At 39.9% G+C, this 71,274-nt stretch overlaps 4 protein-coding genes across 5 annotated transcripts; 3 read left to right on the top strand and 1 right to left on the bottom strand.

Annotated features, from left to right (window-relative positions):
• Positions 1 to 878: 878 nt before the first annotated feature.
• On the top strand, positions 879 to 29,049 carry bcl9l (bcl9 like). Its single transcript, XM_084950379.1, has 9 exons — positions 879 to 1,533; positions 17,335 to 17,408; positions 17,504 to 17,917; positions 23,310 to 23,432; positions 23,854 to 24,028; positions 24,111 to 24,195; positions 24,726 to 27,108; positions 27,228 to 27,482; positions 27,763 to 29,049. Exons 3-9 carry the CDS (start codon positions 17,590 to 17,592, stop codon positions 28,923 to 28,925), a joined length of 4,512 nt encoding a protein of 1,503 aa, XP_084806505.1. The 5' UTR covers positions 879 to 1,533; positions 17,335 to 17,408; positions 17,504 to 17,589; the 3' UTR covers positions 28,926 to 29,049.
• A 263-nt stretch (positions 29,050 to 29,312) lies between these two features.
• cxcr5 (chemokine (C-X-C motif) receptor 5) lies at positions 29,313 to 32,755 on the bottom strand. Of its 2 annotated transcripts, XM_084950381.1 has the most exons (3): positions 32,651 to 32,755; positions 32,058 to 32,221; positions 29,313 to 30,793 (listed from the first exon to the last, which is right to left on the bottom strand). In XM_084950381.1, exons 2-3 carry the CDS (start codon positions 32,088 to 32,090, stop codon positions 29,684 to 29,686), a joined length of 1,143 nt encoding a protein of 380 aa, XP_084806507.1. In that variant the 5' UTR covers positions 32,091 to 32,221; positions 32,651 to 32,755; the 3' UTR covers positions 29,313 to 29,683. The 2 variants fall into 2 exon arrangements, with proteins under 2 accessions (XP_084806507.1, XP_084806508.1); XM_084950382.1 differs by lacking the exon at positions 32,651 to 32,755 and having other exon boundaries at positions 32,058 to 32,362.
• Positions 32,756 to 42,043: 9,288 nt separating this feature from the next.
• ddx6 (DEAD (Asp-Glu-Ala-Asp) box helicase 6) lies at positions 42,044 to 55,693 on the top strand. Its single transcript, XM_084950883.1, has 14 exons — positions 42,044 to 42,172; positions 42,894 to 43,461; positions 43,567 to 43,630; positions 43,834 to 43,938; positions 44,912 to 45,041; positions 45,957 to 46,103; positions 49,192 to 49,286; positions 49,408 to 49,530; positions 49,636 to 49,764; positions 49,875 to 49,991; positions 50,413 to 50,476; positions 50,729 to 50,830; positions 50,965 to 51,144; positions 52,567 to 55,693. Exons 2-13 carry the CDS (start codon positions 43,268 to 43,270, stop codon positions 51,138 to 51,140), a joined length of 1,446 nt encoding a protein of 481 aa, XP_084807009.1. The 5' UTR covers positions 42,044 to 42,172; positions 42,894 to 43,267; the 3' UTR covers positions 51,141 to 51,144; positions 52,567 to 55,693.
• Positions 55,694 to 55,767: 74 nt separating this feature from the next.
• Positions 55,768 to 63,027, top strand: treh (trehalase (brush-border membrane glycoprotein)). The gene is made up of 15 exons (XM_084951501.1): positions 55,768 to 56,033; positions 56,836 to 56,936; positions 57,022 to 57,169; positions 57,249 to 57,336; positions 57,557 to 57,657; positions 57,822 to 57,914; positions 58,110 to 58,226; positions 58,473 to 58,595; positions 58,700 to 58,749; positions 59,184 to 59,384; positions 59,474 to 59,691; positions 60,189 to 60,300; positions 61,815 to 61,927; positions 62,020 to 62,073; positions 62,398 to 63,027. Exons 1-15 carry the CDS (start codon positions 55,951 to 55,953, stop codon positions 62,533 to 62,535), a joined length of 1,740 nt encoding a protein of 579 aa, XP_084807627.1. The 5' UTR covers positions 55,768 to 55,950; the 3' UTR covers positions 62,536 to 63,027.
• The last annotated feature ends 8,247 nt before the right edge of the window (positions 63,028 to 71,274 follow it).

Genomic DNA, 71,274 nt, shown 5'->3' on the forward strand with positions numbered 1-71,274 from the left:
AATGAAAAAAATGTGGAATTTACCAAGTGGCATAATCAAAAACCTCCAACTATTTGATTTCTCAGTGCTGACAACAGGTGTGACGGTACTTCTTCGTCTGATTAATGCCAGACCTTTCTGTCTTGTCTGGAAAGAGAAGGTCAAGCAGAAGATGGTGAGGCTCTAGCACACCAGTGTGCCACCTTTCACTCCACGTCTGCCGGTGCGGGAGTCACAACAGGTCAATTTTCCTTTTTTAATTTGTGATTATTTTCTTCATCTCAATTCTGATTCCACTCCACTGCCAATCTGTTTTAGTCCACTTAGTCTTGGTTAGTCCTTCCTCTGGGATTTTTTGTCCCCTTTCTTAACATTCAACTAGTTGTCTTTTAAGACGAAGGTAGGATGTCTTACTCACCCTCAGAAAATTCTTGCATTGCTAGTTGCTTTAAAAAGAGGCAACTGTCAATGATGCAGTTTCAGTGAATGCAGTACATCTGGACAAGGAAATTGTGTGATGTGCTCTGCTCCTGAACAATGTCTCTTGATTGTGGCACTTAGTTCGGGTGAGGTTTGGAGCAACCATCACGGGGAAATTGTGGATGCCTTTGCTGCTCCTGGATATAACCCCCTATTTTCTTGATGAAAGTACCCGAAGTCCAATCTCAGTTTAGCAACGCTTTCGGGAAGAAATGCCTCGAAGTTCACCTGAGGCAGTTTACCAAGCCTACTTCTGCTACCCAAACCACTAGAGGGAGCATTCAACTGAAAAAAGATGAAGGGTTTAACAGTGCAACAACTGGATCCTCACTCTGAGCAACTTTATAATGGTTATCCCAAACATTCAGTTACTAAACATCTCTTTCTAACTGTTTATGCAGTGGGTGGATGAAATCAGAGTTTTCTACTGCACGATGGTGTCCATTAGAAAAGTGGTGTGGGAGCTGAGATGGAAATCGTGATTTCCAAGACGGCATAGGTCTTATCAAATGGAAATAAAACACTTAACTGATTGAGTGATTCTTGGATTTCATCGCTTGGTGCACTTGAAATCTGTAAATCAAAATTTTATTTCAGGGATCTTACATCAGTATCATCTCGAATGAATATAAATATTCAGATAATCTGAAGAGAATGGGAAGCAATCCACCCTCGGACAGCACAGAAGTCCAGCATGACATATCAGCATAGTGACATACGGATGCCCGTGTGGCCACACTAATTATTGTCAGCGACTGGGAGTGATATGGACTCGAAGAGAAATGCAACGTCCTGCCCTTCTACATCTTGAATAGTGGGAGTCATGAACCGCTGCAAGGTGACGCGTCCTCTGATTTCCACCGAAACTTCAACCTAGACACGGCGTGTTATTAATCATCACCCGAAACGCCGTCAAACTGCACCAGCTCCTTTTCCTATCAAACAGCAGGATCGGGACCATCTTGCGCAGTGTTACGGCGGACGGAGCAAGCGGTGGCGGCCACTCCGGGGAATGTCGATTGGCCGTCAGTCCTGACATCGGCCTCTTCTGATCTCAGACAGCAGCCAAATGGGGTAGAGTACACAGCATTTCAAAACACTGTCACTGCCGAGACATGCTAGCTGTTCGCACATATTTCGGAGCTGTCTTCGTAACGTGTGGACCCGCATAACTTTCCCTTCCTTTTAGGAAGTCTTCGGGTCGCTAGCAAGCCAATAACAAAGTTCAAATCCCATTAGCTAGCACTGGTTCGCTTGCAGATGTGTGCTACGGCAACGTCAGCTTACGAGCAAGTAGCCTAGCGAAGACATGAATTAGCATGCTAAGTTAGCCCGTGGACCTGGCTGGCGCAGCAAGTCTCCACTCAGGAGCTCTGGCTGGGGTTCACATCAGGGGCATGTGTCCTTAAATTCTCCTAACAAGAATGCGGTGCTTGGCCAACTTTATGTTTCACTGGTCCCCGTGTGCCGATGGGGACACTTTAATCCAGATGTGTAAATTACCAATATTAGCTTGACCGCTAGCTAATCTGAGAGTCTAAGCCAAAGCTGCATTTGAATGGTTTTTGTGCTAAACAGCTAAACCGTGTTCAGTGGGTGACAGGCTGCGTAACGATACCTGTCACTTAAACACAGGCTCAGCGGGGGCATGTAGAGCACGACATGCTGCTAATATCCCCGCTGCTCAACTATTACTGTCTGTCACTTTACTGTTACCCCAGTCAGCGTTATTTTAATTTAGGAAAATGACCATTGTTTTAAAATGTTTTTACTTTAATAGGCACGCTTGCTGCGCTGTGATTCAGTTACACAACGGCTACAGAAGCGTGTTATAACAAGATTTGTATATTAATACAATTACAACAGGCGTGCCATGGTAAAAACACAACGGCAATTCTAGTTTTATAGCTAATTGCGTTGACGCGGGTGCCAAGTGTTTGCATAATTGTTTAGGGGCACACTTTGCCCCTCACCTGTTTATCTTCACCACTCTGTCTCTCTCTCTGTATGTCTGCGTATGTCATATATATATTTCTGTATGCATGTGTGCTTGATCTCAAGTATAAAACTTATAGCATCCCATGGTCCTGCCAGTCCAGCCTGTTGAATATGGGGTGACAGTAAAGCAGTTACTTCATACTAAGGCTTTTCTCTTTTTGGTACATAGCCTCTGCTCATGTGTGCACTGGCGCTTCATGCTGTGTGTGTATCTACAATATCCTGGTGAGCTATATATAGCACCTAACAGAGTTTGCAACTTGATCCGAATTGTCTTTCAGGGCTTCAGTACCCTCTGTGTCTCTTTCCATTGGAAGTGAAACATCTCTCAGCATCTTTTCTTTTCCTTTTTTTAAAAAAAATGCTATATATGTCTTTACCTGAAGATTAGTCCACAGCCTACCTGTAGACCTTCATTGACTCAAGCCTGTTTTTTTGTTTTTAAATGTGTTTTGTCCTTTGGGGCTGTCTAAATGAGGCTGTAGTGGATAATGATGGAAACCTTGTGCAAGGCAATTAATTCACTATGTAAGGGCATAATGGACGAAATATTATTGGTGTTGTTTTTCACTACATGCGCAGCGCTTGACAAAATACATGGACGTTTTGGTACTCGGGCACACTTAGAAGCACACGCATAAAACAAGTGACAGCGCCAGTGATGATTTGGCAGTCTTTCTGTAACAGTAGAAAGGAAAGAAAGCATAAGTAAGCATGTATGCATTCATTGATTATATTCTAGGCATGAATGAAAAGTCTATTTCCTGTCTCCCTTTTAGTCCAGAGTTGATTTGAATGAATGCGTTCAAGCAGACACAGATTTGGTGAGCTGCTGACAAAGTGTTTCTTATCTGGTTAGGTGATCTGAGAACTTTGGGGTGAGTTACAGGGAGCGCTGCGAAGGTGAGCTATGAAAGAATAATGTGACATTGAGAACATTTCCACACCACTGAATATACTAAGACACTTTAGTACCAGAATCTATAGACTAGTAGGGGAAAAACTGGGCAAATCCTCAGTCTAAGTGAAAGTGCACTACGACTCAGGTGTGTAGTTCACGTTAATGTCACAGAGCTGTTGTTTCTGTGCCTTTCTCTGTGCTTATCTTTTGCATGTTTTGCATACAGTCCTGTCAGTGGATCATACTGACCAGTGTGCGCTGGTTCTCAAAGCTCTCAAATGACATCAATACCCTTTGCTCACACCAGGCACACTCAGAGCTGTGCGTTCAGGCTCTTTAACTTTAGTTTGTCCGGTCAGGTGAAAACAATGCCATTTGAACTCTGCACAGCATAACAACAGTGAGTGTGAAGGTGTTAGTCCTTTCCTGGGATGCCGCTTAGACGTGACAGGGGAATTTGAAGGAACTACAGGTTAGATGATTTAAACTGTATCGTTGCATTGATGCAGAAACATAGTTTATAAGGTCAGTGATATTCTGGATGATTTAAAGAGGAAGTTTTTTTTTTTTTAATCAAACTAAATATTTGTGATACAAAACCAATTGCAGAAGTGCTCCCACGCTTCATCATTGCTGAGCTTACATGCTTCCTTTTCCAATCACTCTTGAACGTTAGCCAGATCTAACATTTACTATAATTTAGACAGCAAAAGCCAAACATGTGCAAAAGCTTAGATGATCTGGAGGTAATTTCCCACATTGAGTCCAGTATTTACACAGCTTATTTAATCCAGGTGGACTTTCCTCTGGGTTTTCTTTCTTCTCTGGACAGTCACCTTTCTGCTTCTACCTCTGACCAGCTAAAGGTTGTAGTGATAAGATTTTTAAAGTTTCTCATTCTAGAACTTCTGTGTACTAATTTAGTTAAAGGGTAAATTGTTAAGTCATGTTTTGTTTAGTGTATACTTTTGGTTCACTGCTTTTTTGGGGAATAAATCTTCAAATGGTCTCCAGAGGGACACCAGTTGGCTTTGAGTTCTGTTACCATCCATTTTCTGTTGTTTATCTAAGTTTGGCTTTTTGGGGGCAGTAGTCTAAACAAAGATGCCCAGGCCTCCCTCTCCTAGGCCACCTCTCTTTCTGCTTTTCTGGGAGGACATCAAGACTGTTGCAGCAGAGAGACGCAATCAATCCAGGGTGTCCTGGATTTGTCCCGAGTCTTCTCCTTCTCCTTCTCATCTAATAGCTGTCCAGGGGCCATTCTACTCAGATTCCCAAAACACCTCAACTGTCTCCTTTCACTGTAGATGAGTACCAGTCTACTACCTGTCTGCCTTTCTTCTGAATAACTGAACTCTTCTTTGGGTAAATCTCATCATCAAGATGGTGAGTGTAAGAGTTGTGTGGACCTCCATGCGACTGCTCTGACTTATCCACCGAGACTTTATCTTACGATGCACCACCTGCTTACCAGGTGGCAGAGGTCAAAGAAGTATATCAGGAATGACATGTCTCCATCAGTCTGTCTTTGTCTGCCACAGAGTGCAATCCTTCAGACACCCTTAAAAGGAATTCAACAGATCTAAAAAGTTAGATGTTATTGTATGCTGCATGATATTTGTTGCATAAAACTTATTTTCATTTAGATCGTCTTTGACCTGCACGGACAAACGTTGTGTCTGGTTGCACAGAGTGGCCATCCTCTCCTGTGCAGACTGGGAAATGTGTGTTCAGCTAGACACTGAATGGCTTCTGTCCCTCAGTCTTCCATTTCCAGCTGCTTCTGTGCTGTAATGCCTGCCTTCTGTCTATACTGAGGCTGCAGTTCAGCCTTTTTCTTTGCTCCAGTTGGCTTTCTTCCCAGAATGTGCTGGAAAGGATACAACCCTTGACCCTCTGTACAAAATGAGCCCAGAATTTCCTTATCCGTGAGCTGAGGAAAAACTGCGAATTGAAAACCATGAAAAGATTTCCAAACTGTGAAGGTCTTTGTCAGATCTACGTGTGAAATGTTTACATTTCCAGGCATTAGCAGCTCAGACTACACGTGAATCAAGCATGTGAAATATCCACCCTGTCTCTGGCACATGAACTCAGGTCATCCTTCCTGTTGTCACTGTTCAGTTAGGCCTGTTATATCAAAAGGCAGCAATGCTGCATAGCAGGGGATTGCTAACAAATACTCCACCTACCTCAAAATTATCACCAGCCAATCCATGAAATTAATCTTTCTACAACTGCAATACACAGAAAACAGTTCTGAGTTAATAGATTGAGAAAATGAAACTTGATCTTTATTTTAGAAACTAACCAAAAGCTTAAAATAGCAGAGACTACCTTCTCTTATCTCTACATGAATTTAGCTTTCTTCAAAACATTAACCAAATGTTTTAGAGTTTTACAAGTTACTTGTACACAGTAGGCTGTTATTTGAAAGCATCTATCATCCAGTAACTTGGTTTTCCATTGAATACTCAGATGATGCCTGTTAATGTTCTTTAGATGGTCTAATCCATTAACTGCTAAACTATTCAAACTCTAAAGCTTTGTTTTGGGGTTTTCCAATCTTAGTGCTGCAGAAATCCTTCGGTGTGTGTGTGTGTGTATAATAACTGGGTGCATGGATTCTTATACATTTGCACATGTGTATCTGTACACATAAGGGAGACAAGTTAACTCTTGCATTCCTTTTATTGATAGGGATGGTTGCTCTATTATTCTGTAGAATAATTGTCCTTGTAGAAAGTGGCTCTGCAAAGCAATACAACATGTTCAGAGTATTCACCTTTACCCTATGATGAAACATTCCTATCCTGATGGGAGTGGCTTTTTCCTGGATGACATTACCCTCCTTCAGAGAGCATCATGTTCATGGGTTTAGCATTGAAAATGATGTGAATCATATCATTTGGCCTTTGCATTCAGCAGACCTCAGTCCAATTGAATGCTTATGGAAGATCTTTGTATTACCACTGCTATCATCAAGAGGGAAGACGTATCTTTTGGAAGAATTGTCTTGCATCTCTGCAGTAGAGTTCCAGAGACTTTAAGAATCAATGTCAATATGCACCGGAGCTCTTTTTGCAGCATGTGGTGGCTAAACATCTTATTTAAAACCCATATGTTTTTTGCCCCATATAATTCGTTACTTGTTACATCACCGTAAGTTCGAAAACAAAAGAGGAAGTGTTTGTCTTCAGACAACTTCCGTTGAAGTGAACAGTTGTTGTTTTTTTTGTAGCCTTTGCACTATTGCAGGACCTTTGCTCTGCACATGGTTAGTCTATATTTATACTGTGCTGTGACATGTTTTGTTTCCATGGCAATCTGCCACAACAGTGGCTGTCACCTGTGCGCTGTCCCACAATGCACTGCAGTTTACTGCTAGAAGTACTATAAGCAGAGTGACAGTTGAGAATGCAGCACTGAATAGCACAGAGTTAAAATCTGTGGATAAACTTTTTCCACATGTAAACACGTCTATTTTTTTCCCCTTTTAATCAAAGGTTAGACAAGCAGTATCCTCATTTTTTAACAGGAGATAAGGGCAGGAGGAGGAATGGAAAGACTTTTGCAGCAAAGACTATAAACAGAAAGAAACGCATACCAATATCATTGAATATGGTCAGTAATTCATAAATGGGGAGTTTATGAATTATTGGGGAGAGCTCTAAACAGAAATTCCAGACATGCAGTGTTCATTTATCCCTGTTTCCTCCAGGCAAACTTCTGAATAAGTTCCGTTTGTTCCTTTTTTGCATGCATTGCCATATGGCAAAAATATGGTGTCCTTCAAAAATAGGAAATCTGACTTTCCTGCCTCTTTGCAGAACACACACAAATCAGCGACATCACCACTACATTTTTTTATTTTATTTTTTGAACATTGTCAGTAGTTTCCTTGATGATATGCTGCCATTTTTTTCATCATCAGATATGGATAGTGATTTCCAATTAAATAACCTTTTAATGTTTGAGACCCAAGAGGGTAATATGTATATGAACACATTTTTAAATTGGTTTGTATTGCAGCAGAAGCTTGCAAAATCAGAAATGTCATTCACTAGAGAAAGTTTACAGGCTGAGATTTAACATGTACTGATCGCTGTCACTCAGAAGTAGTTTGACATTACTGGTCACACTTGGTTTTTCTTTAGTGAAAATTGGCAGGAACTTGATGGCTGATTCAACATATTTAAGCCTAAGAGAGCACTTATCATCATCCCTGTTAATTTTCTAAAGTTGCATGGCTTGCAGGTCAATTTGGCTGCTGGAGGCTGACAAAGCAATGTTGTATTTGCCTTTCAGCTTTGTGTCGTCCCTTTGATTGCTTTTTTTTTTCTTTCTTTTTGCATTTAATTGTCCAACATTTAATCGGAGTATCAGTTGTGATAGGTGGAACATGGCTCCAAAAGGCATCAAGTAAAAAAGGAAATGTACTTTGCAAAATTTTAGAGAAGCTTTTTTTTTTTTCTTTCATTGTGCACAGTCTTGAATGGGTACCTTCAATCTTTACAAAGATTTCCATTCTTACATGCTTTGTTAAAGCTATGGCTTTTTCACAGTTGCCATTAGTGAAGGCCAGTGTTATAAATATAATGACTTCTCAAATTATTCCAGGAATCAGCACCTTAGGCTCCCTTAAGTAGTTGTCCAAACACTGAAGAAGAAAAAACTCTCCACAAACCAGGAGAAAGCAGTAAGAAGATTTCAATTCAATTCAATTTTATTTATATAGCGCCAAATCACAACAAAAGTCACCTCAAGGCGCTTCATAGGTACAGAGAAAAACCCAACAATCATATGACCCCCTATGAGCAAGTACTTTGGCGACAGTGGGAAGGAAAAACTCCCTTTTAACAGGAAGAAACCTCCGGCAGAACCAGGCTCAGGGAGGGGCGGGGCCATCTGCTGCGACCGGTTGGGGTGAGAGAAGGAAGACAGGATAAAGATAGCTTGATGGATTCTTTGTGTCATCCAGAATGGATTCTTGCTGCCAAAGGGGATGTTAACAGGCCATTTGGCACACTGTTACAATGGTGAGTGCCCATATTAAACTATTTATTATAACCAAAGTTTAATATAATGAAGTCATCATTTGTAGAAGTAATTCTATGAGCTAAAAGCTTGGATTTCAGACTTCTCCAAATACTCCATGTATTGCTTCTTCATTGGTTTTTCTTCTACTATTGGAAGTGTATGATATCAAAGAGAGTAAATATCATGAAAAGGTCACCTAATGCTGAACGCGATAGTCCCACCCATCTGCTGTTCAAACCTTCCATTTTTGAGAGGTAGCCAATCAAAAGTTTAATGAGAATTAAAATTGCAGCTTGGTTGAGAGCTTAGACGAATTGAGGACCTGCAGAGCAGAATAAATAAATAGTACTTTTGATGTGTGAATAATGCAAAGCTATTCTAGTAACTTAATCTTATGCATTTTGGAAATCCTATACTTTGCTATCCACAGTAAAACTTTATATATTATCTGTATCTGCAATATTTTTTTCCCTCTTTTTATATCAATTTCACTATTTCAAACATCATCACAGTATGTCCCAGTCAAACTGTTCCTGCACCCCCCCCCCCCCCCCCCCCTTCACTGTAATGATTGGGTGTCATAGTTATTTACACATTCTCAATTAAATGCGTTCAAGGCTGTCTGGGTTATGTCACTTTTAATAAAATTTTTCACGGCCCGTTATAGAGCTCAGCGGTAGATTCACCAATAGAAATCTTGTGAAAGAGACACCGTGTCTAACTCTGGGGAAAGCGGTTAGTGGTGATAAGGGTGACAATTTGGGGCTTGTTTACAACCTTTGTGTATGGAGTTGTGCATGTTGGAGCCACATTAACCCACATTTGTGACACACATTTAACTTAAAAGCACCATCTCCAGCAGAGCATGCCAACATACAAAATAACATATTAGAAAATACTTTAAATCCAGTTATTGTAAAGGAATATGCACAGATGATTAGATTTAGTCTATGCATTTTGGTGAGAATTTATTTGAAGAGAGAATCTATCATTAGTCCACAATCCTCAGGAGAAGCCACAGTAATCATTTCCACTTCCAAAAGAGTTACTGACATGATCCTTACAACTTGCATTTATACTTTATAACCTCCCCTTTTCTAGACCTTTGCCAGTATATCATGCAAGGCAAGGTTTTAAGTTGAATTAGTCCTTCACAGAAGCGATGTTATGTGAAGTCACACAGGTTGTGTTAGCCGTGACCTTGCTGTAAGGTGGAGCACAGAGCGGCAAATCACATTAAACTTGGTTTCCTTCTCTTAGACTACATTTTGACTGGCGCCAAGTGCAAATGCAGTTTGTTAAACAGCTAATGTCTAAAAAGTCAGTTTAACTGTATGTGCTCTTGCCTCACACACATTATTCATTCATTAGTACTGTTAAACACTTTGGCCTCTGTTTACTGCTGGTGATCAACAGAGCAGCACTGTGTATTCGTATTTAGTTCTCTCCGTGACCTTGCAGGGCTGTACATGGGTAAAGATTGCATTGAGGCTTTCTGCCAGACTCTCCAAGAAATGGCTAACGTTATTGAAAGGGTTGTATTTTAACCCAGTCATCTTTTCCCAAGCCCAACCTTGTGTTTTTATTGCCTAATCTGGAATAAACTGAAACTGAAAATCAGCTGGAGCAGAAGTTTGTAGAATAGTGGCAACAGTGTCCTTTGTGGCCGCTTGCAGTGGTGTGTTAAATCTTCTGGGCACGTGAACACAACAGGTGAAAAGTAGTAATACAGCGGCTCAACTGCTGATACAGCAAACACAAGGATCTAAATAAAAACCAGCATTTATACTGTCTGCAATAAATGGGCAACTCAGTGTAACAGACACTAGTGTTGCCATCTGTTTTACTGAACTGATAACAAACCTTTTGACACGCAGCTAAATCTCTGATGAAATGAGATGACTTGTCTTAGGAGCAAAAAGTACTAAGCTGACAGCTAACAACCAAACATGAAGCAAGTCACAGCAGTTTGACTGTAAAATATTTCACTGATGCTAAAATGTTAAACTATGCTGAGCTCATACAGTAAAGCCAAGTTTAAGCTTTTCCTTTTTTAATTTATTTTTTTAGACATTTTAGACATTGCAGATCTAATTGATTGTAGAGTGATCAAAAGTAGTTAGCAGCTAGAAAGACTTGTGACCCACACTAGCTTTAGTTATATACACAATACATTACCTCTGATTGCTGTATACTCCGAAAAACTCGTGTTATGGTGAAATTTAGCGTGGAAGTACAGCAAAGAGCATCTGAAAAAAGAATAAATAAAAAAATGCTGAGAAATAGAATATAGCAAGCATTTTCTACACTCACAGTCAAATTCCTTTTGGCAAATATATTCAAAACACTCAGCAAACCTCGAGCCTTAACTGAGAGAAATGATGTTTGTTTCCCTTAATTTCTGAAAGAATGTAAGCGCATATGTGTGAGTGTGATGGCCTGCGTTATGTGCATTTATCTTGCATATATTGGCTTTACATGTAAACATCATGTGTTGTGGATTTTAAAACTCATTGAATTATTCCCCTTGCTTGTTTGGAGCACAAATTGGACGCAGCTGGACAAGATCCAATTTTCAAACTGAATTTGCTTCTCAAACAAGTTGTGCAAATGTCAAATGGGGAACATTTTCCTTACCACATTAGACCTCGCTTTTGCATAAGCACGTGTCCAGCTGACACTTGCCTTTAAAAGCAGCAGCAACTCAAGGAACATGTTAAATCGAAATTGCATTAATAAGAAAGACAGTAAGCCAAACAGCGTGAGGAAATTAACGCGATAATGCCAGCTCTTATTTTTATTTCTCTGCTGCACATGTGTGCATGAAAACAAATCTTTTTTTAATATGTTTATAAAAGTGAGGAATGTAAGCAATGGAAAAAATGTTGGTTTGTGCACAAGACAAACTTTTATGAACTGGCTCCTGAGGATTAAGTTTTAAAGTGGGCTAGAATGAGCAGCTGCTCTAACTTAGTAACTGGTAGTGAATGTGCTCATAATACAAAACTACGCCGAGAGATTTACAGTGTATGACTGAGGTTGATACTGTACATCATTGGATGTTATTTTACATTTCGTATTTGGAAAATTGAATGATCTCCATTTAATCAACAGTTGCCGATTGAACTTGTTTGTCTTAAGCAGATACTTCAAGTTAACTCAGTAAATATTGTGCACATGAGTATAAATCCTTTAACTGTACACACCCTGCTCTGCTTGGCGCAAGACAATAACTTTTGTTCTCGCAACCAAAGGCAACAGTCTTTACAGTAAAGTTATCATCTCATCTGTCTTGCTCGGAAACAATGGCATGCTATGTCATAGGCTGCAGTATGCATCGCATGACTTCATGGATATCTGTAACTTTAACCAAGAGATGCCATTTATGAAGTAATCCCCCCTGGCTGCTGGCATGTACATTTCCTATGCTGGGGATAAAACATAAGAGCTGTTTATAATATTTTACTCAATCTATTTGCATACACAAGCATTTGCTAAATATTATGAACACATTACTTTGATGCAAATCAACACTATAAATGACTTCCTCTATTAGCTACAGTACGAGGACAGGTTAAACAAAAGCTGAAATTTATAGCTTTTATGAAGGTAGGCTGGTTGGCAGTATTGCAGTATAACAGAGTGCATTAGTTGAAACTAAGCTGGGATCTTCAGAGTCTTGGAACACTGGCATATTTGAAAAGAGGCAGTTCAAATATAGACACACTTCCTGTCAGTCTCCATCAGTCCACTGACTGAGCATTTCATTTAAATAGCTGCCTAGACAGACTTAGTTGTTGACATTCTTGGATGACTGAGCAGAATTGTTTATGAATAGCAGAATTTCAAAGTTGGGTGAATGATTTGGATATTTAGATGCTGAAATTATTTATTTGATTGTGTGTACCAAAATGTTATTTTCTCTTTAATTACTGTTGTATTTTATGGAAAGTGTAAAATGAGTACTATTATGCCTTTTTTGTTTTGGGTTTTTTAATTTTTTTCCCCACAACATTAGAAAGGAAAGTACATGTACTTGTGTGTAATCTTGAGTCGTTGAGGAGCAACTACCAAGCTGAAACCCCCGTGCACGGTCACCGCATTAGCTTTTGCATGTGCTAACTATGAAGTTGGCAGGGCCCTGTAACTATTTATACCGCCATGCGACAGAGTCATTTTTAACATATGTTGCAGCATCTCTCTCAATATAATCAGGGAATCTCTGAGCTGATGCCTGCTTATACTTAATTTTGTGTCACCAACCAAAATCCCCATTTTGAACCAAGAAATATACATTTAGTTCTCTGTATTAATTCTTTCTTTGACACCTTGACTGTTGCGTCACAAAAAAAAACTACATCATGATGATGTGTCCTGTTTTACTGTATGCAGACAGTGCGTACTATAAAACCATATGTATGTGTCTGTGTGTATGAGTGTATGTATGTATGTGTGTCAGTTGACTTTTCAAAAGGCTGAGCATACTTTTTGCAGTCAGCCAATGAAGTACTCAGGCCTGTAACCCCCCTCCCCACCTCCAACCACCACCACTATGCACCTTGTGCTTGCATTTGTGCTGTGTGCTAGCAGTGTAGTGTGTTGTCATTTACTAAGGCACATGTATCTGAATTGCTACATAGAGTGTATCAATTTGTGCAGCTTTTGAAGTTATTTCTGCATTAGTTTCTTATTTTTGGGGGGCTATGTAATTGGTCAGTATGGCTGATTTATTAGTTTGGTAATGTGCAATTTATAAAGAAGCACTCCCCGGTTACATAACGAGCTAGAGGCTAGAGTATATTGGTGTATATACATTTCCAGAGTGTGTCAGCATGTTCTTTAGCACACTTAAGACTTGAATCTTAATTGAATGTATAATGAAACTCCATTATCTCTGCTCTTACCCATTATGGGAGGCTGAGTCTTATCCAATTTCAACTTGGGTGTAAAATTTATCAACATCTTTCATTAAAGGGCCAATATTTTAGAATTTGAGATGCATATGACAACACCATATTTGAAAACACCAGAAATAACTGTAGGAGACCGTATTTGATCAGGAAAGCCACAGTCTGTGTGACCAGATGGAGAGCTATAATCTTGTCAACATGAACAGAAAAGCTAGACAGCTAGATAGAATTTTCAAACCTGACAGAAATTAAATGAATAGGGATTTGATTTTTACTTTCTTTATTTCATTAATTGCACAGATGTCAGGTTGATCTGATTTATTGTACTTTTCAAATGTCACTATAATTAAGTACTTTATCATATCTCAAGCTTGACTTTTAAAAATATTATGCTTGTGTGTTGAGGTCACCATGTAATCAGTGCAGATGACACCAATTAAAGTCAGTATTTGAACTTGAGAGAGTTGGATTATAACCCCATTTCCAAAAATGTAGAAATGCTTTGTAAAATGTAAATAATAGAATGCAATGATTGGCATTGTCAGAACATTTTTAGACATTATTATTATTATTATTATGACGATTGATTATTTATTTATTTAGCATAACAGATTCTAATTTGGAATTGACTCAAAATCTGGATCAGGACACCAAAAGACTAGATAAGTTGAGAAGTGCCATCCATCCATCCATCCATTCGCTTCCTCTTATCCTTTTCAGGGTCGCAGGGGGTGCTGGAGCCTATCCCAGCTGTCGTAGGGCGAGAGGCAGGGTACACCCTGGACGGGTCGCCAGTCTGTCACAGGGCAAGTTGAGAAGTGATTTAAAAAAAAAGAAAAAAAAAAAGGTTGAGATCTTTATCGTTAAAAGACTCAGAGAATCAAAGGCTGAAAACTAATATTGACAATATTGAATAGCTGTGACGTTCAGGTCTTCATGCTGCACTGTTAATATCATCAGTCACTTTGTTAGGTACACCTCAATAGTACAGGGTTGGACCCCTGTTGCTTTCTAGAATAAACAAGTTGCTGGAAATATTTCTCTTGAGAATGTTTTGGTTCTTTTGGTCTATTTTAATTGTTTGACTGCACATCCATGATGTGAATCTCTTGTACCTCCACATCCCGAAGATGCCCTATTGTATTAACATGTGATGATTATAGAGTCCATTTGAATACAGTTAACTTGTTGCCATGTCATTTCATGAAGTCAAGAAGCAAGTTTGAGATTATTTAAGCTTTGGCAAATGGTTTGTATTGGTACACTGTGGTCATAAAGGGATGGACATTGTCAGCAACAATACTCAGGTAGGCTATAGAATTTAAACAATGCTCAGTTGGTGTTCCAAGAAGATATCCCCCACACCATTACACCACCACTACCAGTCTGAACAAGTTATACATGGCAGAAAGGATCCTTGCTTTCATGCCATCTAGAAATTCTAATCCCACCTTTTGAATGTTACAGCAGAATTCAACACTTGTTTTATTACACAATGTTTTTCCAGTCTTCTATTGACCAGTTTTGGTGAGCCCAAGCTCACATTGCAGTCTCATTTCCTATTCATAGCTGACAGGAGTGGCACCTGGTGTAGTCCTTCCAGATCTGAGGCATGTTCAGAGATGCTGTTCTGCATACCTTGGTTGTAACGAGTGGTTATTTGAGTTACTGTTGCCTTCCTGTTGACTAGAAGCAATCTGGCCCTTCCCCTCTGACCTCTGGTATCAACAAGGCATTTAATTTCAGAGAACTGTCGCCCTCTGAATAGTTTCCTCTTCTTCTGACCCTTCTTTATAAACTCCGAAGACAGGTGTGTGTTTAAATCCCAGTAGATGAGCATTTTCCAAAACAATCAGGCCAACCAAAACTCACTGCAGTTAACTACAGTCAGTATAATTCTATACTGTCTGATTCTATATAATTCTATGCACAGGAATGTAAAATCACACATGCATACATTGAATCCTTAACAATATATAAAATTGCAAGGCTTTTTGCTTCAGTCCAAATTGCTTTCTGAGATTTGCTAAAACATGCACCTCGTGTATATTAAAAAAAAAAAAAAAAAAACAGAAAAAAAAAAAAAAAGATGGGTCCTGGCAGGTCAAAAAACAAACAAACAAAAAAACACAGCAGCCACAAGGGTTACCACCATGGTGGGAAGCTTTAATTGCTCTTGCAGTAATATAAGACCACATTAATAACATTGATTTTTACTTCACCTATGTTGCTTTGCTTTTTTGTGTGTTTTGGAGAGGAGATGCATGCCAATCTCCTGCATAAAACGGAGAACAAACGAGAGACGCAAATAGCAGTACAGAGTGTGTACTGCCACTGTGATGTAAATTATTGGTTTGTAAAGTCCCATTTTGAAGATTCGAGTTGAGCTTTTCCACCATCGCTATCTTTGTTGCAAAAAAAACAAAAACAAATGTGATGTATATTAAACATGCAAATGTAATGTAAACTCAATTCTCTCCATTCACTCTGAGACAGGCTTCATTTTCAAGCAGCCACTCACAAAGAACATTAGAGTAGACGTCCATACATGTTGCAAGAAATGGCAGATAATGGCAGCATGAGGCTGAACTGTTTACAGTGTTCAAGTGAAACACAAGATTTACTTCAGTGACTCTTCAATTCTTCCACTTTTTCCAATTTAAGCTGCACCCTTATTGCCTTGATTCCCCTCAACATGCCAACAGTAGCATAAATGACAGAGTCGGCTTGATAACCACTAGACGGGTATTCATTTTAGCCGGCTCTTTCTTTTCATAAGTGTCCACTTGAAGGTCAGCCTGTCACCATATGATTAGTCTGCCTCCCCTTTGTGTTGCACAAAGCAGTGAGTCATACTTTGTCAACAGTTGCAACGTCTGACTGTCCCTGTTTGAGTTAATGAATGATGAAATCCTCAGCCAGTGAACAAGGCACCCTCCTGTGCTGACTTGAGCCAGTGTTGGTTAATGACTAATGGGAGCATTGTGTTTACCATTACCTGTGAAGGTGAGTGAGTGCTACAGATGGTTCTTTTGGAGCGGAACAGCTGACCTGATTGACTAGGATTGTGTCATCAGTCAGAAGTGTTTACACGCGATCTGCCTGATGTCAGCCAAAGATCTGGCCTAGATATTTATTTTAAACAGGGTTTTTTTTTTTTTGACCAGCTAATCTTGAAACCTGCAAATATTGAAGAACTAATGTTTTCTGCGCAGGTGTCTTTTATGGGATGAGCTCAGTCTGCTTGTTTAGAGCTAGTTGTTAGAATGCATAAAATATTTTTCACCAAAAACAGCTCACTGCAGTAGCAGATATTAAAAACAGAAACTTGAGGTTATGGACATAGGCAGGTGGTGGTGTCAAAAGGGTGCCAGCTTGCAGCAGCAGATTTGATTTGAAGTCCTCCATTACTAATATTTAGCTTCATTCTTGCTTGGGAAAAGGCTGTTGCTATACCTTAACCTTTTCTGTAAAGAAAATAATTGAAAGTCTAGGATTAGGGCCTCATTACCTGGAATCTTTGGTCACTCTAAATTACATTAATGCAAAGGTAGATAGTTCTGATGATGTCTTGAGATTTGGTTGCGTGTCTAAATAGTCCAAAAATAAAATCTGTTAGTATCGAGTAGTTATTTTATCTGTTTTGTGCTTCACATGTGAAACAGGAATGAGTGTGTCTAAGTGAGGGAAACAGGATTTTTGCTAAACAGCATTGTATGTGGTGGAGTTTTTGCGGTTTGCAAAGTGTTTAGTAGAGGGCGGCACCTTAAACACTGCTGCTGAGCTACTTCTGAGTTTCGGGTCCCTCCCCCAGCTCAAACTCAGTTTTGCACTCTTTGCCTTAAAGAGACAGTTACCTCAGTGTGTTTTTGGCCTTACTCTGTTATCAGTATTTGGCTTTTTCTCTCTCTTCTGTCTCATGACGTTGACTTTGACCCACAGGTTGAGGACACATAACTAACAGTGTTAGCTGTAAAGGTTGCCCTCTGTCTCTGCTAATGATATTCCTCTGTTACTGTCCCCTAGGTCTATGTGTGGTCAGTGAAGCATCCTGGAAACCAGCATGGCGATGTGTCAGCTGAGTGTCTAGGTGAGATGAGGTGAGTGAACACGGCTTAAGTTTGGCTTAAACACCTAACCCAGAACCAGCCTCTAAAATACTGATCACTGATTTTTTTTTTCTTTTTTCCATCAGTGTCGTCTGTAAGCAATGTGACTCCACTGACTAACAGCCCAGCAGTTCTCCTTACCAGACCTTCACCTCAATCACCAGCCTTTCAAATGCACCCAGACAATAAACTGGCCAGTCATGGCAAGCAGGTCACCGGTGACAGCCGATCCCAAATACCCAGCGTAAATCAGCAGGCGCAGCAGCAGCAGCCAGGATCTGCTACCCACCTGGGTTCAAAGGGCATTGGTTCTGGCAACCATGGAGTCAAAACCAGCCAGTTGTCTCTGAGCAACCCTGGGCTCAAAGTTGGCAGCCAATCAGTGAGTGGCACTGGAGGGATGCTGAAAACCAAAACCAAGCGGGATCGGAGCGTCTCCATTGACTCTGGTGAATTAAGAAATGCTGTTCCTCCAGTCCTGGAGACAGATGCCAAAGGGGGTAAGACATGTATCGATATATAGAGGGTGCTCTGTAGTGAGTGCTTTTTTTTCTTCTAATTATGCATAAGTTCATTTCCTTTACCTCCCTATCAGCCAGATCTTTACCCGAAATACCAGATTACGTGCATTCACCTCCTCCACAGCAGGAAGTGAATACAAGGACTGCGAGGACAGAAGAACTTGTTTTCTCTCATGCTGAAATGCCCTGACCTTTCACTGAAGCATCAGAATTTCCCCCTGGCTTTTGATTGTTTTCGCCATGCCTTCACAGCAGTGACGTGTCTCAGATGAAAAAACATCTGGGGTTTCTGTAGTGCTCTGAGAGCAAGAAAGCTCATGTGGTTGTGACAACTTAGTAATACTAGAGAGGATACTATTAAAACAGGAGGTGATGAGTGTAAATATTTTTGTTCATGTGGTTCAGTACAAAGTGCTTGATTTGCATTTGTTTGCTAGTGCTATTTTAAGAGTTCATCATGTGTTTTGTGAAACTCATCTGGGCTTTCTGTGCATTACTCGAACCTTACACATGCACACATACACAGAACCGAAATTGTCTTATCAAAGTTAATGATTTGCATTATGGGAGAGTCTCCACAATATGAATATGCAAACACAATAATGTATCAATACATTAATAATTAACACAAACACACATAAAAACACTCAGGGATGAGGTGTGGTTCCAGCACATAGAGCAGCAGAGGCTAAGAGGAAAGAATGAAAGATTGGGTGGATTCATTCAGACCCACAGTATTGATCCATAGCACTACTGCAATATCATGCTTTGACAATTTGACAGTTCATCAAGTGATGTTTTTTATAAGAGAAGAGTTTCCTAACCATAGTAGCTGTATTTTGATTACTTTGATAGCTACTTCACATGGGATATGCCATGCCTTGAGAATTATTAAGATGCATCTATGTGGGACAGATTAGTTTTAAGAGGTGAGCACGGTGTAATTAGATACTATATCTTGTTTCAGTTTTGGGTATAACTTTAACTAATTTCTGATGCTTTCTGATGTAGCAGGTATGGAATAAACTTAAAAGACAAGCTTCCGCAAACAGCTGGAAGCAGCAAAGTAGCCACAGCTCCCGCTGTAAAAACTCAAACTCACAGATTCTGTCATTGCTGTGTGAAGTTAGACATTTGTAACACTTTTTTCTTAAAGGAGTAGCTTTGATGCTTTCTAGAGATTAGCTCGGCTGGTGTTAGATTGTGAAGTTAGAAGCGTGAGCCTCAAGGCGAACGATACACTCATGTTGATACTTTTTAGAGCATTCTCTTAAACTGTGATGTTTATTGTTGAGCGACTTAAGATGCATAACACACACATGATCATAATCTTGTGCGAGTCTTCCAGTTAATTTAGCAGCATGGGTTTAGACTTGCACCATTCTGAAAGTGGTACATTAGGATTGTGGAAAATTGCAGTTGTGATTCTTAAAGAAAAGTGGCCGACCGGATGGTGATGAAACTGACTCTTGTGCGCTATCAGGTTATCAGAGAGGAGTCCATGTCTGCACAGGGACTTTAGTAAGGTATTGTGCCAATGTGTGTCACTACAGTGGCTTAAGTCGGCTTTGGCATTGATTCTTTGCGATTCTGCTATAGGAGTAAAACAGTGCTATGGTGGTGAACAGAACTAACACTAACATTTAAGTTTTTCCCTTTAATTTGTCATCATTTATGCATTCACACAAACACAAATGTTCAGATTCATTTGGTTATCCTACATGTGTTATATTACCCAGACCTTGAAATATGCAGTGAAAAACTGCCTCACTAACTGTTTTTCTTAGATAAATCTGTAACTACTACTTTGAAAAAAGGTACCAGTCCTCCCTCTGCTGTTGGGTTGTCTGTACTGTCATTTCAATTTCCTTTTTCACTTTAACCTTATAGGTTAGGACTGTGGTTACCCAAACTCATGCTTATTTGGAAGTAGTTTTGCTCTGAAGACAAAAAGATGATCAATGAATTGTCATAAAGCTTATCTGGAAGCATGTGCAGTCAGTAATCAGAGAGATCAGAGTGTGCTGATCTTTTCTTTAACCCCTAGAGATTTATTCATCTCTTGAATTTGCTGTCCATTTTTGGTTCTCTGTGGAAATCTTAGGCCAGCCACAGCAGTTTGGACCGACTGAACCACAGTAGCTCGTGCTCTCACAAAATCATAATTGTGTTTTTTGGCTCAGATGTTTTATAAGCAACACGTACAGTAGTGTGAAAAATGTTTGCCCCCTTCCTGATTTCCTATTTTTGTTTTGTATGTTTATCACACTTAAATGTTTCAGATCATCAAACAAATTTAAATATTACACAAAGATGGCACAAGTAAACACAAAATGTGGTTTCTAAATGAAAATGTTTATTATTAAGGGGGACAAATCCAAACCTTCATGGTCCTGTGTGAAAAAGTGATTGCCCCTTAACCATATAACTGATTGGGCCACCTTTAGCAGCAACAGCTGCACTGAAATGTTTGTGATAACTGGCAGGGAGTCTTTTACAGTGTTGTGGAGGAATTTTTGCTCACTTATTTTTGCAGAATTGTTGTAATTCAGCCACATCGGTGGGTTTCTGCATGAACCACCTTTTTAATGTCATGCCACAGCATCTCAATCAGATTCTGGCCAGAACTAAACTACTCAAAACTGTATATTTTGTTTTTCTTAAGCCGTTGAGACAGAGGTGGGGGAACTCCAGGCCTTGAGGGCCGGTGTCCTGGAGGTTTTAGATGTGTTCTTGATCCAACACAGCTGACTTAAATGGCTAAATTACCTCCTCGACATGTCTTGAAGTTCTCCAGAGGCCTGGTAATGAACTAATCATCTGAAACAGGTGTGTTGACCCAGGGTGAGATCTAAAACCAGGACACCGGCCCTTGAGGCCTGGAGTTAACCACCCGTGCATTAAGAGGTGGACATGCTGGTGTGTTTTGGATCATTGTCCTGCTGCAGAACCCAATTGTGCTTCAGCTTGAGGTCATAAACAGATGCTGGACATTATCCTTCGAGATGTTTTGTTGGTATGATGTTCCTTTTCTGAAATGCTGTGTTAATTTTACACCAGATGTAGTGGGACTCAAACCTTCATCAGTCCACAGAATATTTTCAGAAGTCACGGGGATCATGCAGATGCTTTCATGCAGATGTGAGATGAGCCTTGTGGGGTTTTTTTTGTCTGTAAAGGTTTTCTCCTTGAACTCTCCCATGGATGCCATTTCTGCCTAGTCTCTTTCTTACTGTTGAACCATGAACGCTGATATTAACAGAGACTTGTTCTGGGTTCTTTTGTGACCTCTTGGTTGAGTTGTCGATGTGCTCTTGTAATAATGTTGGTAGGCCAGACACTCCTGGGAAGGTTCACCACTGTTCCAAGTTTTCTCCCTTTGTGTATAATGGCTGGAGTCCCAAAGCCTTAGAAATGGCTTTGTAACCCTTTCCTGATGGATAGATGTCAGTTACTTTGTTTATCAGGTGTTTCTTTAGATAGTGACATGATGTGCTGCGTTTTGAGATCTTTTAGTGTACTTTATTTTGTCAGACAGGTTCTATTTATGTGATTTCCCGATTCAACAGGTGTGCCTGTAATCAGGCCTGAATGTGTTTAGTGAAACTGAACTCAACTTTCCAAAAAATGTAGATAATCACAGTTTGTCTGTGAAGGTTCTCAGTCATCCAGGTCATCGTAGTCTAAGGAGCTTGGAAAGAAAAGCGTCTGGACTTCTTTAGGTTGCTTGAAGACGTTTCGCCTCTCATCCGAGAAGCTTCTTCAGTTAATCACAGTTAATTCAGGATTTACTTTTTCAAAGAGAACCAGGTAGGTTTGGATGAGTTTTCTCCCTTAATCAATGAAATCATCACTTAAAAACCACATTCTATATTTACTCTGGTTATCTTCGTCTAATATTAAAATGTGTTTGATGATCTGAAACATAAGTGTGACACATATGCAAAGTGCTAGGAAATCAGGAGGGGGGCAAACACTTTTTCAAACCACTGTAGATGAGATGAATAAAGTTGACACACAGTTACATAAAAAAAATGACGTACATACAGCCAAAATGCCAGTGAAATGTTTACTGCAAGTTATTTTGATAAGCCAACTCTGTAATATTTTTTTATTGATTTATTTTTTTATATCAAGTCATTGGCGCAGAATCCGGTGCCACTAATTCAGATGTGCATTGTGAAAGTATCAGTCAAAGGAAAGCAGGGAATATAATCCAGTGTATTTTCAGTATCTTGTGTTCTTGTTCCAGATGGACATGCCTGGAATACCTTGTGAGGTGTTCGGGTGCTGTTCCTATCAGATCCCAGAACCACCACATAGTTCAGTATTTACAACATTTTAAACTTTGCACAAGCAGAAAGACTTCATATGCTGCTTATGATATTTTTTCATCTTAGAAAATGAATGAGAATGAACAGGTATGTGCACCTTCTGGCACGAGCAGCTGAAGCATTTCTGCAGAAGTGATTTAACCTTCTGGAGTCAACAATCGTGCCGGCGCAAATCACACGACTGTTTTAAGATGACATAGCAGCAATACGCAGCCATTTCAACTTGCGTGGAAAGCTCAGACTTCAACCTTTATACTTTTTTTTTTTTTTTTTCAATGCTAACAATCCATTTATGTGGATTTTATTGACAGTTTGATGTATATAAGGCCTACACCACAAAAATGAATTAAAGCCACCAAAATAATCGTGCTTATGTTCATGTTGTGGATACATTTTAATGTAAATAATATACAAGAGTTTGAGATGGTTTAACAGCATCATTATCACATCTTAAAATATGTAAAATGCTGGATACGAAAGCAAAAATAATCTACATCACATTTAGTGCTATATTTTAAATCTCAAAGGATATTTGGGATTCGGGTATTTGTTTTTGTTTAATATTGCAAAGCAACATTTACTAGCAATGGTTGGTGCTGCTCTCCCAAAGGATTGGAGTTAGGGTTGGCACATATGGTTACTTTAACCTCAGAGGATTAAACATGGTCAAATTAATTCATGATTCACCAGTTTTTACTAAAACGTACCTCGCAGATGCATACCATAGCTCTAGTTAAAAATAATCCCTAATTGACATGTCCTACATTTTACTCACAACTTCATGGTGCAGCCAATTTACCATTTTTATGACCATATTATGATTTTTAAAGTGAGTCTGCCATTAGAGATGCTGTTCTGAGCTGTAAGTTGGAGCCCTGTGAACTTCCAGCAAGAAAAGCACATTGCATGTGAACAGACAAAGTTAGTTAATTAACTTGTGATTCTGGAAAATACATTTGTACGTTAGTTGTAACAGTAAAGAAGAAATTGTATAACAGATGCATGAATGTGGATGTGTCTGTCTGTCTGTCCTCTAGAGGGTGTTATGCGCAGCAAGCGGCGGTGTGTTCTGGAAAAGAAACAGCCGTACAGTGGAGATGAATGGTGCTCTGGACCTGACACAGAGGAAGATGAAGACAAGCCACACACTACAGCCCACCGTGAGTGTGAATACCTCAACACAGTGGTGAAACACACTGTCATTTGCTTTTGTCTAAATATGGAAATAGTGTTACTGTGACCACAACAGTCGACCCCCCCCCCCCCCCCCCCCGCGCTCCATCCAGCACGTCTGTTTTATTTTCTCTGAGGTTCAGTTGATAAATTATCTTTTGCTGTTGGAGTTCCTGCACGCACAAAACACTAAGAAATAGAGATGTCTGCTTAGAATGCCTTACTATCCCCTCCACTGATGGGACTATGTTTTTTAGCACGCTCTGGTGTTGATTTCTTGTAGCCACATGAATTTGCTGGTATTTAAAAAAAAAAAAAAAAATCCAAGCTATTTTAGAGAAATTAAACCACTGTGGGGCTTTTTAATTATTTATGTATTTTTGTTTTGTTGCTGTTGTTGTTTCTAAGGGGAGCGAGGGCTGGCTGGTCCTATCCAGGGACGCTCTGATCGCTTGACTTCGGGATCCATGCCCGAACCTGGAGGTCCAGCAATGGGATGTGGGGTGGGACCAGGGCTAAAAGCAGATCCCCCTCAGGCTTCACAGCAAGTGGTCTATGTTTTCACAACCAGCCTTGCCAACAGGTGAAAAATATTTGCAGGTCAATGATTCATATGGAGATTAAGAGTATCAGCTTCTAAAAGTGGCCATTTTATTTTTTGACAGTGCTGCAGAGGCAGTAATGAAAGGGCAGGCTGATTCCATCCTTCTGTTTCACCAGCAAAACGTTCCACATTCAAAGTTGGAGCAGGTCAGTCATCTCTTTTTCTTTTTTTCTGCTAAACTGATCAAACCACATGGGAGTAAAAGTGTTTTCCACATTAAAGACCACAGGTGCAAACTATGTGTGAAGGGATTTTGTATTTGTTTAGTTATTTTAATCTCTGACGCCTCTCTGTTCCTGTTTCTGTCTGTCACTTCTTCAGACTGGTGTAAAAAAACAACAAAAAAAAAAAACTTAGAAGGGTATGTAGTGCTATTAATTGTCTGGTACCAACAAACAGCAAAACTGCAGGTGCAGCGATGAATACTAGTAATATGTCTATCTCTAGAAGACAGACACACTAGTAGTAGTTACACATTTAATACATGAAGGCTAGATAATGTAGGCTACACGAGCAGAAGACAATCACATCAAAGTGACAAAGTTCACATATAGAAAATAATTTAGCCTGATAAATGATCACACTACTAATGAAAATATATGAAAAGCAATTGCGACTGCAGGAATAGCATTTTAAAAGTTCAGCCTTGTGTTCTTTGTCCTTTTTTCTGCCACAGGGCCACCCATCAGGGAAGCTTTCTAATTTATCTGAGAAGCTAAATACCAGTAGCTCACCACCTACAGGCACCCCCAAATCCCAAAGTGGAACTCCACGGCCAGCCTCTGCAGGTGTTGGGGGTCCGATGCATACTGCAGGGACACCATCATCAGCAGGGCACTCTGATAACGAATCCCCTCAGACCAGACCTGGCGGAGCTTCCAGCAATAACAGTATTGTCACTCATAGGTCAGAGGGAGGAAGCGTGGTAGCACTTGCTGGCGCAGACCCAGGAACTGGAAATGGGAAAGGTACAGGGGGTATGCCTCTTCCTGTTTCTAGTGTCTCTCCCTCGGGAAGTCCCTCCATCCTAGCTACACACCTACAGAGTGATACAGTACAGAGGGGTGGCCAAGGAAACACAGATGGTCTTTCCAAAGAGCAACTGGAACACAGGGAGCGCTCTCTGCAGACGTTGAGAGACATAGAGAGGCTGCTTCTGCGCAGTGGATCAGGTGGAGGCTCTGGAGACCCTGCAAGCTCTAACAACAATGCTCTTAATAACTCATCCAATCCAAATAATAATAATACTGATAGGGGTGGCATTCTGGAGGAAGGTAACAGTGGTACTAATAACTCTGGAAATTGTGGTAGTGGTAATATGTTATCATCAGCCTTGGCTCCAATGGGCGATATGAAGAAATATGAAGAACCCCTGCAGTCAATAATTTCTCATACACAATCCATTGGTGGACCTGCCCTTGACAGCCCTCAAATGGACTCTCATCATAACCTGCCACAACCTCCACATCACCATCTGTCACCTGGGGATGACATGGGTCCTTTACTTGGACAAGAAGGACTGACCCAAGAGCAAGTGGCCTGGAGGAAACTTCAAGAAGAATTCTACCAGGAGAAGAGGCGACAACAGGAGATGCACCCTTCTGCGCATCCCCAAAACTTTAGAATCATGAGTGACATGGGCATGCCTATGATGATGAGAGGACCCCCTCCTCCATACCACAGCAAGCCTGGAGATCAGCAATGGGGTCCTGCCAATATGATGGGAGGTGGAATGGGTGGAAATGGACGAATGATAGAAATGCAAGAGGGACCCCGTGGCCCAAGGTTTCTTGGACCGAGAGGGCCGCCTGGAGGGGGCTTCCCTGGTAGTCCAGGAGGAGTTTTATCAATGGAAGGTCTAGGACCCCACAGGCCCTCACGCCCAGGCATGATTTGGCTAGATGATATGCCTAACAATATAAGTGGTGGAAGTCCCTTCCATGGATGCTACCCTGGTGGGCCGCCACAACACTTGCAAGGTGACTCAGAGCATCTGCTAACACGCGAGGAACTGTTTCGCATCATGGACAAACGGCACATGCAGGGTGCTTCCAGGTTTGAACTTGATAGATTGGCTAAACAGCAACAGCATGGCAACATGGGCTCAAGAATTATGGATAATCTTGGGGGCCCAGATCTTCCCAATTTAGGAATGGGCCGTGGTCAACCCTCCGGTCGAGGTGATCCCATGGACTTTCCTGGTTCACGTGATATTATGGGCTCTCCTGGAGGGGGTCCTCCGATGAGAGACTTAGTAGACTCTCCTCTGGGGAGCCACATGGCAATGAACATGAACCCACAAATTCATGTTCAGCAGCAACAGCAGATGATGTCTCAGAAGCTCAGAGGAGGCCATGGAGGAGGACCTCTAGTGGAGATGTTTGGCACTGGAGAGATTTCACGAATCAGGGCTTCTCAAAATGGAAGAGGAGGAAATAAAGGAATGATCCCTGGACCTGAAGGCCCTTATCAGTTTCCAAACCAAGGTCATTTTTCTGGAGGTCAGATGGAAGGACCGTATCTTCAACAAAGTGGCCCAGAGATGTTTGGGCCTGATCATCAAGGACCTAATCAAATGGGAAGTACATCACGTCTTAGTCATATGCCGATGGGCGGAGGCCTTAGGGGTGCAGACCTTGGTTCTAGGCAAACCTCTGACCTGTCAGTAAATGTTAACCCTCTGACATCTCCTTCAGTGCCTCCTCCTCATCAACTAAAGTCTCCATCCCTCAATCAAGAGCCATCTCCTCTTATACCTTCCCCCTCTGCTCCAGGGCTGAAGTCACCATCACAGGTTTCTTCTGCAGGGCATCATCCCCCTCTTCCACCTGCATCTGGTGCTGGGACTCCTTCGTCTTCTTCCATGAAGTCTCCCCAAGTAATGGGATCTTCCAGCCTTGGGATGCACTCTCCGTCTGCCTCCCCTGCACGACTGAAGTCCCCCGCCTTGGCTTCAAACTCTCCAGGGTGGACGTCTCCTAAACCACCACTTCCGAGTCCGGGTGGTCCAGCCAGTGGAAAGATGGTGGGCAATGGAGGATGTGGTTCTACTGAAACAGGTAGACTCCAATCCAAGCTCAAAACAAACATCAGAGATGCCGTATTGGCTTCTCTGAGGTTTATGATATTCCTTGTCTTGCTGTGAGATTACTAATTTTTTTCATTGTTCTTTTTGCAGGCCAATCACTTCCCCCTAGGAGTTCAAGCTCTACCCCTATTTCCCAGCCAGGCTCAATGAATCCTAGTATGCCATTTACGTCCTCTCCCGATGTCCCAACATCTCAGAATCCATTATCTCTTATCATGTCTCAAATGTCCAAGTACGCAATTCCCAGTTCAACTCCTCTCTACCATGATGCAATCAAAACAATCGCTACTTCTGATGATGAGATGCTACCAGATCGTCCTCTTCTATCTGGTGTCAGCATCGGAGGTATGAAAATAGGGATATCATTACAGACAGAAAATACCTTTTACAGTGGTTAAACGGAGGATTTGCTTAAATTGTGCTGATGTAAGGCAATTTGTCTATGCCATTACAGGAAAAAGCATGACAAAAAGAAATTTAAGTATTTAAATTAAAGTAGGGAGTTTTTTGAATAAAAATAATGCTCCAGTTAATACTTTGTAATTTTAATGAGTTAAGAAAACATTCGTGTTTATTAACTGTTATAATGTGGGTTTTTCATGTATTCATCTTGTTTTATCACCAGGAAATATGGGTAATCCCCAGACGTCACAGATTGGTCCTCACAGTGACCCCCAAAGCCCGATGGGTATTGTAAACCAAGGTCAGCAGCACCTGTCCCACGATTCCTCAGCACCTGTCCTTTCTTCCCCAAACCAAATGGGCATGCCTGCCATGAATTCTGCCATGATGGGAGGAGGAGCACCTGAGGGAATGGGGCCCTGCAATGTGTCGCCTATACCCCAGACGGCAGGGTTTCCCCGCATGCAGCCACCACCACATGGGCCCATGCACTCACCTATTGGAGGCATGTCACAGAATTTCGCTCAGTCTAATGAAGATATTCTGCCACATCAGCAGTTACATCTTCTTAACAAAGGTCATCCTCACCAACGCCCCCCTCACCCACCAGACTCTTTTCCCTCACTTCCCATAGGTGAAGGACCTGATCTAAGTGAAGTCATACGCCCCACTCACACAGGGATTCCTGAGTTTGATCTCTCCCGCATCATTCCTTCCGATAAGCCGAGTAGCACTCTTCAGTATTTCCCTAAGAGTGAGCCACATCAGAATCCACATCAAGGGATGCCATCCCAGCAGCCACAGCAGCTCCTTAAACAGCTGTCTTCTTCTGGGCCTCCGCATAGCAGTGGCCCTTCGTCTAACCCCCACTTGGCAAGCCTACAGAATATGATGGCTGAACAGCAGCTGCCACCTCACCCCTCACATGGTGGAATACGCCAGAGCATGGTCATTCCTCAGGGGGTCTCCAGGGGTATGGTTTCTACTGGGGGCATGGGCCCCATGTGTCCCCCTGGTCATATGATGGGAAGGACAGGGCTGATGCCCCAACAGCAACTCCAGCAACAACAAGCCATGATGGCCAACAGCCTTCTCCACCATCCCTCCAATGCATACGGACCTGGCATGATGCCTTCTCAGCAGCACCAACAGAATCTGATGGCACAGCAGAATATTATGATGATGCAGGCTAAGCAGCGAAGCATGTCAATTGCAGGGGAACCCTTTGGACCCCAGGGCCCACTAATGTCCCCTCAGGGTCCCATGATGGCCCCACCTCATCCACAGTCTGGTATGATGGGCCCACAGTCTCTCAGACAGCGGGGAATGTCTCTGGACAGTTCCATTGGCTATGGTCCCGGAGGTATGACCAATATGCCATTCTGATCCAGCTCAATAAACAGTTCTTAAAAAAAAATGCGTTCACTGGGTTACCCTCCCATTGTGTCCAGAATTTTTCATTGTTATTCTTGTAGTGGTTTTGAAAAGGAGGAATTAAAAAAAAAAAGAAGAGAGAGCAAAAAAGGATTACAACTGATTAAAAATGAAATCACTATAACACTGTTCAATAACAAGTTTGAAGCCATTTTATATAAACTGTAAAATGTGTATATTTCAGAAATGTGTGTATTTGTTGTGGGAACAGCGCAGCAGTCAGGAGAGGAGTGCCTCAAATTTCTATTTGTTTTAATATCATTGATTTATTTTCTCCAACTACCAAACTGTTGTGCAAAGGAATTATATATATATATTATAATATATATACTTGCTGTATATAAGATGCAATTTGTGATTGTTTGCAGTTGTTCTGTATAACTGTGTTTTAATAGGAGTTTAAAAAAGAATAATAAGGATCTCTAACATGGTTTTGTTTTGGTTCTTGTGTTGTCAATTCTTGTAATCTGATAACACTCACAAGGGAACACAGGTGTTGTATAATATATAAAATAAAATCTTTATTGGATTAGCAGTAGTTACAAAACAACACAAGGCTGATATTTGGCCAGCTTTACAACTTTTTTTTGATTGGACAATAAAAAAACAAAACAAAATACAGTAAAAGTAGCAATGAGTATTGTATTATAAGATCACTGTACAGAGGAGGGGTGTTTTCAGGGCATGTACACATGGACTAGAGGACTTTATTACATGAGCACTGTGCTGTTGGTGGTTGCTCCATCAGAAATTGATACCCGACTGTGGCCATGGACTCTGAGGAAAGGCAGGCAGATTCGTCTGCAGCCCAGTTTACAAAGCAGATGTATCATCTCATTGCGAAAGCGCACTCCAACAAATGCATACAAGAAAGGGTTCAGGCAACAGTGCGAGATACCCAGGCTCTTTGTCACTTCAAGCACTTGCAGCATTATTTCTCTTGATTTACAGTCGTCATCCACGATCACATTCTGTTGTCGCAGGGTATATATGATCAAACTGACGTTATATGGCAGCCAACAGAAGCAAAACACAAGTGTGACAAGCAGTGATATTCGAATGGCTCCTTTTTTTGCTTCACTTTTCTGGCTGTTGCACAGAGTAATTACTAGTGTTGTGTAGCAGTAGCTCATGATAACCAGAGATAAGAAAAAACACAAATGATGAAAGACATTGTTGGTCAAAACCCAGTTGCTTGCGTGTGCACCATAACTGTAGTGGTAACAGGCCAGGAACGGTATGCCTGTCGTTGAATTTTTCTGTGTCACTGAGGCAAATACGGCATTCGGTAATGCCAAAAACAAACAGATGAGCCACATTATCATACAAGTTAGGTGCACTGTTCTTGGAAGGCGACTTTGCATACTGGGAATTGCATGAACAATTGCCAAATACCGATCAAATCCAATGCAAGCTAAAAGGACGCTGCCACAAAGGAGGTTCAGATTCTTCAAGAACTCATTCAGTTTGCACATAAAATCTCCAAAAATCCAGCCGGTGGCGCTGTCGGCTACATCGAAGGGAATTGTAAACAAAAGCATGAGATCAGCCAGGGCAAGATGCAGTAGGTAGATCTCTGTGATGCGGAGCTGGCGCCATCGTGTCACCAGGACTGTTATCATCAGGCCATTCCCTGCCACACCCAGGAGAAAAATCACAGTGTACAGCACAGGCAGGAACTGGCCATAAAAACTCTGCAGGACCACATCATTTTCACAAGGGTCATTGGTGAAGTTGCAGTAGTCATCGGTGCAGTTGCAGTAGTCATCGGTGAAGTTGCAGTAGTCATCGGTGAAGTTATCAAGTTCTTCAGGTGTCAGCTTGAAAACACATACAAGAGATCAAATCTCAAATGAAGATTCCCTGTTGTATGCAGTATATGTGATAGTGATCAGACTAATAGTTTTGTTTCATGATGAAGTGAAATAAGACTCATTACAGGAGTGTGAACAGACTCATTTATGTAATGATCAAATACTTCTTTTTTTCCACTGCAGTTTTCTCAGTCTAATGTTTAGGCAGGAAACACTGAATAGACCAGATTGTTTTCACTTCCCTCTCATGATGACTCAGAAGGCATTTCAAGCTAAATTTGACAAATGTGATTCAACCATGGCTAATCATATTTAAAAAAAAAAAAAAATAGTAGCTGGTACAAACACAACTTAAATAACTAGCTGAAAGCCTTGTAGAGTGTGCCGTTTCTCAGTGTTTAATCAAATGTTGCTAAATATGGAAAGAAGTCTGCGGGAAAAATATCTGCAGAAAAATCATTAGAAATGCAAAATATGTGTAATAATCATAACACCGTTACACCAAAAGCTGCATCCTATTCAAATGCAATGTTAACTGTACTGCTGGACTTGTGTGAAAAAAAAAGTCACGTACAAATATTTTTATGATATATTACAGATGTGATTCTCCCTTTTGATGAAATGTCAGATTTTCATAAAGAAATCTTCTCTATGGTAATGATTACACATCTATTTTCTATTGCGAGTAATGTAGACTGATAAAAGGATTATGATTGTAATAAGAAATAACATAACAACCATACAGGTTTTATTTTAACTTCAATTTCCTTTTCCCTCCAAATCTGTGTGTCATCAAATGTGTATTAATAGAAAAAATTACATCATTCATTCTCTTTTCATATAGGAAGAATGTAAAACTCCCAGCTGAGCCGTAGTCACAGGCAGCAGCTACATGTTGCTCATTACATTTAAAATCTCTTGTTTTAAACTAAAACCTCAGTTTAAAACTGAGGCTGAGGTTTGGAAAATGAAGGTACAGCATTATGTTAGTCTTATATGAGACTTTCAGCTTCATAACGATTAACGAGGAGTTACAGAATATGTGACCAGATAGGAAATAACAATAGAGCTTACGTATTCCTTTACGGTTGTGTGTATAAAAACAAAACAAAAAAACAATAAAACAAATAAAAAGTTCTAAATTAAAATATTTAGACAGAATTTCCCATTATACGTGCTACTACAACAAAACTCTGCTGAAGAGTGCTGTCATACAGATTATTTGCACTAACTTTCCATTCATCTCACCATTTCTTATTTTAAGTCTTACCTCAAATGCTGTAAGAGTCATTGTTGAAGCCATGCAGATAAATCTTGGCCCCTTGAATGCATGTGTCACACTGCAGTACTGAAATATGCTTGCACTTCCTCACAGTGCTGGCTGGCTCTATTCGCTATGCTAATGTCTTTCTTTTTTTGGGTTCATGGGCGTCTCTGGAAGGAAAGACACAAAAACAAATCAAAGCTTTAGTGTTATCTATCTACAGTGTTATCTATATTAATCACACAAGAGCAGTAATGCAATTCCAAGTAACTGCACTCCTGTATTCTAGCTTTTGACCAGCACGTTGCAACTGCACTAAACTGAACAGAATTATTTCAGCATGCTTATATACATCCTTCCTCTAAATTTTTTAATGACCGTTTGGAAACATCATCCAGCTCGGTCATTAGTACCAGATTTATGTTTTTACTGACAACTGACAACACAATATAAAGCCCCTTGAGTTGTGATTTGGTGCTATATAAATAAAATTGAATTGAATTGAAAATTTTTATGTTCATGGTCCAGTTTAAGGTTAATATTAACAAGCAGGATGGTGACCGCAAAGGTTGAAAGACCTTGCCATAAAAGCTACTTACAGCTTCAGCATCACCTTAACCACAAATATCAACAGGAAATGTGATTGGGGTTTTTTTTTTTTAATTTAAAGTAGCCACAATCGCACACTTGAGACAGTTTTACAAGCAAGGCTCACAGACAGAAGCATACGAGGCAGACTGCACACTCAGTTCAAAGCAGCAGCCCCTGAATGAATGTGCTTCAGCCTTTTAAAGACACAAGTGTGCCCAATCAGTTGTTGATTGGTCTGGCATCCCTCGGCTGGTCCTATAGATTTTCCCTGGAGGTCTGTTTGAAGGAAGGCTGGCTCACTTCTTCCAAGGCCAGGGTCCATAACAAGCAGGATGGTGACTGCACAGGTTGAAAGACCTTGCCATAAAAGCTACTTACAGCTTCGGCATCACCTTAACCACAAATATCAACAGGAAATGTGATTGGTTTCATTTTTTAATCAAATTTAAATTTAAAAAAATAAAATAAAATCTGTGGGTTAATCAAATAAGGCTATTTCATTAAAGGTATTTAATGATGTAAACATAAAATACTATAAAAGAAAACTAATAGTAAACCATATATCTTTGATAGAGACACATATTGTTCTTAGAAAGATAACAAACCCTGTTTAATCTACTTCAGTCGTCTTTTAGTTTAGACTCTACACAAGATTATTTTTCAAATTTTATCATCTCTTTTGATAGAAAGGAAGTGGGGGTGGGGGCCACGGACATGGTTTCTGTGGTAAATCCGAATGTGGAAGTACAGTGCATACATGCCTAACAGCTGACAGGATGCTTCTCCACACAAGTGATCAAAGTCAGGGTGATTAAAATGACTTATTTGTGATTTCCGTTCATGTCTGCTTAGCTACAGATGCAGAATTTCTCCAAAACAGGAAAGTACATTCTTGCTGCAAAAACAAGAACGACGAGACTCTGCATGACAAAAACAACTAGTGTGGGCTGTAGCCAGCAGCAACACTGCAAATCTGTGCCCTTTACAGAACCAGCCTTGCATTTTAGCTCTCTTTACACAACAAACATCCCTTTTAGCTCTCCACCAAACTAAGGAGCCATTCAGTTTTTCTGGGGTTCTCTTGCATAAGTTTTATATTCTTTGGAAACCATATAAATAGTAAGTGTTTTGGTCCAATCAGTTATAATATACTGCCAATGTCCCCACTTGGAATGATTAAATTGAACTAGACCAAATAAATAATTAAATAAATAATTAAAATATGGAATAATAAATAGCACAGTGTCCACAGTGAAGTCTGCTATCCAAAAGTTACAGATCTGACTCGCGAAATCCACCGATAACAGTATGTTTCTGTATAAACAGGAGAACGAGTGAGACAGTCAGCTAGCTTCAGCTCAGCGAAGCTTCACTCAGCAAAATTTATTAAAAGATACTGAAATATACTTTCTGCTGTCAGATATTATACCCTTATATGAAGGAAAAACAAAATACAGAATCATTTTATAACTGATTCACAACCACCTGATACATTCATAATACACAAGGCCACAAGTAAAATGTAAATAAATCTCTGTTCACCGCACAAAATCATATACAGTGTTGTGCAAAAGTATTAAGCCATCCCTCATGTTTTATATTTTACTAGGACTGCAGTGATTTATCGAAATTTACAAATATAGATAGAATCGCCTTATATACTGTATTTCTAACAAGCTTGAAAGTCATCGTTTGGTATGACCACCTTTGTGTCTTTAATTACAAGCAAGTGTGTAATTAATTTCTTTACAAGCTGAATGTCGCCCTAATCAGAGCCTCCCCTTTATTTCAGAAATGGGAGTAAACATTCAGTGTTGCACCTCTTTTCTCTTTATAGTATCAATATTAATGAAGATTTGAACCAAAACCCCACTGATTTTCAGTCCAGTTCTTGTGTAATTTGGCAAACCTCAGCTTTTTCTCCATGTTTCCTTTCCTTAAAATGGTCACTTGACAGCTGCTCCTATACTGAGACCATTTTTGATAATGCTTCAGTGAACAGTTGATGGATCAGCAGGAGGGACAGACGCATCTCTCAAGTTCTATGACGAGACTTTATGTTTTTTTAGATACTGTTCATCCACCTTAGTTTTTGTTTTTTGTTTTAGGCCTGCTGCCTCTTCTTTTGTCCTCCACTTTTATCAATTTTTTAGAACATACTGCATGCCATCTATTAGCTCTGTGGGAATCACATTATTGGGGCAAAAATTATGTGCAGAAATGTGTTATGTTTGGCATTTTTTATAGATTCAGCCAATGACTGTAGAAAACATTTTATACAGTCACTGTATTCAACTAAAGAAACTGCAACAAATGTTAATGAGTTTATTCATTGTTTTTTTTTTTTTAAAGGGCTGCTAATAATGAAGTGCCAGAAGATACAATTTCAAACTGGTTCTTTTTTAAAGTTATCTGTGATGTGTAGACACAACTCTGGTTCATCCCTCGAGTTATTTGTTGCTTGAATGATTCATAGATCAGTGTTAAGTGTACAAATGAAATTCCTCTGAAAACAGGACTTCAGAAAGCCTGGAGAACTGTTGCTCAAGACTGCTTTAAAAATGCCAGACTTAATCTATGGCTGTTGGAGGTTAATAGTGTGGATATGGATATGAAGTGAATGATCTTGGAAAAAATAAGTCTGGTTTCAACACTGAATTTATTTTTCCAAAAGAATCCTATCGATCAGAACACTGATTATTTAGGAGACAGGTACCTACCAATCCAAAGCAGACAGAATCACTGCTGAAATTTCAATTGATGAAGACCCTGGGGTGGAGAGCAGGTGAGACCAACCTATGCACACTATGCAACAACTCCACTAAATGCCCAGGGAGATAAAACCTTTCTGAGATATACACCTTTGTTCAACAGAAAAATAAGTCAATCCTAATGGAAATATGTCCAAAGCACAGCTGCTTAGACCACCCAACAGCTAGTTGGAGAGATGGCTCCCCCAAATCATAAGCTGGGAAGTTCACCTATGAGATCACTTTGTGAAAGGCTCTGAAGTCCAAAGAAAAACAACAACAAAACACTCTGTGCAAAGGGATTTGGGAAGGTGGTCAAATGTCGAGAAATTTGCCATGCTTGGAGAGAAATGGCAAAAAGAAAAGACTGAGAGAAAATTAACAAGAAAACAAAACTGAAGCAAAAAGTCCAGATACAACAGATGATAATGCACAAGACACAAGCATGCACTACTGTGGACATGGAAGAGGAAAGGATGTGAAGGCAGCAATAACATAGGCTGTTTTCTGTATGTGGCTGAAAATGCCTAAAATGTTGCTGTATGAAGCAAAAATCAGCGAGAGAAAGTTAAGTTGGGTTAAGGATTGTCTTGAAAAACAGGAAACTGGGGGTATCTGACTTAGGGTGGGGGATGAGAAGGGGAAGGAGGGGGATGTGAAAATGAGACATGCACGTGCAATGAATGCAAGCGTGTTAACACAGCCATCTCTCACATTTCTGCTAAAACGGAAATAGCTGAGGGGCATATTACGGCCAAAGACTGAATTCATCTGGTGTTTACAAACCCTCTCTACAATGAATTATCTGGGTTGCAGGACAACATGTTAGCTTTTTAGTAAACCCGTGAACAGCCTAAGTGGTAGAGCCATAAAATCTGCAGGACAGGAGATTTTTCCAATGACTGAACAACGCAAAAGAGATTTCCGAAGACAATGAATGAATCTTTCAAACATGCATTTCTGCCGTCACCATGTTGTCCTGTCAACTTGCAGGGCTGTGTCCACTTAATACTACACTATATAACTTTATAACACTTATTAATAAAAAAGCATATCATTATTGAGGCCCTGCAAATTATTTAATCCCAACAATATGTAGACTTGTTGACTGTCATTGCGTCAGGGGAAAATAGCTTGATTATGACATGAGTGAGTAAAATGTAGCGATTGTTAAATACAACTTGAATTTGCTTTCACATTGGAGTGGAAACTCCAACAGACTGCTGTGCTTGCATTTCATGATAAACAGGTGAAGTTTCCACAACAGCGTACACACACAGACACTACAAGTGACAGCACATGTGTCTGAGAGAGCTGACCAAAAACAAAAAAACCCCAAATGTGCAGTCAGAGTGATTTTCACTGATAAATGCCAAGGTTTTTACAGTATCCATGATACCAGTACACATCCTTCTCTTTCAAAAGCTGAACAAGATATTCAAAATGATGCTCAACAGTGCAGTGGAAAAAAATAAAATAAAAATCTCTCTATTTAATCTCTCCAGAGGGGCTGACACTGTGACAATATGTTGATCATTTAATGATGTGTTTTCCTTCTAAGCAGGCCTGCGAGACCGACTATTGAAATTCCTCACTGAGAACGGTCACAAGGTGATGGGCTTCAGAGAAAGTCACCTATGCGGAGGCACGTCCCTCTCTCCCAAAAAACCACAAGCAAATGTGGCGGCGCGAAGGAGGAAGAGCCCATTCCTCTCCTGGGGAGGAAAGTTACACCCCAGGAGAGATTACAATAGCCAGTGCAAACATTTTAACAGTTACAAAAGGCACACAGGCTTGTTATTAACAAGCAGAGGTGAAGCAGGTCAATTTCATAAAACAAGGTTTCAGACAATAACTGCAAATACAGTCCTGCAGAAAGGAAACTTCTAAGGTAGCAGGGCTGGCAATACAGAACTGTCAATCAAGACACTTTATTAACAAACGAACAAGGTTCGCTGCAACGATGCTGCCCTAGTTAAAATAGCACATCAGTAAAATAATTAAACAAAATGGTGGAGACCGGCCACTTGGGGAGGCAACCTACAAGGAGAAGTGCCCAAGGGTGCCACCAATTACTCACCCGTGGACTCTCTGCAATTCTCAATGCCACTTAAATGATGCATTATACCTCTTCTCCAGTGTGTACACTAGCATGCATCAGAGGGAATTCCACCACACATGCCTAGCCCCCACAATAAGTGGTGGCAAACAAACAAACTATAAATTAAGAGATAAAGAACAAAACTCAGTAAATGAGATAGAAAAGAAACAGGAACCAACACGCACAAAACCAAAAAAGACAACTCTAAAGAACCAGTCAATGCCAGTCAGTAAACTACAGCAAAGCAACAACAAGGCTGCAACAACACAGCAGCAGCAGTGCGTAGGCCTGTAACACAAGAAAGAACACAGTCATCCAGGCTCCACCCTGCTATAAGCCAAATTACCCATGAGGATCCAATTTACCACCCTTTAACGGTTACACAGATTAAGCAGTTGCGAGGGGAAATAAATCAGATCTGCAATACTTAAAAACAGACTGTGATCTTTGCCACCTTGAACAGGAACGAACAGCTTTCACTGACTTAATACTGCAGACCTCCATTACTTTACGATTATGAAATCCCGACAAACTGCAGACAAAAAGGGTGGATGCATGACCTCTGTTTTGCTAAAGAAGCATAGAGAAAGACAAAGACCAATAGCATTTTTTTCACTCTCGCTGGAATTACTAGCAGCAGATCTTCCTCTATATATGGAACAACGCAAAAAGGTAGTACTGACTTGACATGACCATGCGGGTTACTCAGAATTAATGCTTTTAGTACTAAGAAAAACAAAGTACACATTTATCAGCTGCTTGTTGGTCAAGATAAGTAAAAAAAAAAGAATTCTGTTGTAAATTACAACAAAAATGCTAAGACCTTTAACAAGAAGGTAACCAACAGCAATGTACACACTATATTACTGGAAATCCCAAATGTCAGGGTTAAAAGTGGCCCTGTATTAAACTCAGCTTCACTTCTCACCACAGATGCAGATGGCGAACCACACGAGTACAGAGAAGTTGTTTCTAAAACTTATTCAGCAGAACTAACCTGACAAGCAGTGGTCACAGAACATGACATCTTAGCATCAGGCACAGGACCGTCTCACTCTTCAGCTCAAGCTGCTGAACTCGTGGGACTAACATGAGCGTGTGAAATCGCTAAGGGTCAAGGAGTCACCATTTCTATCGATTAAAGCCATGCATTTGGGGTGGTGCATGATTTCAGCACTTTATGGAAACAGTGACAGCGTATAACAGTCTCCGGGGAGTGGATTGCACATACTGAGCTTGTAGCTGCATTGCTGGATGCCCTATTGTTCCCCAAGATTACAGTTGTTTGTACATGTGAAACTCACACTTACTCAAAAGACTCCCTATCCCCAGGCAGCTCTAGGGCAGATGTGGCAGCGAAGACAGCAGCTAAACAGACTGTGAAACCAGACCACAGCATTAACATCAAAACCACACAAACTTCATCTCTTAACACAAATTTACAGGCTACCATGCATATCGATACTCTGTTTCACCCACGAGGTATCAACGATGGCATGCATGCAGCACCTGTTTGAACAACCAGGTTGTCAAATGTGCTGAAAAGTTCAGCATGTTGTTTTTTTTTTTTAATTAATATAGAAGCTGTTGGTGTGACATTTCTCATCCCTCTTACACACGGTAAACATCCAGATGACTCACCAACGTCCCAAACATGAGAAATTTTTGTTTTTCAGTCATTCAAGGTGATCCTGAAGAGCAGGCTATTTGCTAGAAAAGTGTGTGGGATTTTTGGCTTTGCACATGTACATTCATTCCTAACAATACTGCAGCTGGTTCTTTTACAAAAGAAATGACTACATTTGAAAAGCTGATCAATTTAAAGAGAAAGTTCTGTGACTGAGCATGTGCTAGAGTTTTGGAAAAATGAAAATCATAGCAGGAGTGTTGGTAGCACTGGCTCTCTTAAAACTGTGTGAACAACTGAATAATAGCATTTCATGAATGAGCTGGATACTTTCCTACCATAATTGTGAAAAAATAATGAAAAAAAAAAATTAAAGTATTGTAAAAAAACAAAACAAAACTGAAAAACGTGTAAAATTTTAAATCACTAGGATGTCGGACTCATCAGCTAAGGCTGTCTCACTTTCTGTTTCACACTGTCTTGACTGAAACCTACCGGAATGCAAGCACTACTATTTTTGGAAGTTGTTTTTATTATTATTTTGTTTTACATACAGATATAATGCTAGAAGTGATTAAATATAATGAAAAAAATGGAATTGTAGTTGTAAATTTGTTGAAAAGTGTTCAAATTATGTATCTTCTATCCACGGTTAGTACAGTGTGTGATTGTAACCTTCATGGACAAAGACATACCTATAAGCTGTGTTTGAGGTCAGGAGGCACTTTAATGCTTTAATACGTGTGGCATTCCCAAGACGTTGTTCTATAAATCTGTGGTCTTTTTGTGATCACATAAGAAAGATGAAAAAGATATTGTTTTGGTATTTCTCCCAAAGTCCTCAACAAAAGTTTGGGACATTTACATCTTCACATCCAGATCTCTGCAGATCAAAAAGTAGCAGTCTGTTGGCTTTCAGGTAGACTTTGCTTGAAAGAAGAATTTCCCATTCTGATGGTTAATTAATCCCATCTAGCCATCACAGTCTCTTGAATAGAATTGGATTTTGTTGCAGTAAAATTCAAATAATTTAAGAACAATAATATGTGTGAAAAAATGTAAGACCACTCATCTCACTCTTACACCTGTCGGTTTGAGGAAGAATAATAACTATAATTGTAAAGAATTTAGCCGACAACAACACACTGAGTTTGTTTGCTTTGCACCAAATATGATTACATGCTGCAAGACTGTGCAGGTATCAGAATAACCATTTGGGTAATTAAGTAAAGCACTGTTAACTTTATAAGGTCTGCACTGCTTTATCCTTTAACAGTTTCCAACTCTTTTAAAGAGCCGCATCTTAACAGGACTAACACCATGTAAAAAAAAACTTATATAAAGTAATAACACAACACATGAAAATCAGCCTTTTGGAGTCTGTCGTGGAAGTCTTAGAAGGCAGTATATAAGATGTAACTGTTACAGCTTGCTAGTCAAAAGCATGTTCTCCAAAACCCCACACTGCCACCCTTTGGCTTATACCTAAAATATTGTCCCACAGCAAAATGATGTCACAGATATTAATTTACACTCGTTATGAGTCACAGTGTTCTCCGCACACAAAATAAACACAAAATAAACTGAGCATCAAAAAAGTTTACATCATCTAATGCGGCATTAGTTTTATGTGTGGCACACAAGAAAAGAAAGACAAAGAGTGTACAACAGAGACCTCTGGTTGGTAAACTTTAATGTTCTCCCTAACCAACACATTATTACAGGATACCTTCAGTGTCTGTACAACAGGTGGCAGTGATGCACCAAAACACATGGATGACGCTACATCCACACCTATGCCTTACTGTACAGACAAATATCTATCATTAAAAAAATATTTAATTTCTGTATGATCTTTTCTCCCTGATCATAACAACCACAACACTGTCTGTCTGTAACAGGTGGGAGATTTAAGGCCAAACTTTAAGGTAGAAAGGATGTGTGTTTATCTTGAGAGGGGCCTAATAACTGAATGCTCTGCATCCCATTCTGCTTTTTCACTATGAACAAAAAAATGTCTACACTCTGAGATCAGAGTACTCTGATAGTGTATTGAGATCATATGATATTGGCATGCTGGATTGTGTTAAGAATGGCATCTAGCATAAAAATCTGTCAAATCAAATATCTGGGGCTGTGGCAACTTGTGACTAGGGGAGCAGTTAAAAGTAACTCCATCTGTGTTGTTTGTGATAGAATGGTGCCTGAAGATCTGCGATGATGTTTGTGAGAAGAAGCATTTTACATTCAGTTATATATAAAAAGGGATCCAAAGAGGAGATGCTAATATGTGAAACTATGATCTCTCTTTTTAATCTTTGTTTGTACTCTCTCTGTAACATTTTAGATCAACTGAAGGCTTTTCAGAAAGCTTTTAGGCCAGCCTGGTGACACTGAATCACAATAGTGCAGCCTAAAAGTTACAAATAGATGGGTTTTAGAGCACTCTGAGAAATGATGAGACATTCTGTTCAAATCACATTAAAAATAATTTAAAACAAACAAACAAACAAACAAAAAACTCACATACAAAATAAACTGAGCAACAACAACAACACACACAGCTGCTGATGCTGCATTAATTAAGCGAGAATCAACAACCACACAGGAATCACTGCGCGTGTATAGAAGTTGAAACCTTGCTCTTCACATGACACCCAGGAGAGCAGCTTCGTTTTATACAATTTTTGAAGAGCAATAACATTCACAACCCAACTCACAACACAGCTGCAGTGTTTGCATGTGCATGAACATGAGGCGCAGAGAGCACGGATGGTAAACACTATCAACAGAGACGATGTGGCTGCACCGGCCGCGTTGGTACCATCGCAGATAGATAAAATATTTAAATGTTAGAGAGGATTATTTTAGGAGGAGACCTCACAGCTCCTTGATTTGAAATGAAATCAGCTGATTCGTTGGATGGGGGCGGGTTCAAATACGGGTGGAAGCCATCTTGGACGTTTGCTTGACTCCGACAAGACTCGTTGGTAGTTAGCTAAAGATTGCTCACAAATACCGCTTACGGCACCGGCTATTTCAATAGCTCAAGGTAAACGTCCTTATAATGAATCTGCTTCAATTCACAAATAGATCATTGCTTTAGGTTCAGCTGTTATTTCTTGTAGATAACACTAGGCTTTAGTGTTTATTATTTTACCGTCGCTAGCCTTGCTAGCAGACCTAGCACGGCAATCTCATTGCAGCTAAAGTTAATGCTGGTTGATGGCGGATAGCCAGTCAGTCTTGTTATTGGGCTGACATTTGAAATGGTCAGATGAGTTAATCGTGTAACATTGACTGGAATAAATGTATATGAATTCGGTATTGTGGTGTTGATTAACGTGAAAAGATTGAAATTAATGTACCAGAAAGTCATGTCTGTAACTAGCCTACCTACTCCTCCTTCGAGGGTAGATTTTTTTTTTCATTTTTTATTAAACGAGTACACTAATCACCGTTGAACCATTAGTTAAAGTATGCATCCAGTAGAAATCACACGCAGCACACTCGTATCCAACTGTACACTTAATTTGCCAATGCTCTTTAATTTATCAAGGCCGCTTATTCATTGTTTGCGAAGCTAAATAACATTCGCTGTCAGCGCTGTGTCGGCTAACTTTTGACATTAGGCCAGCCGTCAAGTGTTTCTGCTGTCCGTTAGCAAAATGGTGACTTTAAGTCTCACCAAACCCGAGGACTGCATGCTGGGGAGCTGTTATTCCACCGATGTTTCTATTTTGCCATTTCTAACGCTGTCTTGTGTGTTTTAGGTTTGGACAGCCCCGAGGAAGGACACAGCGGCCCAGTTTAGCTAATCAAGATGGCTAGCTGAACAGTCGGCCAATGCTTGAACGCTTGCGAAGCCCTCTTGGAGTATTCCAGATAATGTTGACAAAATTAATCTATGCTAAGCCCTAATTTAATTTCCATGCATAGAAGTCTTATAAAAAACGAGAAGAGGAATTTGTTTCTGGACACTTGATATCACAAAAGACATTGTTGAAGAGTAAATGATTTAGTATTTACCTTTAGTTGATTAAGATTTAAAAAGGCGAGGGCAATTTTTACGTTTTGAGTGGACTCACTTCACCTGGAAACTGTTAAAGGTTTCATTGCTGTTGGAATAAAGTTGAGCCAAGTCAACATGAGCACCGCCAGAACGGAGAACCCAGTGATTCTGGGCTTGCCCAACCAGAATGGACAGCTCAGAGGCTCGGTGAAGCCTGCTGGAGCACCAGGTGGAGGTGGAGGAGGGCCGCAGCAGCAGCTTAACCAGATGAAAGGCACAATCAACAATGGAAACTCCCAGCCAGCCCCTACAACAAATGCTGTCATCAAGTAAGTTATTTAATACTAAAATTAAACAATTTTGACTTCTCATTACAACTACTGCTGTCAGTTAAATGTGATACTGCTTGTTAATAATAATTCTGGCCTCCACAGGCCTGGAGATGACTGGAAGAAAAATTTGAAATTGCCCCCAAAGGACATGAGGATGAAAACTTCGGTTGGTAACACGTTTCTTTTGACCTGGAAGCTTATATATCCTATTACTCATTTGTTTTTTGGGCTGTCAATAAAAATATTCAGTGCTGTGTTTAATAACTCATTTTTATCCAAGCCTACAATCACTGTTATATTAATATATGTGTTCCACACAAGCTGTCAAAGTACTCTTCTTCATATACAATCATTCTGTGACAATTACAGGATGTGACTGCAACTAAAGGCAATGAGTTTGAAGATTATTGCCTAAAGAGGGAGCTGCTTATGGGAATCTTTGAGATGGGCTGGGAAAAGCCATCTCCAATCCAGGTATGTTAAGACTGCTTTGATTTGACGGCTGAACAAGAAGGCATGTTTGTGCATAAGGAAGTGCATACTTTGGCTCTTACAGAATAGATTGTAGTGCATAAAAGGACAGACGAGTTCAGACAGTTCATTGACACGTGATCAGTGTTAAATGTAGTCAACAGTTTTTAGTTGACTATTAAAGGTTAAATGTAACAGTTAATTCTTCAAACCTGTGAAAATTGCTATTCCTGCAGTATGGCTCAGGAGCATTGTAGTACCTATTAGGTTGTTTAGGTAGTGCCTGTTAGCATGTGTCCTAAAAACTCTGGTGAACCCTCTTGGACATACCATAATATTTCTTATTACTTAGTGGGTGGACTGACACACAATGTTTGTACATTTGTTGTACCCAGGTTATGCATTTCAGCTTTGATTTCATCAGTTATCAATTAAAAAAAAAACAAAACAAAACATTGGCTTGTTTGTTTTGTTTTTTCTGTGGCATTTTTGCCTTTATTGGAAAGTGGAACAGTGACAATGGTAAGGACAGTGGGGAGAGACTTGAATCCAGGCACTTTCACTCGGCTATGTGACATGTGGCGCCCATCTCCTCAGTTGTCTTTATGCATTTTCATGAGTTTAACATCTTTAGTAGCTCGTTTGGCAAATTTGGTTTATTACACTTCACTTATAAGCTTTAGAATCACTCTCGGCTGCACAGAATAAGTTTCAGTTTCTCAGCACTTATCCATCGGAAGGAACGATGTAAACAAAGTATGCTAATGAGTGGTGGCCTATTTCAGATAGGCAAACTGCAGGGTGGGTGGATGTGTTTATGGGCTGTTAGTAGACAAAGTAAATGGAACTTGAAAAATTAACATTTTACCTTCCACTCAGAACAATTGTATTACATGTTTGCACTAGAATAAATTCATTAGATGTGTGATGTGACTGAAGCAAAAAGTATTCTTTGTATTTATCTCTTTGTCTGCAGGAGGAGAGCATCCCCATTGCACTGTCAGGAAGAGATATTTTGGCCAGAGCCAAGAATGGCACGGGAAAGAGTGGAGCCTACCTCATTCCCTTACTTGAACGCATTGACCTGAAGAAGGACTGCATACAAGGTGAGAGAGCTCATTTTCAACAAGATTAATTTTTTTTATTATAAATGTTGAATTTTAGCTTGTCTCATTTGAAAGTCATTAAATGGGTTGTTAAAAAAAAGGGGGTGGTGAAAATGAAATCAGTATGCCCTTGATAAACCTTGACACATAATGAGCCTTTACTGATGATTTGGTCAAATCAGTGATACCAAAAAGCAACTGCTTTAGTATTGAAATTTAACTAGAAATGCAAAAGTCATCAACATTTACATATTTTTTTTTCTAATGCCAATTTTAATATTACTTACTTAGGATAACAGGAGAAACAAACTGTAGTTGTATAAACAGTTGATATATTTTGACATTTGCTGTTCAGGGTTTCCAAAATAAAATGGCAACTATATATATTTACACTCTGTAAATTCTGCACAACAGTGCTGCTGAAACGGTTTACAACAGACTCACGTTTTAACCAAAAAACATTTTAAATTGCAAATCACATCGTGCTACACATGCGATTCCTAAATGTCAGCTTCTCTTCTAGAGTTTTCTGCTTCAAGAGCACAAAATCAGATCCTCATCCAAATGCATTATTTTGCTCGAGGCTAGGTTTCCTTTTATTGATGGTCTAGTTTGTTTTGCTCCATTTAACATGTAACTACATTTTTATTCTCTTTTCTGAAGACTGTTTTTGACTATGTTATGAATACAACAGTGTCTGATAAAGACATGTAAGCATCTTTTTTTTGTTGATTCATTGTGTCTTCATAAAAATGAAAGTGGTGGGACAAGGTCTGAGACATGTTACTGATCAGAGCATGTTTTAATTTGTTTTTGATTCTTGAAAATGTAGTAGTACCATTGCATTTGATTCTATTCTTAATTACTTGCAAATGTTTAAAAAAATGATAATAAATAAGTCTTCTCTTTTTCCAGCTTTGGTCATAGTGCCCACCAGAGAACTGGCTCTGCAAGTAAGCCAAATATGTATCCAGGTCAGCAAACACATGGGTGGTGTGAAGGTCATGGCAACCACAGGTGGAACCAATCTCCGTGATGACATCATGAGACTCGATGAAACGGGTAACCTTTCACACGTAACATCAGTTATTACAGTCTTATATTTTATAACACTGTATATCTTTTATTTATTTTTATTGGTTTCAGTGTTATTATATGGAAGGTATTTGCCAGGAGTAAGATTTAGGAAAATTGGAAATTAATCTAACAATACAACAGTTAGTGAAGACAGTTGACTTACATTAATGTAATGCGTCCCCCCTCCCAGTAAACAACAAATCTTTGAGTTGTACTGGCAAATTTTACCAATAGTGATGTGCGGATCGATACTGAAATATCGATTCCTCCGATACCAGTCATTTATGTTCTAGAATCGATTCTCACATTAAAATATTGATATTTTAGTAATTTAGGGTAAATTTGTAGTTTATCATTAACAGGAACACAGTGGAAATAACCTATATCATTCGGATTGTCTACAATTGGAAGGAACTACTTCCTCTTCCGCCTTTCATAGTCATGTGCGAAATATGGCTGTATAAATGTGGCAGCCCCTTGGCGTGCGCACTCACAACAATGGCTGAGCGTAATTGGAGTTATGTACGGACCTATTTTACATCCACAAACAGCCCAGACTGGTTTGCCATACATGTGGCAAGAAAGTGAGGTGTTGTGGCAACATCACAAATTTGTCAAACACCCCAGAGTAAATCATATCACAGAATATGACAAGCGTATGTTAAAGCGAACTGAAGAGGAGGAGTGGACAGGTGCTGCTTGGGCGAGACAGACGTCCTTTAGTGCTGCAGGCAGGCAAGGTGTTCAAATAGCGCACAACTTCAGGTTTTTTATTTCTATATGATGAACTCTGCATTATTAAGTGATAAGAACAAGTAATTCAATTCAATTCAATTTTATTTATATAGCGCCAAATCACAACAAAAGTCGCCTCAAGGCGCTTCACAGATACAGAGAAAAACCCAACAATCATATGACCCCCTATGAGCAAGCACTTTGGCGACAGTGGGAAGGAAAAACTCCCTTTTAACAGGAAGAAACCTCTGGCAGAACCAGGCTCAGGGAGGGGCGGCCATCTGCTGCGACCGGTTGGGGTGAGAGAAGGAAGACAGGATAAAAGACATGCTGTGGAAGAGAGACAGAGGTTAATAACAGATATGATTCAATGCAGAGAGGTCTATTAATACATAGTGAGTGAGAAAGGTGACTGGAAAGGAAAAACTCAATGCATCTTGGGAATCCCCCGGCAGCCTACATCTATTGCAGCATAACTAAGGGAGGATTCAGGGTCACCCGGTCCAGCCCTAACTATATGCTTTAGCAAAAAGGAAAGTTTTAAGCCTAATCTTAAAAGTAGAGATAGTTTCTGTCTCCCGAATCCAAACTGGAAGCTGGTTCCACAGAAGAGGGGCCTGAAAACTGAAGGCTCTGCCTCCCATTCTACTTTTAAATACTCTAGGAACAACAAGTAGGCCTGCAGAGCGAGAGCGAAGTGCTCTAATAGGGTGATATGGTACTACAAGGTCATTAAGATAAGATGGGGCCTGATTATTTAAGACCTTGTATGTGAGGAGCAGGATTTTGAATTCAATTCTGGATTTAACAGGAAGCCAATGAAGGGAAGCCAAAACAGGAGAAATATGCTCTCTCCTTCTAGTCCCTGTCAGGACTCTTGCTGCAGCATTTTGGATTAGCTGAAGGCTTTTCAGTGAGTTTTTTGGACATCCTAATAATAATGAATTACAGTAGTCCAGCCTGGAAGTAATAAATGCATGAACTAGTTTTTCAGCGTCACTCTGAGACAGGATATTTCTAATTTTAGAGATGTTGCGCAAATGGAAGAAAGCAGTCTTACATATTTGTTTAATATGTGCGTTGAAGGACATGTCCTGGTCAAAAATGACTCCAAGGTTCCTCACAGCGTTACTGGAGGCCAAGGTAATGCCATCCAGAGTATGAATCTGGTTAGATACCATATTTCTAAGATTTTCAGGGCCGAGTAGAATAACCTCAGTTTTATCTGAATTAAGAAGCAGAAAGTTAGCGGCCATCCAGGTCTTTATGTCTTTAAGACATTCCTTAATCTGATGTCCTGTAATCATTATGACGCTAGAATTTGAGATACAATAAATAAAATAAGTTTTTGTACAAAGTATCGGTATCTGATCAGTATCGTCGATACCACCCAGAATTTTACTTGGTATCGGATCGGAAAGGAAATCAGTGGTATCGCACATCACTATTTACCAAACCAACTAAGACTGAAACTCAATCTGTATTAACAAAATTTTGATTTGCAAATTTACAGTTTAGCTTATTTTTTCCATTTAACTAAGGGTTTTTCCCCTCCTCCCTTAGCTACTCTTCTTTTCAGTTTAGCTTTAGTTAATGCTAAATACTCTTGGTGGGAGTCAACATGATTATTTCACACTGAAGTCTGTGTAAGTCTGTGCAGTCTCCTGTATGGATTTCCTCATACAGTCTGAAATCAGGGGTGATCTGAATCGTCTGCTTTACTGTCTGTCTGTGACGATTTTTTTTTTTTTTTTTTTTTTAGAAGATGTAAATTGAAATATTCCTGGATCTTTGGTACATCTCTAGTTGAATCCTAAATGTTGGTATTGTATACTATATGATTGCTACCAAAGCTCATTTGATTGGAGTAAATGAAAATCTTCATCTATACTTAAAACAAACAAACAAACATGAGTGCATCAAAGGAAGGCATTATAAGCTGCACTGAGATCTGCAAAGGAGAAAAGATGATAAGCACAGTCTGGCTTAATTTTCAAGTTTTTGCCTGATCTTATCTGTAGCCAATACAAAAAATAGACCCCTGTAAACACACACACACATTTCGCAGGCAGTCAATGCTGATGTCTGAAATGTTAACTAATGAAAACACATGTATTGATCTGGTTACTGTCAAATGCATATTGATTTTTTTGTTAAAGTTGTCAATATAGCTTTTGTTGAACATTCGTCAGCGGCTGAATATCAGCAATATGATAATCGTGATCATTTGCCATCATTCCTCCACTGAAATGTGGACACTTAAATTCTGATAACGCTGCCATTCTCAGAAAATGTGGTAGACCTTAATTATTGTTACCTTTTGCTTTTTATTTTTCAGTACATGTGGTCATTGCCACACCTGGAAGGATTTTAGACCTCATCAAGAAAGGAGTGGCCAAAGTTGGTCAAGTGCAGATGATTGTTCTAGATGAAGTGAGTGAAGCTGTTTACTTTTATTAGACCTTTTTTTTCTAAATAAGTGCATTTAGATAATTTGGGTCAGTCAGGTGATGGAGCTAAATGTCTTTTTTTTCCCCCATCTCCTGTTCAAAAGGCTGACAAGCTCCTGTCTCAGGACTTTGTGGTCATGATGGAGGAGATCCTGGGCTTTTTGCCCAAGCAGAGGCAGATTTTGCTTTATTCTGCAACCTTCCCTCTCAGCGTGCAGAAGTTCATGGTACATTTTGTTTCCTTATTCATGAACTTGTGATTTCAAATAAGCATAACAATGTTACAACTTGCATTTCAACCTGTATATAATCATTTCTATGTATTTTTGTAGAATTCACACTTGCAGAAACCCTATGAAATCAACCTAATGGAGGAGCTTACACTGAAGGGTGTGACTCAGTATTATGCTTATGTAACTGAAAGGCAAAAAGTCCATTGCCTCAACACCTTGTTTTCCAGGGTGAGTTTTGCCTCTCTGCACTTGTAAATTAAAAAAAAAAATGTACAAATAGGAAGAGTCTGATGAACATGCAATTGTTTACTTATATTTTTGCATCATTTCTTTTTTAGCTCCAGATCAACCAGTCCATAATCTTCTGCAACTCGTCTCAGAGAGTGGAGCTCCTTGCCAAGAAGATCTCCCAGCTTGGTTATTCGTGTTTCTACATTCATGCAAAGATGAGACAGGTCAGCTTAAAGTACTGCCCCAGAAAAGCTTGTTCACCAAAATGCACAATTGATTTTTGCAAGAACTGCTGTTCACTCCAACATCCTGTTTATGGAGAGTTGGCACTGCCAGCCCCCAGACTGACTACATGATAAAAAAAATATAACTGTTAACACTTGGGTTGCTGCAGAAACAGATTTTCCACTGCTTTACTTGTCATTTGTTTTTGCATGTTATGAATACCTGAGATGACAGCTTAGTTACTGACTCAGCATACGTGCTTATACCTCACCTAACATGGTTTACATCAGTTGTGGACAAGTGTTATGAGAGTAAAAAGGCATGCATTATCTCTATGTAATCTCTCCGTATGTAATTCAATGATGCCCTGAAGTGAATAAATCTGCTTCTAAATGCATTTTTTTAAAATCCGTTTTCCAGGAACATCGTAACCGTGTATTCCACGACTTCAGAAATGGCCTGTGCCGGAATCTAGTCTGCACTGGTAAGTGAAAGAAACGTGTGTACAACTGCCGCATTTTACCAGTAGGAGTTGAAAGAAACTGAGATAGGATTTTTATTACTGCTATTATTATTAGTAGTAGTAGTTTTTGATGGTAAAACTGAGCTGTTTTATTGTGTACATCTCTAGTTTGCTTTTGTTTTTTGTTTTTTTTGTAGTGACTGATTTGCGCAAGCCTATTTTCTTTAATGTTCTATCCTGCGTGGTTTGATCTTTATTACTTTCCCCCTCTAGACCTCTTCACAAGAGGAATCGACATTCAAGCTGTGAATGTTGTGATCAATTTTGATTTTCCTAAGCTGGGAGAAACGTACCTTCATCGCATCGGTAGATCTGGTAAGGGCCATGACTCGGACTGTTTTCATCCTTTTTGCTTTGACTGTTTCACTCTTGTCTGCAATATAAATGCATTTTATGCAGCAAAAAATGCTAAAGCAATTATTTAAGCTCTTGACTACCATAATTTCCAGGCCGCTTCGGACACCTGGGTCTAGCTATCAACCTCATCACGTATGACGATCGCTTCAACCTGAAAGGGATTGAGGAGCAGCTTGGAACAGAAATAAAGCCCATCCCTGGCATCATTGACAAGAGCCTATACGTGGCAGAGTACCACAGTGAGAGTGGCGAAGAAGTCAAGCCATGAGCCAGTGAGTACACAGATATGCGACCAGCTGGTTTATAGATGGTCGGAAGATAATTTATCTCCTGTGATTTAATCTTTTTCATCCTGCCGGTTCGAATAAGTTTTACAAACGAGCTGATGGATATGAGCTGTTGCAGAGCTAGTGCTTTGCTGCTTGGTATGCTGGATACTTCGGCACCTTGCTGACACAGCTAAATACAATTTAGCCATGATTACTGTCATTACCTGGACTGTGCTTTTCTTGCTGCTCTTAGTGAACATATATCCTGTGAGGAAAGTCTGTTACTTTTATTTTTAAAGATGGCAAAAGAAATCTACAAAGGTTTTTCAATATAATATAGTGTGTATATTTGCAGTGTGAAAAATGGTGTGTATTCAAATGGTCAATTTTGCTACGTCACTGCTGTTATGCAGAGTATCAGCGTGTCAGCCATAATCGCAGTCGAATTCTCTAAATACTAAAAAGATACTTCAGTGCTTCCTTTATCACCTCCTTCAGCAGAGGACACATTGAAACGATCACTGAAACAGCAGAGCAGATCATGTGAGTGTTCCGAAGTGTTTTCTGTTTGCTGCTGCTTCAACAGGCGGCTAAAGCCACATGTGAACTATGAACATTAATGTTGCTGTAATAAAAGCCTATCAAGCGGATACCATGTTTTTTTAAAAAAAAAAAAAAAAATGCACCAAAGAATTACATAAGTTCTATAAATTAATCATGAGCTGTAGCCGTTGTTTCATTGCCAGCATTTTAGGTGTTTTTTTTTCCCCCTTGGTCAGCAGGGATAAGTTGCATTGAACATTCAGATAGGAATATATTGGTTAGGAATGAGATGCACGTCTTAGTCCCAAGTTTATGTGCTGTTGTCTTAATTCCTTATAAATTCTGCTTCAAACCTTGCTATGATCTTACAGAGTTTCTGAGATCAAGGAAAAGTAGCTAGGAAAAAGGACAAGGAGGCTTTTTTTTTTTTTTTTTTTTTTTTTTTTTTTTTTGGTACAGTGTTTCCAGGCAACAGAAGATGAAATGTCTTTACCATCCTTAATATATCCTTGTAGAAGTTGGCTATCTGCTAATGACACCTGAGTTGATACATTTATACAGGTTGCTTCCAGCAAATCGGTCTTGATTTTGATGATAAGAATTATTTAGGCATTTCAGTCATGGTGTCAGGAATGTCCTCCTGCATGTGCACAGAGAAATCGTACCCTAGTTTCACTCTGAAATAATGGTCATCTGATCTATGAAAAATCAGCCGGTTTGTGAACAAAGATAAAAGAAAAAGACCACTACACTGTAACTCCACTGTAAATCAAGAACTTCGCTAATGTGTAGAATACAGTTTTTATCTGAGTGTTGTTAGTGGGGGTTTTGTTGAACAGTCTGGTCTAATGTGATATTTTTTTTCCCCTCTCCTTTTTCTAGAGACCAGTCCATCCTCCACTCCCCTCTGTATTCTACTTCATCCCCCACATCTTTGGATTTTTTTTTTTTTTTTTTTTTAAATGTACAGTTGCTGTATGTCTTCCTTTTTTGGATGCCACCATTAGGAATGCGTGCTTTGATGGATGTGTTATTGGAAGAACTCATCTGCCTTTTTAAGGCTCTTTGCTGCACCACCACACCCTGAAGACATGGGCACCACGAGGAAAGAATGGGACCAAGTCAGAAACGTTATCAGTGCACATTGTGATGATTCATATCCACCACTGACACAAAGCCAGCACCAACAGAGAGCGATAGGACACCCTCCATTCTCCACTTTTAAGTTCGGAAGTTTTATCCAATTAATATCAAGTGCCTTAAACAGTTCAGCTTGTTCTAAAGTAATAACCCCTCATTATCGGTCATCTCTCTCCACTCCATGTTACATATTTCTGTTCACCTAATTGAAAATTTGTTACACTAATTTAATGTCTGACAAAATAGGTGAATTCATACCCGTCTTTGGTTGGGTCATCCATTCACAGCAACTGGAGATGATTGGAGGCAGACTGGTCTGAATTATCTTCTTGCTGGCTAAGCTGAACTTGAGTCTGGCTGATAAATGAGGACAAACTTGGATTTCCATGGACAGAGATGCTGGATTTTTTTTGTTTTTGGTTTTTCCCTTTCTCCAAGATGCAGCCAGACTGTCAGTCATTGGTGAAAAAAAAACTTGTGCTTCTGAGAGACCCAAACTCTTTCCTCTGTCTTCAGCATCAGAACACTAAAAATAATAATTAAGCAGCCTTGCAACACCATGAGTCATGAGGATTCCTGTTTTGGTGGAGTTTATTTGGAGCGAATGCCTGACGTGTATTTTTATTTTTTCTCCCTCCTTTCTTCTTCGGTCGGTCTTTTGTCGTCCTGTGTTTCACCTTCCTATGGGTGGCCATACTTAATTCTGTGAGACGTGCAGCCAGCGTTTGGGGTGCACCTTACACTTTGTGTATATACCTTCATTTTAAGATTGTTTTAAACAAGTTAAAAAGGCTGCCTGACAAACTGAAAAGCCATCCGCCCCTTCCCTCTTGTTAGCACTGGAGATGGTTTCCCGAACTGCCAGTTTGTTTGATCTGCAATATTGGCCTGTGAATTTATTTATAATTTTAGAAATTGCAGAATTTACCGGAATCTAAAACATTTAAATGGCGTGGTTCATGAAATGTTTTTAGAGACAGTTATTGCTGAAAATCTTTTTAGCCCATGCATATTTGTTGGAATGTTTCTTCAAAGATGCACTTAACTGTTTAAATTGTTGCCCTTGTTCTTTTGCTTCCAGTGTTAACAAGTGCGAGTCTTGACAGATGGCTTTCCGAAGCTTGTGCATTTGAGTAATGAATTCTTTGTCACCAGCCTTGACTTGTGAAACTCTTGAAACACTCTTAAGATCTCTTATACTGAGTGCTGGTGTTGGAAAAGAAAATATTCTATTACTTACTACTCGCTGCAGTGCAGCTGAATTGGCAGATAATTTGTTTTGTGGCGACGGTATTAGCTGTTACGTTGATTTATGCCCTGTTTAAGCACAGCTACATTACTTCCTAATATTGAGGGAGGGGCAGGAAGTTCCCCTCCTTCTGCAGAATGTTGGCCGACTGCATCAAAACGAACCATCTGAAATCATCTAAAATGTAGCAGGAACAAATTCTGTGCTTTGCAAGTTGGCTGGCTTTTGTGAAACCAGCTAACAAAAGATACTTTAAAAACGAACATGAGCAAGTTGATCAGCACTTAAAACACAGATGGTTCATGCAGCTACACTTACTGCACTACTTTTTACACACTAGATACCCACTTGGGAGTAAAGTGCATGCTAGTGCAGGGAGGGGGAATGAACAAGATGGGTTAGAAAATTACTTTGTCAGACTGCTTGTTTAAGACATAACTTGGGCATCCCAGCCTGCTGAGTTTATGGCTAATTTCTCTGCCCTTTATTGCTTTTTGTTTTGGGTTTTGGGGCTTTACCTCTGCATTTTATATGCAACGTGACAACCTTACATTTGCATTGAGGTCCTCTGATCACTTTGTTCAGCTGAAACCTTTTTGTAACTGAGGTGTTCCCTTTAATATGGCGAGATGCTCTCTTAACTGTTTTAACCAATGGGAAGTATTGCTCATTTAATTTAAGCTCATTTCAAAAGATAAGTGTAGCAGAGATGATTAGTTACCCGTGTATTTCTCATTGGTTAGACTCTGATCCCTGTTCTCACACTTCTGCTGTTGTCCCAGAAATACTTGCACATCTAAACTGATAATTAGGCTGTTTGTTTTTTGGGGGGGTGGGGGGAATTTTTCTCGTTTAAAGTCAAAATTAAATTTGAGCATTAGTGGAGTCGACAGGGATCTGTTTGTGCAGGCACTTGGCAGCTGTCTGTTTCTTATCAGCCCACTGGCAGTAATTGATGCAGCAAAATGCTTTGAGGCTAAAATTGACGATCCTTCGAGGTTCAGCGTATGGCTGCCTTCATGTGGGAGCTAGTTTTACTGCTAGTGGCTGTCATGGAGAACCTTAACAACTGAGACAAGAGCATCTTTCCCCAGATTGGGCATCTAATTGGTTAGTAAAATTGTCTCTTTTGTTAAGGTCTTTTTTTTTTTTCTTAAATTTGGGAGGAGGTTGAATTGGTACGCCTGCTGCCCTGATGCATAAGTTCGTCCTCTTGATTGTTGTGACACATTAATAACACAACTTTTGTGTACAATTTGGCCGTCCCATCTCTCAACTGTCAAGAGACGATAGGAGTCCTTTTTAGGATTTCTTTCTGAATTTATGCATCAGTAAAATATTTGGGGTGGGGCCTGTGGGTACTTCAGAAACAGGATATCTAAAGATCCAAAGTTTAGGTAATGGGTACGAAAAGGTTTGAAAGAGTTACCCCGCTTTTTTCTTTTCAAAATGAAATGTTCAATGGAGTACACGTTTCATGAAAAAGGCTCCAAATTTAAGTGAAATTTTCTTTATTTTGAATTTGGTTGCTTAATTGGCAGATTTTTCAGTGATGCAAGATGTCATAAATATTACTGGATTTGATTAAAAGTTGTGTTCAATAAAGCTCACTGAAATTTATTGTCTGAAGTGGTTTTTTTTTTTTTTTTTAAATATATATATTCTTTGTTTTTCCTCCAAATATATTACAAATTGAACTTGGACACTGCTGCTCGCCTGACTAATGGGTCTTTCAAAGCTTGGCGCCACTAATGTAGCAGCTGTCCTCTTCAGATCTTGTCTTTATATAAACTTTGACCTGGAGGCATTTCTCTTATGACAGTTCTCTTATAGCACTCTTGCTTGTACTTTGGCGTCACTTGACTTTACAGCTGAACATGAGCAACTTGAAAGCGTTGTGCTTCTTGTCTTTGGCTCTCTTCGCTAGCGTAAAGGGAGATGTTCCTCCACCATGTGACAGGTATGGATTATTTTAATATATTTTTATATATACAACTTCTGTGTTTTTTTTTTTTTTTTTTTTTTTTTTGTTTTGTTTTTTTTTGTTTTGTTTTTTTTGGAGGGGGGGGGGGGGTCTTGTGTGTAAGGGGACATGAAAGTCTCCATGATACTACAAGAGATTTGTCATTTCCTGGTCTAGGAAAAGAACTAGAGGAACCTTGGGTCAATCCTAAATCTACAAATTTGATTTAAAATGATGCCAAATTACTGCAATGATTGAAATCCAAACTACTGAAAGGTCTCCGCTTAATGGCTTGCTGCGTTTCATCTGGGCAGTGATGACACGACTACAGACTAGGGCTGCAAACTGTCCCGTTTTAGCCGAAGCGTCCCCTGTAATGAAGAGAGGAAAAAAAAAAAAAAAAAAAAATTGGTTTACATATATTGACTATTACCTGCAATGTTGCATACGGTGCATCTTTACGCTATGCCCAGCTGGTTGTGCATTATACTTCCGGCACGCCAGTGTGTCGCTTATTTGATAGGTTGCCAACTTTTTAACTTGCTACAGAGATGGCTGTTTGACAGGTTTAAAGTGTTGTTGGTTTTTTTGTTTTTTTGTTTTTTTTGTTTTTTTTTTGGGGGGGGGGGGGGTTGCAACCATACTAAGCTGTAGGCCCACCTTTCCCCTCTCCATGATATATTTATATTTTATTGATTTACTGCTTCCCCGCAGGACTTTGATAGCAGCTGAGTGTATTGCTCTAATACAGACATGACCTTCATGATACAGTTAATAATTTACACCCCTTTTATTTCAGTGAAATATACTGCACTGGGCCCATCTTGCGCCAGGTCCAAGAAGCAAAACTGTTTGACGATGATAAGCATTTTGTTGACATGAAGCTGAGGTCGGCTCCTGGTAAGTCGGTCTGGTTTTAAAAGAAATAAAAAAATTCAAGGCTCTGAATCATGTGCTTTCCTGCGTTGCTTCTCTCTCCCTGCAGATGATGTTTTGTCGGCCTTTCGCAATCTTTCAAGCAAGTTTCCAAATACAACCATCCCGCCTGTGAAACTGCAGGAGTTTCTCAATACAAGCTTTGATCAACCAGGGACAGAGTTTGAGTCATGGTCTCCGCTGGACTGGCATGAGAAGTGAGATCCAGTGTTTATGTTTGCTGCTCAGGTTATACTGTGTTTTTAACTGTACCCACATGACATGACTGATTTGCAGGCCAAACTTCCTGAGTGGGATAGCAGATGATAAACTACGCGAGTGGGCAGAAAAGATCCACGGTCTGTGGAAATCTCTTGGCAGAAAGGTGATGAGTAGCAAACTAACACAACTTTAATATCCAACCAACCTTCCTCACAAATTTTATGCTTTTGTTTTATCTGGTTTTTTTGGGTTTTTTTCTGTTTCTTCTTGAGTTTTAGGAAATATTGATGCACTATTTCCTCTAGTTTTGTTTTACTGTTGGATCCACCTCTAACCTAAGCTTCAGTCCAAACATTTTAAATTAAATATGATTTCCCATCCAGATCCATTCTGATGTTAAAGATCACCCAGAGCTCTACTCTCAGATTTACACCCCACATCCCGTTGTTGTGCCAGGGGGGCGCTTCAGGGAGCTCTACTATTGGTGAGTGAACAATGAAGCCTTTCACCAAGCTGTCTGGCAGCTGTGGTAGAGTATCACAAGGTCAGAGAGAAAAGAGATCACAGGAAGTCCCAGGCAGGGGTCTATGCTGATAGCCCACCTATGTGCCATACCCAGAAAGTGATGCGAGTCTCTGTGTCCAACAGGGACTCCTACTGGGTCATCAACGGGCTCCTGCTGTCAGAGATGACAGATACAGCCCATGGAATGATCCAAAACTTCCTCTACCTTGTCAACAGGTAAGCCTTTAAAACTTCTTTCATCATTCAGAGCACTTAAAAACATGTCCACCTCGCTGCAGGTAGTGTACCGTGCAAATTTTCAATAATAAGTCATTTAGTAACCCAAGTTGTGCACTTTGGAAATGGAGGTCTTAGGGGATATTCAAGATTTGTGGAATAAAAGAATTTTTTTCCCTCCTTACCCTCCTACAGATATGGCTTTGTTCCAAATGGTGGGCGGATTTACTATGAAAGGCGCAGTCAGCCTCCATTCCTCACTCTAATGGTGGAGAGCTACTATCAAGCAACCAAGGATAAAGAGTTCCTCAGGTGATATTTAGCCCCAGCTGACGTCCTGCCAGACACATTATCATTCTTTAGCTGCCTTCTGCCTCTTTCAGCATATTAAACATCAGCACCTCCGTACTCGTGCCTCTCTGTGCCTCCGGTGTTTTGTTGTTCCTACCATACTTAATTAGAATGTGACACTTTAAGTTTTGTGTTTAAGGATATTAAGCAATGTGAAAAGTACTGTGAATTAAAAAGCACCTCCTGCTGTCTTTACAATCGGTTTAGAGCGGCTTTACCAGTTCTGGAGGTGGAGTACCAATTCTGGATGGAGAACCGTTCTGTGGGTCTAGAATTAAATGGGAAGCAGCATGTACTGAACCGGTATTATGTAGAGGCGGGCTTGCCCAGGTATGTTTAAAAGAAGTTTACTTGGTATAAATAACAAATGGATATTTAGGTTGTGGGACTGTACTCCATATCCTCAACTACAACAACCATGTCTGTCTTTCTAGGCCTGAATCTTATCTGGACGATCTGGAATTAGCTGAGGGACTCACTGATGGTAATGGCCTATTAGTGTTCATGGGATGTATTGCACTCTGATGGTCATTTTATTCCAGTTGAGAAAGTGGGAAAAGGGATAATATTATATTCCCAGAGACTCGAGGATCATCTGTGCAAAACAAATTTGCTCTGAAAGTACTTGAGTAATGAATATTTAATGTTAAAACCCAACAACTTTACCACACTTAAAAGAGAACCTGTTTGAAGGGAAAATACTGGAGCTATATATTTAAGACTAAGTTACTTTCTCCTCCTTTGACGTGTTTTTTTTTTTTTTTTTTTTTTTTTTTTTTTTAATCGCCAAAGCTTCTGACAAAAGTGCTAGAAAACAAACATGGCTCAACATGAGGCTGCATATTTAACAAATAAGTACCACAGTTTAGATGCTGATTTGTTGTGGCTCTACTAGTGTTTTCTTTTTCTTTCCCTCAGGCAAGAAAGAGCAGCTGTGGATGGATCTGAAAACGGGTGCAGAGTCTGGTTGGGACTTTACTTCCCGCTGGTATATAGCTGATGGCGGCGACAACAGTGGCACCCTGAGAGACACGCGCACCAGTCAGATCCTGCCTGCTGACCTCAACGCTTTGCTGTGCCGCAATGAGAAAACTCTTGCGTCGTTTCATCGGCTGCTCGGTGAGCCTTTTTAACCTTGAAACTAACTTGTGCGTGGCTTTTAGTTCCTAACTGGTGTTACATAACGGTGATGTGTTACTTCCTGACAGGTGATAGTGACTCAGCTGCAGTATACGACCAGGCTGCAGCGAGGAGGCTGGAGGCGATAGAGTCTGTGCTTTGGGATGCTGAGAGGGGAGCCTGGTTTGACTACAACCTGATGACATGCTCCAAAAACTTTGAGTTTTATCCCTCCAACCTGGGACCAATTTGGGCACAGTGCTATTCTCAGCCTGAGATGGGAGAGAAGGCGGTACAGTATCTGAAGGTTGGTTGATATTCTCCTGGAAGAATAGATCATTTTGCCTGTTTTGTTCATCTAAACTAGAAAAGATACACATTTACCTCAAATTAGTTTCCTCAAGAAACTGAAACTATTAGCCCTTGAATAATTTTGTTGTGGTTATCAAAGAACTAACATATAAAAGCAGAAAGAGATGACCCCATCATGCCATTTGTGTGAAAGACCCCTTTAAAATATATTTATCCCATTACATTTGTAAAAATGTCAACCAGATGTCCAACATGACTAGTCCCCTCCTCTGATGGCAAACTGAGCATTTAAATACTCGGCTCATGAGCTTTTTGACAGTCGCTGAGGGAGCAGAGACATTTAGATTTTTAGCCATGAACTCTTTTCAGAAGCCAACTTCCAGCAGGATGTAACGTGCTTTTATAAATCATGCTAAGCCACACCAGCAGATGGCACAAACGCACTACAGAGCTTTCATCTATGCACACTCTTGCTTTGTAATGTCTGTGCAGGGGAGTGGAGCTCTCCAGTTTCCCAATGGAGTTCCAACATCACTGAAAGAGTCTGGGCAGCAGTGGGACTATCCTAATGCGTGGCCACCTCTGCAGCACATGCTTATCGATGGTAGGTACCATGAACTTTTTCCTGCCAACCCACAGTGATGATTCAGCACTTAACAGAACATCCTGTTCTATTGTCAGTGGGTAATTCTTTCTTAAAATGAACAGCAAATTCTAAACATAGGCTCAGCTCTGCACAGTGGATTTCTACAATACAGTTTCTAGGACTATTGATTATCTGTAACCGATAAAACATTCTCATCAGGTCTGCTCAGCGGCTCATCTGTAGCTTTGGATTATAAGTGTCCTCAGCTGATTTAGGCAATTTTCAGTAAACAGTTGAACACATGGCAAAGGTGCGCCATCCAAATGGTCCAATTAGACCTGGAGGATGACCTTGGAAAGTGTGCAAACTGCAGTATAGGGTGGCTTGGGTTTTTTTTCCTGTGTTTTGGGGGGGGGGGATGGGGAGGAAGACACATTGTGCTAAAAGTGGTTAAAAATGATTCATGTCATTAGAGGTGTCTGTGCTGTTAAAATCATCCAAGCTAGAGGTCTGAGTCATCCTTAGTTTTACCGTCTTCTTGCTCAAAGCCATAACCAATAACCTTCCATACCACACTGAAGCGAGATGGCTGAACTGAGAAGCCGAGCCGTCCTGACCCGTGTCTGATTTATGATAGCGGTGTTTCTTTGTGAAGACTAAATATGGAAAAACTGAGATCTGTTGTTAAAATTACACCTATTTTTCTTAAGACCAGTTTCATAATGTACTAGTATTTTTTTAGATGAGGAGAAAAAAATTGAGATGTTTGGGTTTTTTTTTTTTTTTTATGACTTATTATGCAGTGGCTTTAGTGATCTAGCCTCCTTGAGATCAAATGGTGTTGGTCATAGAAATAATAATGGCTGCTTGTAGCCTGTTGACTAAATTCAGTGCAATAAACGTTTGGTTATAATTGAGTGTTTTTATGCACATCAGACACGGTGTGCAAAATGTCCTTCCTTTGGGTCTCTGTCATTCATATATGTATTTATGTGTATATATACACGTCTTCATCACCTGAAATGCTTGCTTGGCAGCATTGAAATCAGGCGTCTGATGGGACCGGTAAAGATAGCTGCACTACTGGGTCATAAACCTTTCCTTGGTTTGTCTACTCCCTTTAATTGTTGGCATTACTGTTGAATTACCTCAGTGCATTAATTAAACAAAAACAAAGCCATGTATAACCAATCATCAAGGGGGATAATGGTATAAAAGTGACACTGTATTTTACTTTTCCCTGCTAATTCTAGTAAAAATCCCACCTGAGATGCAAACAATGTCCAAAAGATGGTACTAAAGTCAACACATCCCATGTGGCTTAATCAGAAAAAGGCTCATTTAGAAGTGAGGCCTGATTCATAGTATCTAATCTGAATCTGCTGTTCACCTCCAGAATATTAGTGTGCATGTAAATGTAGCTATCGTTTAATTCCACATTAGCTGGCAACATAAAGATGAAACATAACAAACATTTAACAGATTTCTGCTTTGAGCAGCTTAAACAGTTTTTAAATGTTTTAAAAACCCAGGTTTTTCCAAGCTACCTTCAGAGGATGCTAAAAAACTCGCATTCGATTTGGCCCAGCGCTGGATCAAGACAAACTGGCTGGCATACATTAAGTATGAAGCCATGTTTGAAAAAGTGAGTTTTTGAAGGCTTCAGCACTTTGGAGCTCATGTTGCAGTGTGATAACACAGCTGACTCAGAATGTGCAATTTTCTTCCTCCTGACAGTACGATGTGAACGGAGATGGAAAACCTGGTGGTGGAGGAGAATATGAAGTTCAGGTATTTCCCTTTCATGTGTTGACAGTGTAAAACTAATGTGCTTATAGTCACGCAAGTCTTTCTAATTCCATGCAAAGCCCTGAAAATTCCTCTTCTCTCCTGTTTAACTTGAACACATTTACATGCTCATGCACACACTCTCACTCCTCCTCTTCTTTGTAACATTGTTTTGATAGAAAATCGTTGTCATCCAGTTTTACTTTAGTTTATGAGATGGGAATACTAAGAAAACCAATGGTTGCATTTCCTGTATTTCCTGTACTTTGCTGGTTTAGTGAACATATAAATACCCCTTATGCTGTGCTGTGTTGCCCTGTTCTGCAGCTGGGGTTTGGTTGGACCAATGGCGTGGCGCTGCAGCTCCTAGACCAATATGGGGCGACTCTCACCTCAGGAGGGAGACGTGTCTGTTCTGGCCTCCTGCTGCCCCTGGTCATCTTAGCTGGGTTCATGCTTCAGTGAGTCAGAGGTGTCAGAAGGACCCGTTGGATTTTTATTATTCCTGGTTTCACCCCTGCTACTGACAGACTTTAAACGCAAATTGACAATGAGACTTAAGCGCATATTGCACGCCTTCTAGACATTTTACAATCCTGATACCTTGCAAGGAACCAGCTATGATTTATTGTAACTAAGGATTACATTGCTGAATATTTTAGTATGTAACCTCAGAGCTAAGTGATGCATGGTGTTATCAGAAGCCGCAGAACATTTTGGCATTTCTGGCCTCTCTCCAGCGATGCAGGCTGTTGCTCGCTGCTGCTTAGATTACAACATTAACTTGTTCTAGATATTGAACTGACATTACAAACTGCTTTTTCACCTAATTCAGTTATAGAGTTTATTGCTGTACTGTAGCTCAACTCCCACAGAGCCCCTTTATTTGCATGTAAACTGAAGTTGGAATGGAAATGAGTCCATGTGAGAAATAAAATGTAGTCTGCTTGCACTAAATATTTTTAAACCATCACAATGCTTTAATTCATTTTTTTTTTTTTTTTTACAAGGCACCCGATAAATGTTAGATGACAGTTTTAATATATGAAATTATAAATGCATGATTGGAGGGCTAAATGTTGGGTTTTTTGTTTTAATAGAGGTGTTATTAAAGTGTGGGGGAATACATTTTCCTACACATCTACCAGCTGTGCATTAGAAAAATAACTGAATGTTAGAATGACCTTTGCTCCTTTTTGAATATGCACAGTAAAAGTGAATATGCCAACAAAGCAAGACAACAAAACAGAAAGCAGTGGAATTACATACATGCATTGTATTCAGTGCATCCCTGGTGCATTTAAAAGGCTATTTAAATCCACCATGGGAACACGAGAATGCATCGCTAACAATGCGAGCTACTATTTAGAGAACTAATTAAATGTCCCTTGCAGTGGGGAAAAAACCCAATGGTCTGTTAATTGTTTGTTTAATATGACAATCTAAAAGAATGCAACTTTCCTTTGTTTTCTGAACTGTTTTGCTGTATTTTGCCAGAAGAACCACAGTACTGTTAAATATTTTACATTAAAATCATTTAGTCATCATGGGTTATGAGGCTTTAAACTTGGCCTCGTTTAGACAATAAAAAAAATCTTAAACCCTGCAGAGGCATTGTACTCTGCTGAATATAACTTCAAACAAAAACTGTCAATAATTGAAGAAGAAACAAAGACAAATCAACACTTTTTTTCCCCTAGGTCTGATTGTACAAAGGAACGCTTTCTGTTTTTGCCATTTATGCCTACATCTATGGTGACATCCTGGTCAAGCATGAAATTAAGTCTATATAGATATTCAAATGGTTGTCAAAAAAGTAATGAGAAATTTGCCTTTTTAAAGAAGAAATTGCATCCTCCTCTGGTGTGAAGATGTGAGCCCTAAGCAGGGATTTCACTGCATCCCTCTCTTTAGCATGAGTGAACACAACAGATTGACTGCAATTTAAATAGTCAAAAGGCCAATAGGTGCAGTAGTCCGTGCAACCCCAAAGATCACACTGTAGTAATGTCCTATTGTGGGTCTCAATCTACAAGGCATATAGCTGGCAGCTTCTTTTTTTATTTTATTTTTTATATATATATAACTCATACAGTGGCAGCCATGTGTGCTGTGTTTAGAGATGTTTAAGCAGCAGGCAGCAGTCATTGTGTTTTCAGCCCTTGCTGACAGCAGTAACTCAAGTAGAACCTGCTCTATTTGATAACTCCCACATTATCATGCTGTTTTAGCAGAAATGGGTTGTGCTCAGTTAATGAGATCGAGCTCTAAAGTGTGAAAGAAGTCGTCCGGCAGTTAAGCGGCAATGAGGTGACAAGGCGGTGCGTTTGTGTGCACACAAGCATGTGCATTTAATTACAAGTACCTGAGGACATTATTTTAAGAAGCCCACTCGTTGGGTGGTGCATGAATTGTAAAGTACTGGTGACAACTGCATTACATGTTGTTTTGGAAGCAAAGGTCAGAGTGTCTTCTTGTCAGCAGTCATCCAGTAACAACCCCTGTGTACAAAAGCAGCATACTAACTTTGCTTAAAGTTCACATTTTTCTATTATTTTTTTATCAATCTGATACATTTTTGTGACGTTTTACCTGATGCAGAAAAGGTGCACTTAAAGCCATGTGATGGATTTGGGGATTTTTTTTTATTTTATTTTAAATTCCATATGTAATCCCATTAATCTTCTCTACTGTATGCACCTCTGGCCTTGGATATGTTAATAGTACTAGTGGCACAGAAGCAGCCCCCGATTTCCATAATGAGAATAAGATGCAGGGTGATATGCAAAAATGTGTGAAATCTTATCAAATGGCAGCGAAGGTGGGGGGATAAAATAGGTAGGCATGGCAGACAATAGAGGTAGATGTGTCTGCGTGGCTTTGAATGGAAGCCCGTGCTTCAGCGCTGCCTCCTGGCTCAGCTTTCACTAGCCTCTACAGCACACATCACAGACTGCACGTTATCCACTGAGTCCTCATGGTGCCACTCTGTGCTGCAGAACCCTGCTTTGCTCTGCCAGGATAATCCCCACCCTACCTGCTTACATCCCTGCAATCTGTGAAGACCCACAGTGGAGATGTGCTGGGAGGGAGGCTGTCTGTCCTCTGATGGTGAATCAAAGAGCCAGACGTGGTTCCTTGGCCACCACTGACTCCTATTCAACATGCTCTAATCAATTACTAATTTGAAGGATCACGCCTGTCTTTCTGTGTAATATTACCTTAATTATGACTGCGGCCTCCACAAGAAATGTTGTCTCCAGCTTGGTAACTAAACTGTTTATAGAGGAAAGCAACTCCTTGACCTCTAAACTGGAAAGATTGGCTAACTTGGAGGCATTATACAGATAGAGAAGGGACAGCTTAGTAATATTGATTCGGTACTGTCCGGCTATCTTGACTTTTTATAATCAATAACTCTTGAAGAATCGTTTCTATAGAATTTCTCCTGCATGAGATTTTAGAATTCAGTCTATCAGTCGAAGAGCTTCTAGTGGGAGACTTTAACGTCTTGGCTCATCTGCAGCGCTGAATCTAGTGAGGAATTTTTCAACAAGTGAGAGCTCAAAATAATTTGACCTTCCTTGTGAATTCCATAAATTTTAATAAAAGGCTTCTTGTTGGCTCTCTCAGACATTTGTTGTTAGTGCAGCTGCAGATATATTCTGGTTTACTTACAACCGGTTATGTTTACGGCCACATCTAGAATTACAGCCAACTGGCCAACATTTTATAGGCTGTTTAAAAACTTTATTTTAAAGTGTCGAATTAATATCCAAATATCTAAACTAAATATGCACAAATAACTTATTGGTATAAAAAAAATATTCAGCATGTCTCCAGTGTTGTGTGGGTGTGGTTAGAATGAATTTAATCAGCAAAGCTGGCAACACAAGCAAACAGCTCCAATATCTGTCACTGCATGTTGATCCAGATGTAGCTAAAGAGATGGACGTACAGAAGCATGTAACTGAGTTTTGCATATTTAAAATGGGTAAGAAAATCCTGCTTGGATTTAAAGAAAAGTCAGTAAAAAAAAATCTTATGAATTTGGAAAATTTGGTTATAAAATAGAACTGTACACAAACAGATTTTTGATAAATTCGTGGAAGGACTCGGTGAACTCTTAAAGCACAGCTTGTGTTTGTGCTTTAACTGCTTCTTTTTTCCAGTAACTTTCTAGACATCTCAGAAGGATAAATGCATTTCTTTTCTGTTGGATACCCCCTCCCTCCCTCCTTCTCTCCTATCCAAAACACTTAGGACCTTTGTCCCAATGTGCCACTGTGAGGTAGTAGAGCTCTTTGCTGTAGTGGATGCCTTGTTTACTCAGCTATGCCCTTTGATTCTGGTAGCCATACAATCAATATGGACCCCACAAAAGCCTCTCAGTATTTGTAGAGTGGCACAGAGTCCTTACCTCCTAACTGACCATTTTTACCCGGAACTTATAGTAGGAAAAAAATATCTAATCCCACACTCCATAAGCATATAGAATCTTTTTCCATCATGCTCATTTTTCCATCACCCAGCTGAGTGAGGTGTCAGTATGATTACTGGCTCAGATCAATAGTCTGCTGTTGTTGAGGACTTGAATTGTTCGATTTGGACTGCATGCTCTTCACTCTGAGAGGGAGACGCTTTTGTTTTGATGGAGTTGAGAGTGATCGTGCATTTTGTACGTGGTAAGGGTGTAAGGTCATCACATTTCTGCTTTCAGAATACTTTCACCCGGAGATGAAAGCAGTGTTGCGCTAACTGGGGCTGCGTGACTGCAGAAGGTACTGTGTGACAACACAAGCTGAGTCTTTTTTTGTACACAGTGGGTTTGACTGCATGGTAGCGCCATCGCGGGATGCAAACGAGTCAGTCAAACAGCCAAGCAGGGGAGCCATTCCTGGAGAGGGGGGTGAGCCAGAATCAGGAGGGAATGGAAATCAAGGGAGTGAAAGAGAGCACATGAGGAGCTCTGCTTATTACAGCTGCACAGATGGTGCAGCAGATGAGATGGGAGGGATAGATGGATAGATGAGGAATGAAAGGGAGAAATGGCAGCAAAGCACGTGCTTGACAGTGTACATAAGGAGCTCTCAATTGGAAGACTTCCAAGGGAAATACTTAAATATTTATTGTGCTGTGGCCAGTTGGAAACTTTCTTTCTACCTCCAATTCGTCAGCAAGAAAAATGGCTGAGGAAACGCCGGTGAAATATTAATTTCATTGCAGAGAGGCACAGCACTAAAGGTAGAAGGTATAGAGTGGCATACGGTGTAACATCCTGAGGGGGAGGGGGATGCCAGGGTTCAAACTCCACAGACGAGGAAGGGTCGAAGTAGTGCGGACACATGGGCAGTGGAGGAAGAGAAGGAAGGAAATTAAATTATTGGGAGGAGGATTTAGTGAAGCCCATGAGTCTGCAACTGCAGGGGAGAAATATTTGAATAGCCCAGATTTTGTGCTTTGCAAGCTATTATTCCACACACAGTCAATATTCACCCTGTCTGTCTCCCAGAGATAAATGCCAAAGTAATAAGAGCAAAAAGACATTTCACACGTGTATTTAAAAAGACGTATTAAACCAGCAATAAAGCTTCACGCTACTCTACTTTCCCGTTTTTGATTGATTTTATACATTGAAATTTAGACCGAGCACAGTCTGGATAAGTATTATTAAAGCCGATTTGATTCTAAATTATATGTCAATCAGCAATGAAAAATGATAAGTAATTGTGCTTCTTTTAAAGCATATACAGTATGGGTTTCATTAATCAGAGAATGCTCACAATTCATGATCTCAGCTCAGTGGAAGTGGAGGAAAAACTGAGCTTCTGGCACCTGCTGTGTTACTTCCGATTCCCTTATTTTTTTCTTAGCAAGTGTTCCTTCAGCATACATATGCTCACTGAAGTATTACTGAACGTATATCTGGTATATAGCACTTACAAGCATGCATAAATTCACAGTAGACACTCTGCTGCCAGTAATTAAACTACGAACATGACACTTCCAAATGCATTTGTGTGGCAAAATTAGAATACTACATGTATATTTTAAGCACAAAGTATGCTATGATTATTGAGGTGAACTGGTCCTCCTTACAAAAATATCAACAAAACTTGCAAAGCCCACTGCACCTGAGCTACCAGTTAGACATTATCATCAGGGTTTAAGCAGTAGTTTTTCTTCAATTGCCTGTTATTAATTATCACATGCAGTTGAGTTATTATCAAAGCCCTTGCTAATAGAAGTGAAACCACTGTACAGTTTATAACAAATTACCACCAAAATGGCTTAATTAAAGTAAGATGCACCTTCATAAGACTTGCACATCCTGGGAAATCATTTGAACACTAATGCACACTTCATAAATTTACCAAATGAAGAGGTTTATTATTAAACTATATAACATATGGGTTATTAGATGAGATATTCCCCCTCAGTGCTCCAGGCAATTTTTTTTGACCATTTTGTGTCAAGTTCTTTATGTGGAATTGATGCTCTTAAATGGGAAAACAAAAGGACTCACTGTTTCTCTTAGGGAATGACATTAATGTATTTCTTTTAAAAGCATAAGCATCTGTGAGATGCTGCTGTAGCTCACCTGGTTGAGCACGTGACCTACAGGTCACAGCGGGAGTCCGAGTCTGCACTCTGCCCCTGACCATTTGACTATACTCTAAAATAAATAAGCATTAAACATACAGCAGCAGACATAAGATTTAGGGCTTGATGATAGTCAGGGATAGATTATACTTAATTAATGCATTGTTGTTCCATTTTAGCGGTCTGCAGTGATAGTCTGGATCCTTTTAAAACGTTTGAACTGAGATGTTTAGATTCAGTAAATAAAGTTGATAGAACAGCAAATACTTCAAATTTGCAGCTGAATTTTGAAGAGAGACAGTTTTGACTGACTGATTGATGTTTACACTTTCAAGCTACAACCTGAAAATAACATTCGGTTGAAATTAATTCATCTGAAATCATGCTGACAATGTTGATTAAACATGTCAATTTACACCATGAATAATAGTAATCTTCACATTCTGACACAGCGTATGTTCAAATCTAGTTTCTACAGGTCCTGACTCACAACTAAGTAATTCATTTTTATGGGGCAGCAGCACGGTGGCAAGGTGGTTAGCACTGTTGCCGCACAGCAAGAAGGTCCTGAGTTCAATTCCACCATCAGGCCGGGGTCTTTCTGTGTGGAGTTTGCATGTTCTCCCCGTGTTTGCGTGGGTTCTCTCCGGGTACTCCGGCTTCCTCCCACCGTCCAAAGACATGCAGCTTGTGGGGATAGGTTAATTGGATAATCCAAATTGCCACTAGGTGTGAATGTGCGAGTGAATGTGAGTGCGAATGGTTGTCTGTCCTTGTGTGTTAGCCCTGCGACAGACTGGCAACCTGTCCAGGGTGTACCCCGCCTCTCGCCCTATGACAGCTGGGATAGGCTCCAGCGCCCCCCGCGACCCTGAAAAAGGATAAGCGGAAGCGAATGGATGGATGGATGAAACGTATATTATTTCTACGTTACATAAAAACAGTTTCTTGAAGATTGTGAAATTCAGATAATGGGATCAGAGGTTCTGCCAGGTTCTCCCAAACATGGCCGTTACTATTCACCTAATTGATGACTGACTTTTCACTTGGAAGTTCTCTAATCTGGAACTTCATCATTGATAATAACAATAGTATACCATTAATTGGCCTTCCATTCAATTTATGTTGTAGGAAGGAGCCTCCTTCTCACTTTCATCACTTACAAAAAAACTGAAAATTTCCCAAAAGCTGGAGTAGGGTGAGATGCACCATCAACACACTACGGAACCCAGAACTAAAGTTTTTATAGTCTGTTGAACTGAAAAAGTGAGCCTTTAATGAGACAACAGTGGATAACAACAGCAGGAAGAGTGGAAAAGGAAGAAAAAAAACAAGTGTCAGAACAAATTCAGAAACTCAGCATGCCTTCCTGTGCAGCAGCAAGTATTTTGTCGCTGATAAGTCAAATATGCAAATGTCAGTTTTAGGTTACTATGTGTTTTTGGAAGTCAAATGGAACCATTTTGAAAGTATGAAGCTTGTGCCAAAGTTGAATACGGATTATTAAGAAAGCTGTAAGTTTGCAGTCACATGCACTGAAGGAATATTCATTTTAAAACATGCAGAAAAATACTAAAAACACAATCGTGTGTGTGTAGAATTTCCTATTAAATTAAAACTCATGTGCGAGTGTGGTGTGGGATAACTGAAATGACCCTTTGGTGACCTAAGACGATCCTCGTAGTGGTGGTGTTCTTTTCACGAGGGTCGGATGGACCCAGAGCAAAACCTCCTGAGAGGCATGCTGAGCAGCTCCTGGAGCTCAATTCCACTTTGGCTCATTATGAGCACAGGAGGTGGTGGATGTGAGTCACAGAACTGCAGCGTAGATCTGTCAGAGAAAAATCGAGCTGGTTGACAGCAGGTTTGACAAAATCTCATTGGTTGAGAGTAAATAGCAGGAACGGCGAGAGCAAACAGGACCAATTATTTGCATAGATTTTTATGTCTAAACATGCAAATCAAAAGTGGTCCTTCTGATTTAGTCTGGATTGCTACCATCTGATTTATGATTCCAACACATATGAGCATACAGCATACCTGTGTACACATCCCTTATTTTTTGTCTTAGGCTGCACATTGTAATACCCGTTCCAGTCGTGTTAATCAGTATGCAGTTGCTCCTGTCTTTCTATTGTACCTGTTTATGAACAAACTAGATATCTGTAGTCGAGTGCAAGCTGTGTCATCCTGTGATTAACATGCACACATTGGCAAATTCTGTATTTGATGATGAAGCTAATTCATTCTCTCTGCATAAACAAAACAAAGGAGGCTCTTTCTGCCACTCTCTCCCTTTCCTATCCCCTTATTAGGAATGTGCACCATCTGAATATTCACGAAGGTCAGGTCAAGACCATATTTGTCCACTGGAGACCTGTTACGTCCCATTGGAAAGGAATAATAAAAAGAAACCAATTTCCTCTTTTGTCAAAGCCGTGTGAACCATGTAATCAGCAAATCCTTCCAGAACAGCCTTCAGGAGGGAAAGAAAAGAGGATTTCATTTTAAGGAAATATTGGAGCTTCACAGCTTTTATTGTGTTTGACTGTCATCTATTCTAAATGGAAAATTTGCTGGGTCTTATGATATATTATACCC

The sequence above is a fragment of the Perissodus microlepis genome, chromosome 14 (assembly GCF_051167445.1).
Source record: "Perissodus microlepis isolate ML-2025 ecotype Zambia chromosome 14, ASM5116744v1, whole genome shotgun sequence".
Lineage (NCBI taxonomy): Eukaryota > Metazoa > Chordata > Actinopteri > Cichliformes > Cichlidae > Perissodus > Perissodus microlepis.

Coding starts and splice junctions, on each gene's coding strand:
- bcl9l (XM_084950379.1), top strand. CDS start 17,590: ATGCACCCAGACAATAAACTGGCCAGTCATGGCAAGCAGGTCACCGGT. Junction 27,109..27,227: donor ATGTGGTTCTACTGAAACAG/GTAGACTCCAAT, acceptor TTCTTTTTGCAG/GCCAATCACTTCCCCCTAGG. Junction 27,483..27,762: donor ATCTGGTGTCAGCATCGGAG/GTATGAAAATAG, acceptor TTTTATCACCAG/GAAATATGGGTAATCCCCAG.
- treh (XM_084951501.1), top strand. CDS start 55,951: ATGAGCAACTTGAAAGCGTTGTGCTTCTTGTCTTTGGCTCTCTTCGCT. Junction 56,937..57,021: donor GAAGCTGAGGTCGGCTCCTG/GTAAGTCGGTCT, acceptor CTCTCCCTGCAG/ATGATGTTTTGTCGGCCTTT. Junction 57,337..57,556: donor GGAAATCTCTTGGCAGAAAG/GTGATGAGTAGC, acceptor TTTCCCATCCAG/ATCCATTCTGATGTTAAAGA.
- cxcr5 (XM_084950381.1), bottom strand. CDS start 32,090: ATGGCTTCAACAATGACTCTTACAGCATTTGAG. Junction 30,794..32,057: donor TGACTCTTACAGCATTTGAG/GTAAGACTTAAA, acceptor TGTGTTTTCAAG/CTGACACCTGAAGAACTTGA.
- ddx6 (XM_084950883.1), top strand. CDS start 43,268: ATGAGCACCGCCAGAACGGAGAACCCAGTGATTCTGGGCTTGCCCAAC. Junction 43,939..44,911: donor AAAAGCCATCTCCAATCCAG/GTATGTTAAGAC, acceptor CTTTGTCTGCAG/GAGGAGAGCATCCCCATTGC. Junction 50,477..50,728: donor CCGGAATCTAGTCTGCACTG/GTAAGTGAAAGA, acceptor TTCCCCCTCTAG/ACCTCTTCACAAGAGGAATC.